At 44.1% G+C, this 72089-nt stretch overlaps 2 protein-coding genes and 1 long non-coding RNA gene across 8 annotated transcripts; 1 reads left to right on the forward strand and 2 right to left on the reverse strand.

The window, feature by feature from the left end:
- The first annotated feature begins 13921 nt into the window (after window positions 1-13921).
- LOC120901296 (apoptosis-stimulating of p53 protein 1-like) lies at window positions 13922-25730 on the forward strand. Of its 4 annotated transcripts, none has more exons than XM_040309093.1 (9): window positions 13937-14020; window positions 14197-14509; window positions 14583-15095; window positions 15176-15423; window positions 21177-22881; window positions 22981-23063; window positions 23213-23430; window positions 24797-24999; window positions 25077-25730. In XM_040309093.1, the coding sequence occupies exons 2-9, from the start codon at window positions 14480-14482 to the stop codon at window positions 25116-25118; spliced, it is 3042 nt and encodes a 1013-aa protein (XP_040165027.1). In that variant the 5' UTR covers window positions 13937-14020; window positions 14197-14479; the 3' UTR covers window positions 25119-25730. The 4 variants fall into 4 exon arrangements, with proteins under 4 accessions (XP_040165029.1, XP_040165027.1, XP_040165026.1 ...); XM_040309092.1 differs by having other exon boundaries at window positions 13943-14020; window positions 14083-14509; XM_040309094.1 differs by having other exon boundaries at window positions 13958-14020; window positions 14348-14509.
- A 19081-nt stretch (window positions 25731-44811) lies between these two features.
- On the reverse strand, window positions 44812-46143 carry LOC120903874. 2 transcript variants are annotated; one of them, XR_005739668.1, is made up of 3 exons: window positions 45745-46143; window positions 45474-45683; window positions 44812-45395 (listed from the first exon to the last, which is right to left on the reverse strand). It is a non-coding gene; the product is annotated as an uncharacterized LOC120903874 (long non-coding RNA). The 2 variants fall into 2 exon arrangements; XR_005739667.1 differs by having other exon boundaries at window positions 45474-46143.
- Window positions 46144-47381: 1238 nt separating this feature from the next.
- Window positions 47382-52673, reverse strand: LOC120903873. 2 transcript variants are annotated; one of them, XM_040313533.1, is made up of 6 exons: window positions 52604-52673; window positions 50725-50927; window positions 50512-50652; window positions 50093-50444; window positions 49725-50032; window positions 47382-49659 (listed from the first exon to the last, which is right to left on the reverse strand). In XM_040313533.1, the coding sequence occupies exons 2-6, from the start codon at window positions 50834-50836 to the stop codon at window positions 48446-48448; spliced, it is 2127 nt and encodes a 708-aa protein (XP_040169467.1). In that variant the 5' UTR covers window positions 50837-50927; window positions 52604-52673; the 3' UTR covers window positions 47382-48445. The 2 variants fall into 2 exon arrangements, with proteins under 2 accessions (XP_040169467.1, XP_040169468.1); XM_040313534.1 differs by lacking the exon at window positions 52604-52673 and having other exon boundaries at window positions 50183-50444; window positions 50725-50896.
- Between the last annotated feature and the right edge of the window lie 19416 nt (window positions 52674-72089).

Below are 72089 nucleotides of genomic sequence, written 5' to 3' on the forward strand. Positions count from 1 at the left end.
AGCGTATCGCAACGCATTGCGTGACGTACGCTGGTATCTGTTCGCTGCGTTCTGCATGGATATGTCAACACATTTTACAAAGAAAAACATCAACAAACAGCAATAATGCCTCTTATTTATAGGTTCCGATGTGATTATAATGTTAAATTACAACTGTAAAATCATTTCCAGTTCTGCTCAAAACAGTGCAAAGCATGTTTTCGCTTTTTTATTGCATATTGCATACTGACTCACACACACCTGTTTTGCAGCAATTACGAAAATCCTTTCTCTACATTTATTTTGTTTTGTTAATAAAATTATTTAGTAGTCCAATTACACACAAAACTGTGCTCGAAACAATTTAACGTGGAAAAATATCGATTTTCACCCGATATGGTTAAACCATTTTGACAGACGCATCACGACGTGCGTCGAAATAGAAATTTTTCTACTTTGACGCTGCGTCGTGCGTCGTTAACGCATGCGTCTGTCAAATCCCATACATTTTGGCAAAATCGCAACGCATTGCGTCGGAACAAGTACCGCTCTCTAACCCGCTGCGCAAAGCGACGGAAGAAATCATGCCGTTCGGAGAATTTTATCATGCCATCTTTTTCCCTCCTACGGCAAATTTGTCGAGCAGCGTTTCGAGCTACCCGTCCCTGGCTCCGCCTCATACCCCTCGCCTGAGCGCGCTGCCGAAGGTTTGGATGTGTTGGTGCGTCAGACGGCCAATCGCTGTCAGCCGTCGTCCGTGCTTTTTCCCTCCATAGCGCTATCTCTTTCTCGCGTGTGGTCAATGCTCGCGAGCTGTTGTGGCGCCTAAAAATGCCGTTAACAAACATTGCGGCGATGAAGTTTTATTTTCACAAATCAAACCAAAAAATCGCAATGAGTTCAAACACTGCAATATAAAAGTGACTAAGGAATCGCTAGTTTACGCTGGTGGGTTTGCTGTGCAACGCGCTGAGCCCTAATTCGCATTGACACGATCAGCCCGGCGCTGATTTTCATCAACTTTCCGTTCCACCAGCATCTAGAACGCAGGCTGGAAAGTTCACTGGTAGTCCCTGGGGCCTGCCATCGAACTGAACGTGTTAAGCATTAAGCATAACTTTGCTACCCTAAGCTTTTGCTTTCGTATGTTGTAGATTACACAGATAGACTGAGCCGTCTGCGGGGGTGTGAGTGTGCGTGTGTGTGCAACACTTTCGCCAAATGTGTTTTCTTCCGGAATGTTATGATCCATCGGTCAAAGAAAGGAAGGTGTTCATGAAAGGCGGAAAGACGAGTTGTGGCTTCTGTCAATGGTAACTGATGACCGGGAGGAGGGGGTACTGAGACACAGCTGTTAGAAGATTGAACAGTATACTTAAATTGCCGGCGGATGGGGGGGAAATGGGGGTGTGGCCATGGGACCCCTACGATCATCGATCACAGGCCCTAAAATTGTAGTCTCCATGGGGGGAGGGGAGGTGCAAACGGTTCTCCAGCCACGGAGCCCCAACGACCATCTTTCCGGGGGGCCCTTATCGCTAATATTCTGTCCAATTGTAGACATACGGCATACTACAGACTAGAGATCTTCGGTGACCGCCTAGTCCGCCTACCGTTAGATCCACCGCTGGTTCATGACGGTGTTTTTTTTTACTGTGGAGGTGCATCCTTCCCCCTGCCTGCTGCGTATGCACCGGGCAGGAGACAGTGTGGCAGTATGCAAGTTGCACACTGGATAGGAGCGGGCCCGCGGCACCGCCATCATTCCGCACATCTGCATGCCCGTCGTGGGTTCTAATCGCGTATGCCGTCCGCCGTAGCAAGGGGTTAGTCACCGGCTCCGGCTACGTGGTACTCAAGTCCTGAAAAGGCCGGCATGATCGCGTAGGCTATTACGCCAATAATAATACTAATAATACTAAAAAGAACTTAGCATAGCAGTCCACACCCGGGTAAGAGTTTGTCTTGTCTTTGTTGCTGCCGGGTCTACCGCTGTGGCGCGACAAATGCACGGAATGCACTCGACCAAAACATGAACCTACCGATCCGAACCCATTCCAAGGCATTGCCGATCAATCAGCGTCATGATAACTACTCCAAACCAACAAGCCATCAGATTCTGGACGGACAGGTGCAGCACCATACGCGCACCGTAATAAACAAATCCAGAATCCTCTTTTGTATGAATTCAATTCAAGTTTTGTTTCCACTTGCGTCCGCTAGCTTAATTAGAAATAAATGTGCAATATATCACACGCACGTTTGCTTAGATCGCGTGTCTTTTTAATACCCCCAACAGCAGAGCCGATCGCAAAGATGCCAATGCCAATGGTTGTGTTGTCTCTCAGGTAGCGAGATCGAAAATGCATGGACTTTGTAGCCGCAGCGGAAGAAAATGTACGCATCAGAATCAACAAGTTTTGGGGTTTCCAAAACCCACGCACACACACAAACACGCGCGCACAAACTCACACAGAAACACGCAAACTGCGCAAATTCGAGCAGTTTCCAGCGCAGAAAATGTACCAAATTATGCGCTGGCCAGCGCATTTATTGCATTTTTTAGGTGCGGAACGAGCGCCATCTGCTGAAGGAATGGATGAACTATTTCAGACGGGGGAGCAAAAAAACGGCCGATTCAAAATTCAAAAAATATTGGCGCCCATTCCTTCCTCTTCTTCCTCTTACTCCCTTCCCCTCCCTGCCTTGCCTTACTTGCGCTTCAGCCCGTGCCTTTCGCCGCCAGCTGATTGGGTGTATGCGTTGGTATATATGTACATTGCGGTTGTGTATTGTATTTGGTGGGTATAGCATTTATTTATTGTGTGTGACCTTGACGGTGCGGGAGAAGCTGGTTCATTTTGGGATTTAAAGTGTTATCGGTGTATTGATGGTTTATTTTATTTCGTGCCGCTGCTGATGAGACCATTCGATGCCCCTGCCAATTGAGGATGAAGAAGCCTATTTAAAACAAGCGTAGGAGAACGTCTAACACTAATCTAATATTTTTTAATTTAAACATGTTTGATGCTTCAACGACCTTCTAAGCATCATGTAGCACGGTGTATAGTGGCAATAAATTTTTTTTTCAATGTGCCGGAATTTGTCTCGAGTTTTCTGGCCACGACACACACACAGCGCGGGGAAAGTGATCGTCCACTCTATCATGCCGGGATCCCCATCCCCTCCCGGTGCTTTGAATGAGGAACCAGCCTTTCTTCCGATAAGGTAGCCGTAATCGATCATGCGGGAGGGGGGGGGGGTTGATGGGGGGTGTGTGCTCGCCTGCGCGCTTTCGTGGGTGCGTGCTCGCGTGCGCGCGTACGTGCATTCGTGCATTCGTGCATGCGTGTATGCGTTCGTGCGTGCGCGTGTGTGTGTGTGTGTGCGTGCGGGAACTCCAAAACTGTTTGATTCTAATGCGTACATTGTCACCGGCTGCGTCTACACACTCCATGCATTCTTAGAAAACGCACTGCACGCCGCCCGATCGATTACCGCTACCTAGGAGACAATACAACCATTTAATTGGCACCACCATCTTTGCGACCGGTTCTGCTGTTGGGGGTATTAAAAAGACAAACGATCGAAGCAAACGTGCGTCTGATATGTAGCACATTTCTTTCCAATTCAGCTAGCGGATGCAAGTGGAAACAACATTTTGAATTAAATCCATACAAAAGAGGATTCTGGATTTGTTTATTACGGTGCGCGTATGGTGCTGCACCTGTCCGTCCAGAATCCGGCGGCTTGTTGGCTCAGAGTCGGTATCATGACGCCGAGCGACCGGCACCGCCTTAGAATGGGTTCGGCTCGGTAGGTTAATGTTTTGGTCGATTGCATTCCATGCATTTGTCGCGTCACAACGGTAACACGGCAGCAACAAAGATAAGCCAATCTCTTCTCCGGGTGTGGGCTGTTATGCTATGTTATTCCTCTTCTTCTTATTATTATTATTGGCGTAATGGCCTACGCGATCATGCCGGCCTTTTCAGGACTTGAGTACCGCGTAGCCGGATAGTCACCCCTTGCTACGGCGGACGGTTCATACGCGGTTAGAACCCACGACGGGCATGCTGTTAAGATGTGCGGAATGATGACGGTGCCGCGGTCCCGCTCCTATCCAGCGGGCAACTTGCATACTGCCACACTGTATCCTGCCCGATGCATACACTGCAGGCAGGGGGAAGGATGCAGCTCCACAATAAAAAAACACCGTCATGAACACCTTCCTTTCTTTGACCGATGGATCATAACATTCCGGAAGAATACACATTTGGCGACAGTGTTGCACACACACGCACACTCACACCCTTGCGCAGACGGCTCAGCCTATCTATGTAATCTACGACATACGAAAGGAAAAGCATAGTGTCACATAAAGTTATGCTTTATGCAATTAGGTTTAAGCTTTCCTATGCACGGCCATGGCCACCTGTGTTGCGTGCGCTACTTCGAAATAGGGTTCTGCGCGTTGCACAGCCAACCCTCGAGCGTTAGCTAGCGATTCGTTAGTTATTTTTACATTGCAGCGATTGAACTCATTGCGCTTTTTGGTTTGATTTGTGAAAAATCAAATGCAGCGCCGCAATGTTTGTTAACGGTTTTTTTAAGCGCCACAACAGCTCGCGAGCATTGACCACACGCGTGAAAGAGATAGCGCTATGGAGGGAAAAAGCACGGACGGCGGCTGACAGCGATTCAAGGTGTATGGATATTAGGAGGTGAAGTGCTTCAGAGCAAATTGACATTTCACGACTTGACATAACAATACTGGGGGCTCCGATATAAAAATCGGGGAGGGCTGGAGGGGGTATAGAAAATTGTATGCGATTTGACATAACAATACTCAATGATGGCGCCCGGAAAACGCGCTAACAATTCACCTCCTTAATAAACACACCTTGCAGCGATTGGCCGTCTGACGCACCAACACATCCAAACCTGTGACAGCGCGCTCAGGCGAGGGGTAGGAAGCGGAGCCAGGGACGGGTAGCTCGAAACGCTGCTTGACAAATTTGCCGTAGGAGGGAAAAAGAAGGCCTGAGAAAATACGCGAAAGGGAATGATTTCTTCCGTCGCTTTGCACAGGGGGCAGCCAAAATCTGCGCTGGCCAGCGCATAATTTGGTACATTTTCTGCGCTGGAAACTGCTCGAATTTGCGCAGTTTGCGTGTTTCTGTGTGAGTTTGTGCGCGCGTGTTTGTGTGTGTGCGTGGGCATGCAGATGTGCGCAATGATGGCGGTGCCGCGGGCCCGCTCCTATCCAGTGTGCAACTTGCATACTGCCACACTGTCTCCTGCCCGGTGCATACGCAGCAGGCAGGGGGAAGGATGCACCTCCACAGTAAAAAAAAACACTGTCATGAACCAGCGGTGGATCTAACGGTAGGCGGACTAGGCGGTCACCGAAGATCTCTAGTCTGTAGTATGCCGTATGTCTACAATTGGACAGAATATTAGCGATAAGGGCCCCCCGGAAAGATGGTCGTTGGGGCTCCGTGGCTGGAGAACCGTTTGCACCTCCCCTCCCCCCATGGAGACTACAATTTTAGGGCCTGTGATCGATGATCGTAGGGGTCCCATGGCCACACCCCCATTTCCCCCCCATCCGCCGGCAATTTAAGTATACTGTTCAATCTTCTCACAGCTGTGTCTCAGTACCCCCTCCTCCCGGTCATCAGTTACCATTGACAGAAGCCACAACTCGTCTTTCCGCCTTTCATGAACACCTTCCTTTCTTTGACCGATGGATCATAACATTCCGGAAGAAAACACATTTGGCGAAAGTGTTGCACACACACGCACACTCACACCCCCGCAGACGGCTCAGTCTATCTGTGTAATCTACAACATACGAAAGCAAAAGCTTAGGGTAGCAAAGTTATGCTTAATGCTTAACACGTTCAGTTCGATGGCAGGCCCCAGGGACTACCAGTGAACTTTCCAGCCTGCGTTCTAGATGCTGGTGGAACGGAAAGTTGATGAAAATCAGCGCCGGGCTGATCGTGTCAATGCGAATTAGGGCTCAGCGCGTTGCACAGCAAACCCACCAGCGTAAACTAGCGATTCCTTAGTCACTTTTATATTGCAGTGTTTGAACTCATTGCGATTTTTTGGTTTGATTTGTGAAAATAAAACTTCATCGCCGCAATGTTTGTTAACGGCATTTTTAGGCGCCACAACAGCTCGCGAGCACGCGAGAAAGAGATAGCGCTATGGAGGGAAAAAGCGATTGGCCGTCTGACGCACCAACACATCCAAACCTTCGGCAGCGCGCTCAGGCGAGGGGTATGAGGCGGAGCCAGGGACGGGTAGCTCGAAACGCTGCTCGACAAATTTGCCGTAGGAGCGAAAAAGATGGCATGATAAAATTCTCCGAACGGCATGATTTCTTCCGTCGCTTTGCGCAGCGGGTTTTCTGCGCTGGAACTGCTCGAATTTGCGCAGCAGGTCAGAACGCCATAACGCCTTCCGTCGCTTTGCGCAGCGGGTTCCCTTAAACTGCACCAGTTTAAGGGAATTTAGAAAAATTCCTGTAAAGTCAACTGTGATGCGGCTTTTTCGTTGCTTTCTTCTAAATTAGATCGCAAATGATGTTTCCTATCGTTATAATTGAGCATGTAGCCATTTTATACTGAAATAATATCGTTTTTTATAAAATAACCTCATACAAAATTTGCTTTTGTTTTTTTATCAAATACCAAAGCTATAAATGAAAAATGAGCTCGACGGCATCGTCCAACGATAGTAGAAAGTCTAATTTACGAACACACCAAATCTTAGCGCTCTCAACACACTTGATCACACATAAATCCACAATTTCAGGCGTATCGAATACTAATCGAGCAGATATGGAAAAACAATTTCGAGCAATTTGAAGCAAAAATTTATATCAATGGTTGTGTGGTCAGATATGTGGGTATCAACACAAACGACCATTACTCAATTAACTTCAATGCGAAACCATACAACAGTACAGAGGAAATGAGAAAGCTCTCCTCCAAGCGAGGAAGCTCAACTGGTTGGCTATCCCACCAACAGAGAGCGCCACCAACTTTTTCGCTATTTTTAGAATGCATGAGTCGTTTGCCGTCTGCTAAACGAAGTCTTTCTATATTCCGTTTAGGTAGAGAACTTGAGTCGTTTAGAAGCCGTTTATTGGTCGTTTAGTGGATTTGTGGCACTTGGGTTTACTTTAGGTGCGAGGGCTCTTTTTTAAATTGAGATTAATGAAGGTAGTAAATACAGGCGGTCCCCGAGATACACGGTAAGTGGGGACCGAAAACGGTCACAAAATACCGCGCATCTCGAATTTCCGCGTAAGCCGAATCTCGTGGTTTCCAGCTAAAATATCTCTAATGTTCGTGTAATTTTGCAAGTAGGGGGAGGTTATAGTTACTTTATAAGTTAGTAGATAGATATGATTCTTACTGAATATAACAGTTTTAAACCATTTGAAATAGTTTTTAACTTTCGATCAAAACGGAAATTATTTGGCAATTTAAAATTGATGTGTCAAATCAGTACAATTTGCTCAAAGAATTGTCAAATTTAGAAATCCGCGTATCTCCGAATCAGCGTATAAGAGGTACCGTGTATCTCGGGGACCGCCTGTACTTGTATGTATTTCAATATCCTGATTTACCAATAGCTGGGAAAATAAATAAATAATCATTTTTACAAGTAACCATTATTTATGTGTAAGATTGTTATAATTATATTACGTGAAGTTGTTACAACTCTGATTGCTGTTAAAAATGATAGCCTGATAATAATAATATAATTTATTTATCCTAATGAATTATCAATGAATGTTCTCTTTATTAGAAATTGCTGTTATTTTTTATGTTTGTTCAAAAATTGTTGCTTTTCTAACTATCATGTAAAAATAAGCAATTTTAAGACAAGATAATCTATTAATTTTCTCATCCACGGCGGTTAAAACAGGTGTTCATAAATGTTGCTTGCGTTTGTGATAAACAGGCGTTACGCGTAACGCTGGCGTAACGCAGAGGGCTGAGCGGGGTGGGGGATCGCGACATGATAGAGTGAACGGCCACTTTCCCCGCGCTGTGTGTGTGTGTGTGACGAGACCCAAAAACTCGAGACAGATTTCGGCACATAAAAAAAAAAATTATAGCCACTATACATTGTGCTACATCATGCTTAGAAGGTCGTTCAAGCATCCAACATGTTCAAATTAAAAAATATTAGATTAGTGTTAGACGTTCTCCTACGCTTGTTTTAAATAGGCTACTTCACCCTCAATTGACAGGGGCATCGAATGGTCTCATCAGCAGCGGCACGAAATAAAATAAACCATCACTACACCGATAACACTTTGAATCCCAATCCAGCTTCTCCCACAGCGTCTCAAGGTCACACACAAATTAATAAATGCTAACACCCACCAATAACAATACACAACCACAATGCACATATGAGTATCAACGCATACACCGCAACAGCCAATCAGCTGGCGGCGGAGGGCACGGGCTGAAGCGCAAGTAAGGCAGGGCAGGGTGAGGGAGGGAGAAGAAGCGGACGAGAAAATGGGCGCCAATATTTTTAAATTTTTTGACCGTTTTTTTTTGCTCCGTCGCCATAAATAGTTCGTCCATTTCGCCAACAGATGGCGCTAAACTTGCTCGACCCAGCGCAGGAATCGCTGAAGTCCAGCGCGGGGATCGGGCCAGATTTTGCTGGGCAGCGCAGATTTTGGTGCATTTTCTGCCCGCTGCGCAAATTCGAGCAGTTTCCAGCGCAGGAAATGTACCAAAATCTGCGCTGGCCAGCGCAGATTTTGGCTGGTCTCCCGCGCTGGACTTCAGCGATTCCTGCGCTGGGTCGAGCAAGTTTAGCGCCATCTGTTGGCGAAATGGACGAACTATTTATGGCGACGGAGCAAAAAAAAACGGTCAAAAAATTTAAAAATATTGGCGCCCATTTTCTCGTCCGCTTCTTCTCCCTCCCTCACCCTGCCCTGCCTTACTTGCGCTTCAGCCCGTGCCCTCCGCCGCCAGCTGATTGGCTGTTGCGGTGTATGCGTTGATACTCATATGTGCATTGTGGTTGTGTATTGTTATTGGTGGGTGTTAGCATTTATTAATTTGTGTGTGACCTTGAGACGCTGTGGGAGAAGCTGGATTGGGATTCAAAGTGTTATCGGTGTAGTGATGGTTTATTTTATTTCGTGCCGCTGCTGATGAGACCATTCGATGCCCCTGTCAATTGAGGGTGAAGTAGCCTATTTAAAACAAGCGTAGGAGAACGTCTAACACTAATCTAATATTTTTTAATTTGAACATGTTTGATGCTTCAACGACCTTCTAAGCATCATGTAGCACAATGTATAGTGGCTATAATTTTTTTTTAACGTGCCGAAATCTGTCTCGAGTTTTTGGTCTCGTCACACACACACACACACAGCGCGGGGAAAGTGATCGTTCACTCTATCATGTCGCGATCCCCCACCCCGCCCGGCGCTAAGGATGAGGATGCTACAACATAGCTGAACCAACCGTTCTACCGATAAGGTAGCCGTAATCGATCATGCGGGGGGTGTAGTGGGGGGGGGGGTAATGCGTGCTTGCGCGACTTCGGGGGTGCGTGCTCGCGAGCGCGCTTTCGTGGGTGCGTGCTGGCGTGCGCGCTTTCATGCTCGCGGGCGCGCGTACGTGCGTGTGTGTGTGTGTGCGTGCTGGCGTGCGCGCGTTCATGCATGTGCTGTGTGTGTGTGTGTGTGTGTGTATGTATGTGTGTGTGTGTATGTGTGTGTGTGTGTGTGTGTGTGTGTGTGTGTGTGTGTGTGTGTGTGTGTGTGTGTGTGTGTGTGTGTGTGTGTGTGTGTGTGTGTGTGTGTGTGTGAGTTTGCGCGCGCGTGTTTCTGTGTGAGTTTGTGCGCGCGTGTTTGTGTGTTTGTGTGTGTGTGTGTGCGTGCGTTTGGAAACACCAAAACTATTTCATTCTGATGCGTACATTTTCATCCGCTGCGGCTACAAAGTCCATGCATTTTCGATCTCGCTACCTGGGAGACAACACAACCATTTTATTAGAACCACCATCTTAGCGATCGTCTCTGCTGTTGGGAGTATCAAAAAGACACACGATCGAAGCAAACGTGCATGTGATATGTAGCACATTTCTTTCCACTTCAGCTAGCGGGCGCAAGTGGAAACAACATTTTGAATTGAATCCATACAAAAGAGGATTCTGGATTTGTTTATTACGGTGCGCGTATGGTGCTGCACCTGTCCGCCCAGAATCTGGTGGCTTGTTGGTTTGGAGTAGTTATCATGACGCGGATTGACCGGCAATGCCTTGGAATGGGTTCGGATCGGTAGGTTCATGTTTTGGTCGACTGCATTCCGTGCATTTGCCGCGCCACAGCGGTAGACCCGGCAGCACCAAAGTCAAAACAAAAACCATCCCCGAGTGTGGGCTGTTATGCTATGTTATTCCTCTTCTTCTTATTATTATTATTGGTGTAATGGCCTACGCGATCATGCCGGCCTTTTCAGGACTTGAGTACCACGTAGCCGGATAGTCACCCCTTGCTACGGCGGACGGTTCATACGCGGTTAGAACCCACGACGGGCATGCAGATGTGCGGAATGATGGCGTTGCCGCGCGACCGCTCCTATCCAGTGGGTAACTTGCATTCTGCCACACTGTCCCCTGCTCGATGCATACGCTGCAGGCAGAGGGAAGGATGCACCTCCACGATAAAAAAAACTGGGCCATGAACCAGCGGCGGACCTAACGATAGGCGGACTAGGCGGTCGCCGAAGATCTCTAGCCTGTAGTATGCCGTATGTCTAAAAGTGGAAAGATTATTCGACAAGGGCCCCCGGAAAGATGGTCTTTAGGGCTCCGTGGCTGGAGAACCATTTGCACCTCTCCTCCCCCCATGGCGACTACAATTTTAGGGCCTGTGACCGATGATCGTAGGAGTCCCATGGCAACCCCCCCTCCCCCCCCATCCGCTGGCAATTTAAGTATACTGTTCAATCTTCCAACAGCTGTGTGTCAGTACCCCCTCCTCAGGGGCCTCAATTCGTCTTTCCGCCTTTCATCAACACCTTCCTTTCTTTGACCGATGGATCATAACATTCCGGAAGAAATTACATTTGGCGACAGTTTTGCATACACACATGCGCAGGATGCTTAGCATATCTATGTAATCCACAACAGACGAAAGCAAAAGCTTAGTGTTAGAAACGTGTTAGAGCGAATTATGGTTCTGCGCGTTGCACAGCAAACCCTCCATCGTGCGCTAGCGATTCCGTAATCATTTTTACATTGCATCGATTAAACTCATTGCGCTTTTTTTGGTTTGATTTGTGAAAATGCAACTTCATCGCCGCAATGTGGGTAAACGGTTTTTTAAGCTGCTGTGGCACTCATGAGCGTTGTCCACACGCGAGAAAGAGATGGCGCTATGGAGGGAAAAAAGCACGGACGACGGCTGACAGCGATTGAGGCGGAGCCAGGGGCGGGCACCTCGACGAGGTGCTCGACAAATTTGCCGTTGGAGAGAAAAGGAAGGCATGATAAAATTCTCAGAACGCCATAACGCCTTCCGTCGCTTTGCGCAGCGGGTTTTCTGCACTGGAAACTGCTCGAATTTGCGCAGCGGGAGCCTTATCCGGCGCTCTAGCACCAATCGAACACGACATCGAACCAAAGTGGGTAGGAAGGAGGTGTCGTCATGTAGAACAATTGGGCATCGAAGCTTTATACGGACGTCACACGAGGCGTAAACTTTGGCGTAAACTGGATTTCAGCCATACAACCCTGAAATCTTTTGACAGGAAGTTTACGCTCTCCCATACAAATCAAGCGTAAACTTTTTGAGTTTACGCCTCGTGTGACGTCCGTATTATACGGACGTCACACGAGGCGTAAACTCAAAAAGTTTACGCTTGATTTGTATGGGAGAGCGTAAACTTCCTGTCAAAAGATTTCAGGGTTGTATGGCTGAAATCCAGTTTACGCCAAAGTTTACGCTTCGTGTGACGTCCGTATTATAAAAAAGCACAAAACCAGGATCGACGGCAGTTGTCAAATGCGACGAATGTTGCTGGTATTTGGATATGATATATGAATTGTTTTCGTTTAATAAACATTTTTTTAGCATTAAAAATTCGTATTTTGCATCCACACTCCATAAATCGACATTTTACACGTTATAATGCAGCTGCTGCCTGTAAACAAATATCGACGACTGTTGTCAAACTGAATCTCAAAATGGCAACATGCCAAACGCTAAGAAGACGCATCCTCTGTATTCCACCTTGACATCGAACATGAAAAATGTATGGGATTTGACATGTTTGTCTTGTTTGTTTGTTTGTGTCTGACAGTGCACATCCATATGATTATATGGGTTTGTTCGAGTCGGTTGTCGTGTTCGATTGGTGCCAGAGCGCAGCCTTACCTGGCGCTCTATCAGGAATCGAACAAGACATCGAATATGAAAAATGTATGGGATTTGACATGTTCGATTTGTTTTTTATCAAATCGAACATGTCAAATCTAATATATTTTTCATGTTCGATGTCGTGTTCGATTGCTGCTAGAGCGCTGCCTTACTTTTACCCAATTATCCGCAGTACGCGATTCCTCTAAATTTGACAACTCCATGTATTTTTGGAAAATATTTTAATTCTTTGAAATATTTCATTCTCTTTTTGAATTTTCTTAATGTTCTTAAAGCATTTTGCATTAAATTTGTGCAAAACATACCTGTTTTAAAACAAAAAACTTTAATGCAAAACTCTGTGGCGATATTTTTCAACCCTCGAATCAGTAGTGTAAACTATTTTTCCATAGGAATCCGCTATACAGTTTGTTCTTGAGTTACGCGGTTCTCGACTTACGCGGATTCGGAGATACGCGGTTTTCTAAATTTAACAGATCAAATGTCAAATCAGTACAATTTGCTTCAAGTTCGGTATGAATTGCATTTTTGCTAACAAATTGAAACCGCTTAAAAGCCAGAAATATTAGAATATTTCGCAGAAATTATATCAAATAAATGATAAAGTGTATAAAAGTACTACAAAAAATCGAAAAATCTGATGAATAAATAGTATTTTATTCAAAAAATGTGAAATTCGACATACGCGGATATTCGAGTTACCGCGAGGCCACATGAGGTGAAATATACAGCGAAATGAACTATTTGACAGGCGAAATATCTGACGGATAAAGCATCACAGCAACCAACTGATGTGCAATGTAAACAAATAACGTCCACAAAATCGTATTTAAATCCATTAAATAACTTCAATATCAAGTACTTCGTCAATTTTGAGTCAACAGTTCATAATTTCTTCAAATTAGGGAATGTTCTGCTTAAGAAGATATTATTTTCAATAGAATTTCGAAAGCGGATGTTGTGTCTCCCCCAACCCTTTAGCTGGACCTGTCAGATATTTCACCTGTCAAATAGTTCATTTCGCTGTATATTTCACCTCATGTAGCCGCGCGGTTACGCGGATTCGCCGGGAACACAGAAACCGCGTAACTCGGGAACAGACTACGCGAAAACTCGAGATACGCTATTGTGCTCGGTCCCGTACGATAGCGTATATCGGATAATGGCTATTCGTTTTATCAAAACATATGTCATTTCGCATAGCCAACCCTAAGCTATAAACGTGATTTCCATACAATTTCAGATTGCGCTAAGATTGCGCATAAATTTTCAAGATTATATGTCCGAGATATATATTTTTTTTTGACAGATAAATATATCAAAACGATCCGTTTGCTAGATAAATATGTGCGCAATCTTAGATTGCGCATCGTTTATTGATACGGTTACGCTGATATTCTAGTTAAGCGGATTCCTCGGGAATGCACCAACTGCGTAACTCGGGATCGGACTGTAGTACATTTCCTCACGGAACTGTCAAATTTAGAAAATCGCATATATTCGGAACTACCTGTACATAGCAGATCGAATATCAACTTACGATATACACAAAATGGCGTGTTGTCGTCATCTGTAATGAGAAAATCCTATGGAAAAGTAATTAGAGAAAATACAGTTAACTTATTTGTGTGAAAATCTAATAATTTAAATACTTGTAGAGTTTATGTTCGAAATCAATATTATCGATGTTTCGGGCATTCCAGTAGTGAAAATGGTGGTGTTTGTGAATGTACACGTCTAGAGCATTTCTTAGATATTGAAATATTTGGTAGTTTATAACAGGTTGAAGCATATCTGGATTCCACCAACATGTTGTGAAAAACTATTGTGCTGTTACGCGTGGAAATACGTGACCATTTATAATAGTCTTTTGTAAAACAGTGAAGTTGTACATTACTAGAGAGCTTCATTCTTCTTTACTAGCATAAAATTGTCTTGTGAAGTGAGCATTTCGTGTGTTTTATTACAATCGAGCACGAACGAGTTTCAATTGGTTTTATTACATGTAATTCAACACTAATCTTATTCTGAATTTTGTTAAATGTATATCATGGAATGAAGCAACCGAGTTATAGTGAAGATAATGTATGCGTATATTCATGGTATGCTTAATCTACACTTTGTTTTAGTAGTAATGGTAGATTTTTCTTCGTCCTAGATTCAGCTGCATGACCGAGCTGATCGACCGACTGCTGCAGAACTACGTTCAATGGCAATGCGTCAACAACATCAGATTGATACTCAGCACCAGATGCTTGCGGCAAAGGAACAACGTTTACGTTTCCTTAAATCACAGGAAACACGTAATGCTGTTTCGGTTGCTGAAGCTGAGCGTCTTCGTCGATTGCGCGAGCGTGTTGAAGCCCAGGAATCAAAATTGCGACGCCTCAGGGCTTTGAGGGGACAAGTAGATTTACAAAAAACCTATAACGTTACGCTGGGTAATGACCTTGACTCGATACGAGCGCTATTCAGTGAGAAGGAAAAGGAGCTTACTCTTGCAGTAGCTAAAGTTGAAGCGTTAACACGCCAGCTTGAAGAGCTACGACGTGATCGACGAGGTGTCGGTAATGGTACAAACGGCATTTCATACAGTCTTAATTCAAATCCCCACAACAATAATGCTACACCAGCGGCGAAAGAGTTGGAAAAATTGCGCTTGGAACTTGCTGTAAGATGAAATTAAAAGATAAACAATTACACCATGGATGGATTAATGTATTGAATAATCTTTTGTGGTATTTTTTACAGTATCGTAATCAATTATCCATGCAACAGAATGCCCGCTTAAATATGCAGAGAGAAACATTACAACAGCGCCAGATAGAACTACATTCGGTGGACAAACGTATTGTGGAATTGCAAAGCCGGATTAATAAAAAACGAATACTCAACGTACAAAACTACAATTTGAATGCAGGAAATGTTAGTCCAGGATCAGGACAAAATAATCACGGAAAAATAACCCCATCCAGTGTTAACCAACCGTTGCATTCGAGGTAATTTTATTAGAGCACATTTGCTATCTTTCTAGTTGTCTTAATTTAAAATAATTAATATCTGCTTAGATGTGATTATATCCAATAGTCGCCCGGAGTAGTCGAAATCCAGTCTTATTAAGACTGACTTATTCTAGCTGCCATCATTTATTGTTAAATGTTCGATAGTTTGATTGAAAAATTTCATAGTTATTGTGCACTCATCGTCATCCATCTACGAGCACAAGCAGAAATTGTAATTGCCGCGAAGAAATTGTTTTGTGAAAAACTTCTTTGCTTCTTTTGAATAATATGATATAGAAATTAATCAGTTACATTCTTATTTAAATGGCAAAACTCCAACTATAGGTTGTTCACGAGATACACAATTAACACTTTACTCGCTCTCATTTCTTCGCCAGACGCCGTAGCTATTGTTCTAAAAACTGCGCGTGTCGCCGGTTCGTTTTGATGGTGCTACGTTTTAATATTTTCTGTTGTGTTCTGTATGTTCTCATGTTATATTCTATTCTGAGTAATTTGGGCAGGTTTCAGATCTAACATTCTACTTTTACTATAGCGATACAAAATGCCGTTAAATAATTAAAAATTCATGATACAATAACCTGTGTGAAGCGAAAAACTGCATCACGCCACAGTGGGTGTGCTCGGCAGTCAAAGTGCTAATGATCGAGAAGAAACTGTGTTTCTCGAATTCCTGCGTAGGTCTAATTCCAACGTTTTAGCCAAAACATATCTTATTTTAGTGTAATTTTTCTTAACACTTTGAGCATCGGACCATTTTTGTTGATGTTTCCCTGGGAGCCAAGTACTTTTTGTTTACATATTTTTATGGCTATCATATATGATAGCCATGGCCCCCAGGGAAGTGTAATTGAATATAAAAATAAAATAATGATCTTTTATTTTGTTTGGTTTGTTTGACCATTAAATCAACAAATCAACCGTTTAATGTTATGTACAGATTTGTTTTCTACAGCATGCTTTACAGGGTTGCTCTAGCCAGCTCAACAGTGTATGCTTCATTTCCAATTTGTAAAATCCCAACTCAACATTGTCAAATGTTAGTCGAACGTACCAAAGCAATCAATGACGATCATTTGAGTTTCCATTGTTATTGTTAAAATGTATTTAACAGGATTGATTTGTTTGCTTATTATGTTGAGTTTGCTAGAAAAACCCCATATTGATATAAAGCGATCATGTAAACTAGTAGTATCCAACCTGTGGTCCGTGGACAACTTGCGGTCCTTGGCGTTAACAGAAGTGGTCCGAAATACAAGGTTTCTCTAGCCAGCTCAACATCGGAAATGAATAATTCAATCCCGTAAAATACAATTAAGCAATAAAAATGAAAACTTGAATGATCTGTCATTGGTTGCTTGGTACAGCGGAATTTGGGGCAAGTGTGCCACCAAGCATTTTATACAAAAAAAACTTAAGTTAAATGATCAATTGTGTATACAGTTGGTTGTATTCCAATGACTAGGTATACTTTGCCGAATTTCATAAACAGTCTTTCCCCGAGTTACGCGAATAACCCATTCCAGAGACATTCGCGTAACTCGGATTTTCGTGTATGTCGAATATCACGTTTTACAGACAAAATATACTTGATTAGTAATGTTTCTTTGATTGAGTTTAGTTATTTGATGCATTTTTTACTTATTTAATGCAATTCGTGAAATAACTTTGGTTATTTTTGTATTTTTAGTGATTTAAAACTTTTGGAAAAATTTCAAGTTATTTTTCATTTGACAATTGATGGAAAAAATTGTATTGATTTGACATATTAACTGTCAAAACTAAAAATTCGCGTATCTCGCCCATTCGCGTAATTGCCCATTGTTTTGAACTGTTTTATGTTGCGTTTCAAAATTTAGCAGAAAATTTTAGTTTTTTAATAAAACCAAATAAGCCCTAAAAATCATGGGAACAATCAACCGAGAAAATAGTTATACCACCGTAAAGCTGAGAAAACGTGAATTTTTTGTGGGGTTAGTTGAATAAAATTTTCATTTTGTCACTGAAAAATCCAATTTAAAAAAAAGATACTAATTTCGAGCCACCTCTGGTGCAAATGTGCCACCATATTTCATAGGGGTGTGATGGTCTCATGGTCTCATAGCATGTTTTTTATAACTAAATTTTAGTATCGCTTTTTGACAGGACGGGTGAAAACTTTTGCTCAAACAAGCTTTCTGAAGGCTTGACGAATACACAAAACACTCTTAAAATCTTCATTCACAAACAGAAGCGATAACATTTAGCCTTCGTAATTCATACACCTTGAGAGAAAGCCACCTGTATGTTATACCCACTTTGATAGCTGCTCGAAAACTGCTTTTGTTGTAGCGTGCTGTGGTATGGTGCGCTATTGCATATGAGCGCATTCCACCCGGGAAAAACAGACCAGTAACAAACCATATTGTGGTACAGTTGGTGGTCAAAAAGGGTTCATTGGTGACTAGTAGACATACTAGTGACAAGTAGGAATACATACTAGTGATGAGAATAGTTCCGAAAATTGAGGAACGGAACGAACCTGCCAATCTGGAGAAAATGAACGGAACGCGAAACGAAGGTTCAAGGGAACGCAGGATGACCTGCCATGGTTACGCTTTTTTCAGTTGCTCACTTTATATATGGTTAACTTGAAAGTATTCTTTGAATATTGTGTATTATAATTTTGGTGCAGTAATCACACAGTTTCAATGAAAACAAAGCTAAATAATAGTTTACTGAATGTGTAAAACTATTTTTCTACTAAAATATAAACGCTTAACTTAAGTAGCCCGCTATACAGTTCCTTTTTCATTAAAAGGTTAAAGCATTTTGTTGTTTTTGTTTTTACTAAAATTAATCATTATTCCCTTTTTATACTTCTAACTAAAGAAGTAAATCAGAAATCGGTTGCAACACAAATGAAATTTTGATGCAAAATCAAAAAGCTTACAAGTTTAATCGGGTTTTTAAATTTCGTATGGATAAATTACACTACACTGATTGAATTAATATTTCTTAATAGAAGCAGATAGCATCGAATAACTTTGGTTTATATGAAATACATAGACTGTTAAGATGTTTCTGTAGGTTTGACATTATACTGTACGGTCGACTACCGGTGTGAAAGTGTCCTGTAGTGCACTTTAATTGTCTATAAGAATAGCGCTGTTTCACGGGGCGATAAACGGCGTTAAATAAATTATTGCAGAAGGCTAAACGAGTCATGCACCCTAAATATTTAGTTGCACAAAGAAGATCTCAGGTAAAAATTCAAACGAGTTCATTGGAGATGCATGCGCAACGAAGCAGCTCAGCACCCAACATATAGCAATTCATTGACTACCACAATCCAGACCAAATAACGCACCTATACTGATAACATCCATATGGCAGAAGAGAAACATTTCATTCATTGCGCTTACCGCTAGTGCAGGATTGTCTCTTTAAAATTTGGCGATTAACTTCCCACCAATCACAAATCTCTATCCTTCTCTGGCTTCAAGGCTCAGGTGTTGTACCGTTATCTCTTTGACTGGCAGAGTATGGCTTGCGCTGTTATCGCTCACATAGACAGAATGTGTGTGTGTTCATACTAGAAAGAAGCAAAAGAGAAGAGAACGCCGTTCCTTACCGGAACGAAAAGAACGCTGAGAGGAACAGGTTCAGATTTTACCTGCTTTCTTTGTACGTACCAAATCGGCCCCTCGTATGAAAGAGAGCAGATGATCGTGGGTTCCAGACAGGATCGAAAAGAACGCTGAGAGAAACAGATTTAAATTGAACCGGCAAACCGGCTCATGAATACAAAGAGAGTAGAATGTCATGCGTTCTAGGCCGGATCGCAATAAGCACTGAGAGCAACCGGCCCAGCACAGATCGCCGAGAACGCTGAGAGCAGCCGGTTCAGATAGGATCGATAAGATCGTTGATAACAGTCGGTTCAGGTCGGATCGCAGCGCTTGGGTTAAAAATAAGGATCGCGGTCCGGATGCTTGCATGCTGGAACGGATCGCACCTGGCAGGTTCGGAACGCAACGCGCATCACTAATACATACACTAGTGCCACATACACTAGTTTTTATTCCAACATAAAAAATCAAATTATCTAAGAAATACGTTTATTTTAACCAGGTCTTGTCCCATTCGGGTGGCAATCTTGCCCAATCTTGTTCAATCTTGCAATCTTGTTCAAAAACAACGTATTTTTCGATCCTTTTTAAAACACTTCAAAAATAGTTTTGTTTGCACTTTTTTCAAGCGAAACTCATTAGTAAGTGAGGAAATAGATGTAAAATGGTTATGAGATTTAAATCGGCTTTTGATAAACACGTTTTAGTGAGTTATAACATTAAATGCTTAAGGTGGCACACTTCCCCTAAATTCCGCTACGCACGACATTCATTTGACAATGTTGAATAGGGATTTTATGGATTGGAAATGATGCTTACATTGTTGAGCCGGCTAGAGAAACACTGTAATCCGCACACTTTTTCGTATAGCTCTGATGTAAACAACATTTAGGTCATATTTTTAGAGTCGTATTTTTATTAGCATTTTTTTATTACCGGCTTGTATTATTCTGTTGCGATAAATAAACATATATTTCGTGTTTTAAGAGGATGCATAACCAATTTATGTATTTGATTGCAAACAAATAAAAAGCCAACACAGTTTGAGTTCCAAAAGTTCCAAACATTGGGCGCCCGTAAATTGAGACTATCAAACCTATCATATTGCGTTCGGCATTCAAGAAATTTCACTCGAACGTTAAGTTTGTTAATTTTGTTATCATTTGACATGTAACTTTTCCGCCGGCAGTTCCGAGTTGATGAAAAAAAGTTAAAGTTCAAAAAGCTTAAATTGGTATCATCGAGTAGGCAGATTCGAGTGATTTTCTCCCGACAGCTCATGCTGTCGGAAACACGCAAATTGAACCATAAAACGAATTGTGACCGCTGTCTACATTTGAAATTATATTCAACACAAGTCTAGTAACAATTTTATCGCTTACATATATTCCATTTGTAACCAAAATATGGAAATTGTTGATTTAAAAGAAGTGCTCAATCAGTTTGTTTACATTTACTCCGTTTACCGGTTGCTTCGACTAAATGTCAAGAACGCTAGAACAAGAGCAAAAAAGTTGACAAAACCTTCATCGATTCGAACGGCGAATATGATACCAGATTTTCTTCCGTTAGATTCTGGGGCTTCCGATGTATTCGGAAATTATTTAAGATCGTGTTGATCTTTCTCCAAAGATTCATAATAATACACCCTATCTGTTACACAAAATATTAGGATTCTAACTCAGTAATCCCTGGCTAGCATATATGATAGCTGAGCTGAGAATGATTTTCTGAAGAAAATATCGTTGCAGTGGAGCCAATATATTCCCGTTTAATTATATTCCCGCGAAATCATCATCTTTAGGAGATGGGTCCAATTTTACTTGGCCTGCATGCATCTTCATTGTTGAGCATGAATGATAAACCTCAGTAGTCGATTAGCAATTCTTCTGACTATATACAACCACAACATGTGCAGCAATTACAGCTACTAAATTTCCAGTAGGAACATGAAATGCAAAATAATTTCCCTTTTGATCGGATTTTAAAACTCATTCAAAAAAGGTTCAAAATTGTCATTTTCAGTCAGAATTATTAATAGCATTAATATTATACATCTGGGACACCCAGAGGAATATGGTATTATATTTGTAACTTTAAAATAATATTGTTTTACAGATCCTCGTCAACACACATCATCTCCTCGCATTCAAGAACTTTGAGTCGAGGAAATATCGTTGCAGTGGAACCGTTTAATCATATTCCCGCGAAATCATCATCCTTAGGAGATGGGTCCAATTTTACTTCGCCTGCATCTTCATTGTTGAGCATGAATGATAAACCTCAGCCGTCGATTAGCAATTCTTCTGACTATATACAACCACAACATGTGCAGCAATTACAGCTACAAAATTACCAGTGGGAACATGAAACTAGTGTGAAAACTATTGGTGGTGAGGAAGCTATGTTGTTAGCACCGGAAAGTGATGAAAAAAAACTCGCTGTTCGCCAACAGCAGCAGCACCAACAACAGCAATATCGATCATGCTTCGCAGAAAATCTCGGAAACGTTTCTGGAACGGGAACAGAAAATGGTACAATTACTGGGAAGGAAGTGCACCAAAACATGATATCTGATGATTTTGAAACAAAGAATAATTCCAATTCACAATCAAACTGCGATAACTCTAATGATTATGAATCAGATTTGGTCGTAAGTTTAGATAAAGGACAGTCAAAACATAGTAATATTGAAATAACAAGCGCAACTGGAAATAGTCAAGATAAACTAAAACATAATAACTTAAGCCAACCAAAAGCTAGCCACATTTTTTTGCAAAACATTCCTTTAGGAAATTTGGTGGTATCACCCAGAAAACCAATCAACAGTGTAGCACCTACGCTTGCTATGAAGCCTAGCTCATCTACGGTTGCCAGTTCTTACAATTTATGTGGAACAACGGGTGTAAAAATCACGAGAGTCACACGTAAAGTTCCAACATGTATTGAAAGTAACGTCATGACATTGAGTGAAGCTGATCCAGCAACAATTTCAACAAGCCCAAACAATAACAATCGACCAGCCCTTCCTCCTAAACCCAACAAAATTTCCGGTGTCAGCAATGCAGGAACAAATCCTTTGGTGGTATCGGGGAATAATAATGAAATAGAGGAATATGGTAACGAAATTAATGTAGCTTTTATTGAAGGATTAACAAACAATGAAATCGCTGCACCGGCGTCAGCCTCTTTTGATATTCCGGATTTAAGTTTGCAGGGGGCTATCAATAAACAGTCCACGGTAAATGATAAACTCCCAATTAAGGCAAAGCCCTTAACTATCCGGAAACATCCATTTTTAGAACAACCAAAGTTAAAGAACTTTACAAACTCTGTCAATCTCAACTGCAATGCTAATACAGCATTAAATAAGTTTCCAATTTCATCCGCAACGCAACAGATAATAAATAAACGAAAGGAGACAGCTACTGCTAATACTAGCGAGGTAAATGAGACTACACAATATAGTAACTGCGAAAGCGAATCTTTGCATAGTACAAAATATGTGTCAGATAATAATGAGTTTCATGCTGGTCGAGAACATCCAATAGAACGATTGAAAAAGCTAAAAAGTGGGAATTGTAACAGTACTGATGGAAATTCAGATAATGAAGTAACTAGAAGGAAGCGTAATTTCATCCTAATGGAACCAGATGTTCAAGGGAATGCTGCTGACATAGGGACCGATAACGGGAATGGTATTACATTAGGCGAAGGAAGTAAACATAAACTTTCACGGCGTGTAAGTTTCGATCCGTTGGCATTACTGTTGGATGCCAGTTTGGAAGGAGAACTGGAACTCGTCGAGAAAACTGCGATGCAGGTGAGTCAAACTAATGTAATAAGCTTAAACATTGTTATTTTATTTATAATTAAATAAATAATGCTCAATTTTCTAAACAACAATCTCTTATTGTTACAGGTAACAAATCCAAGTGCAGCAAATGATGAAGGTATTACAGCTTTGCACAATGCAATATGCGCGGGACATTTTGAAATAGTAAAGTAAGTAGTGATGCTAGTAGAATATGTTCTGCAGTCTTGTGATTGACTCACGTCAATTCATCAAAGTATCTCGCGGTCTTCAGTTCTAATGTAAACCCCTGTATTGTTCTTGCATGTAAAACCTTATTAATTGTTTCATTCTGTTGCAGATTTTTGGTAAATTTTGGATGCGACGTGAATGCACAGGATTCCGATGGGTGGACCCCTTTGCATTGTGCTGCCAGTTGCAATAATTTGCCCATGGTAAAGTTTCTGGTCGAGTCTGGCGCCTGTTTGTTTGCAGCAACTCTATCCGATCACGAAACTCCTGCCGAAAAATGCGAAGAGGATGAAGAAGGATTTGACGGTTGCTCAGAATATCTTTACAGTAGGTTGATTTTTGTCTAAAGACTGCTTATTTTAATTTATACAAATATAAAATATATTACAGTGTTTCTCAAGCCAGCTCAAAATTGTAACACTATTTTTCGAACACGTTAAACGATTGTCAACATCGTACATACAATTGGAATTGGAAAACCTAGTGTCACTAAATCGAAAAGAGTTTACGGATGTTGAGCTGGCTTGAGAAACCCTGTAAGAAAATATATCTAAATATATTTAAATTGATAAATATAAAAAAAAAAAAAAAATATATATATATATATATATATATATATATATATATATATATATATATATATTGCATATATATATATAACACTAGGTTTTGGACCCGCAAAATCCCAACTCGAATCTGGAAAATGTATTATGGATGACACGACAGCCAACATACATTTTCCATATTCGAGTTGGAATTTTACGCGTTCAAAACCTAGTGTTACCAAATCGAAAAGAGTTTAAGGATTCGAATTGTATGTACGATGTTGACAATCGTTTTACCTGTTCGAAAAATAGTGTTACGATGTTGAGCTGGCTTGAGAAACCCTGTTTTGATCTACTTGCTCGTCAAGGCGAGAATTTTGTTACTAATAATTGATCAATGCATTATTGTTGCCACGCGGAAGTCTTCCGTATGGTTGTGATGCATATACACCTTGTATACTTACACTTTTCTTGACCTGGAACCAATTATATTACTTTTCATACAAATTGTATGAAAAAGAGCCTACCGCATAACGAGTTAGGAACGGATTTAACTCGTTCTGAGGAGTTCCATTGTATATAGAACGCCGTGGAATGGAAAATGTATGTTGACTGTCTTGTCACCCATTATACACTTTCCAGAATCCAGTTGGGATTTTACATGTTCAAAACCTAGCGTTACCAAATTGAAAAGAGTTTACGGATTCGAATTGCATATATGATGTTAACAATCGCTGTGTTTGAAAATAATGTTACGATGTTGAGCTGGCTTGAGAAACCCTGTAAAAATATTCACTGATGGGTGGAGATTCATATGAATGAATCTCAAAAAAAAAAAAATCATGATATACAACACTAGTCGGTACAACTATAAAATGCACCACCGTTTGGGATCTTACATGCAAGTTTTTCCGAGGTTAAATCCTCAACAAGTAAAGAAGATCATCAACAATGTCTGAATTAAGTGGTCTGGTATTAAGTGAACATCAATCACAAGATGATAATATGGTGAGAATATGAGATGTCTGACATCTCTTGTTGCGTGCAAGAGCGTTACTTAATATCAGTTAAGCATAAAATTATACATGTACATGACACGTAAATTATCAACATTAGTAATTATAATGCATGTTGTTCGTTCTTCAAAGGTATACAGGAAAAGCTGGGTATATTGAACAATGGAGAGGTGTATGCTGTATTCTCTTACGAATCTCAGCAGCCTGATGAATTAAGCTTCTTTGTCAACGACACGCTGACTATCATCCGGAAAGGAGATGAAGCTGAACGAGAATGGTGGTGGGCTCGCAGCTCCTTGGGTAGCGAAGGTTACGTTCCGAGAAATTTACTTGGGGTAAGATAGCTCCGATTGCTGTTCGCGAACATAATGTTGTCCTAATAATTAATGTATCATTTACCTATTCGTTTTAGCTCCACCCGAGACTTACTCCATCATACAATGACGAAAACTAGGATTAAATTTTGTATGGTTCTACATAATATAATTTTACTGCTCAACTTGGTTAATGTATCATTCTCCGGTCACAAAGAGTCAAATATACAGCTAAACGAATTATTGACAGGTGCAGCAAATGGGTTGAAGGAGAAACAACATCTGCTTTCGATAATCTTTTTTTTTTATTCAGAAAGAACGGCTTCGGCCGTATTGCTAATCGATAATCATTCAAACAGTGTATCTTTTCAAGCGGAACATTCACCAAATGGAAGAATTAAAGATTATTGATTGAAACTTAATTAAATGCTCCATGTTAAAATTCTGCGATAGATTTTTTTGCAATTTCGTGAACGCCATTTGTTTTCTTTTCACATCAGCTGAATGCCGCGAAGCGTAACCTATCAGCTTTTCACCTGTTTAATATATCATTTCGCTGTGAATTTCACTTCGTGGCCGCACGGTCATGGTTATTATTGGAAAAAAGATAGGAAATATGTTTTCAAAATAGGCAGTCAATATAGCCAGTTTTCCAATTAGGTTTCGTTCCCCAGTGGAAGTGGGGACGATCGAAGTGATTGCAAAAACTAAGATACTATAAAATAATGGTTTCTGTGGATGTTTTTAGAAAATAGTATCTATTGTTCCCATTACTCAACAGTACTTTCAGGCCGATGCCAGACACATCAAAATACCATCGTAACGAAAAATTTTACAGATGAATTTTAGCCTCGTAACTTTTCTTAATGTTTTTTTTTTCGGTCGACCAATTTCGTTATACCTTTAGTGGCGCCTACTTTGTTTGTGGCCCCTACTTTTTTTTTAAGAGAATTCAAAAAAAGGAGCGGATACGTTTTACGATGCGGAAAGATGGATTTATTCACTTTTTCTGACAACGGTTGAAAGTCATGTAACGGTAGACTTGAGATCGACGCAAAAATTAAGTGTATGGCTCATACAAAAGCTGTATTAGTGGTGGTTGTTTGTACCATAATCAAGACGCGGAAGCGTGCTACTGTTATGTTCTTTCCAGCTATCAGAATAAAACACGTTGAGTTTGTTTGGAGCTTGGACGCTGAATCAAGCGTAGCGTAAGCTGCGCATTCCTTTAATTTGAATCTGACAGCATGTCAAGACTGTCCGCTATCGCTTAGGGCTTGGTACTTGTTTCGACGCAGCGTATCGCAACGCATTGCGTGACGCACGCTGGTATCTGTTCGCTGCGTTCTGCATGGATATGTCAACACATTTTAGCGGAATTTGGGGCAAGTGTGCCACCTGAAGCATTTAAAGTTATAACTCACTAAAACGTGTTATTCAAAAGCCGATTTCAATCTCATAACCATTTTACATCTATTTCCTCACTTATAAATGAATTTCGCTTGAAAAAAGTGCAAACAACATAGTTTTTGAAGCGTTTTAAAAAGGGTCCAAAAAGACGTTATTTTTTGGGCTATGGGGCAAGAGTGCCACTCGTATGGGGCAAGACGGCCACCTGGTTAAAATAACCGTATTTCTTACATAGTTGGAAATAATTACGTTTGTACCACTAGTGTATGTATTCCTACATGTCTTTGAGTCACCAATGAACCCCTTTTCATCACAAACTGTATCGCAATATGGGTTGTTGCTGGTCTGTTTTTCCGGAGTAGAATCCGCTCGTAAAAGCGGACCATACCACTGAACGCTACAACAATGTTTACATTTTTGACAGCTCGCGCCTATGAAAGATGGTGGCACACTTGCCCCAAATAGAGAATGTAGAGAATAAATGTAGAGAAAGGATTTTCGTAATTGCTGCAAAACAGGTGTGTGTGGGTTAGTATGCAATATGCAATAAAAAAGCGAAAACATGCTTTGCACTGTTTTGAGCAGAACTGGAAATGATTTTACAGTTGTAATTTAACATTATAATCACATCAGAACCTATAAATAAGAGGTATTATTGCTGTTTGTTGATGTTTTTCTTTGTAAAATGTGTTGACATATCGATGCAGAACGCAGCGAACAGATACCAGCGTGCGTCACGCAATGCGTTGCGATACGCTGCGTCGAAACAAGTACCAAGCCCTTAAACCGTGCACAATGATTTCGGATTATGGCAATATTGGTCATAATGTCATATCACTACCACTGTTTTTCTCGTTTTAGTTCGCTTTTTTGGGTCGGTAGATCTAGGTTGGGCGGGTTGGTGGTACAGTTGTTAACTCGTACGACTTAACAACATGCCCGTCATGGGTTCAAGCCCCGACTGGAACGTGCCCCATACGTAGGACTAACTGTCCTGCTATGGAAATAAATAAGTCATTGAAAGCCAAGCCCAAAAGTAGTACAAGCAGGCCTTGGCCGACAACGGTTGTTGTGCCAAAGCAGAAGAAGTTCTAGGTGTGTGTTCCAGATGGAACTCTATACGCTATACACCGTCTGGGGCAGACAAATTCAAACAAAACTGATATTTTTTATTGCAAACTAGTGCAAATCAACAAATTAACATGAATTCTTGTGAATTTTTCTCAGTTTTTTTTGTTTTCCAAGTTTTTGTTTGACAAGCGTTATTTTTCAGTTGTCATTTTGTTTTTGTATCGCCTTGCCTTCATGAAATGAATTGAAGTAATCGTTGTATGTAGGCAACTTCACCTGACCTCTTCGATAGAGTTTGGGAAACTGGAAATTGTACACTTAAGATGGACACATTTTTCAAATTTGGCCTGCTCACGATTGAGCACGTCGGTGTGACATGTCCCGGTCAACAATCATTCTTCAGGGTGCTCGGTCCTTGGCTGCAGCCTCCCATCCATGTAGACACCCGATCTCCGACAGCTATCGCTTCACCTGATCCTGCCATCGAGCACACTGTGCTCCCCTGCGCCTTATGCCGAACTGGGGATCGCTATCGAACACCTTCTTCGTGGGCTACCAGCCTTCGCCACCGTAAGGATGTTCGGTTCGCCGTACAGTACAGCAAGCTCGTGGTTCATCCTTCTCCTCCACGCTCCATGCTCGAACACACCGCCAAAGATGGTCCGGAGGATGCGTCGCTCAAACACTTCGCGACTCAAGCGAATCAATCAATGTGATTTGTCTCACATTTCGTGCGGGCTCGAAATCTTCTGGATATCAATAGTTGGTGAACCCCATAGTATGCACAATTTCCCTGCACAATGCGTCTCCGGATTTCGCAGCTGATGTCCTTGTTCGAGGTAACGACCCTCCCAAGACAGCAAACCTCCTGTACTACCTTGAGATTGTCGCCGTCAACTAATACACTGTTTCCCAGATGGTTTGATTCGCCGACAAGCAGGTACTTTGTCTTCGTCGCATTGATTCTCAATCCAATTTTTGCTGCTTCGCTTTGAGTCGGGTGTACGCCTCACACACCATCGCTGTGGTCCTGCCGAATATCAAGCATTAATTTATTATCTAGCATTTTTTAAACTTTTTTGATGCGACGACCAGCCTTCCTGCCTTCAAAGCCTTCCTGTACCACTAATAGGCTTGGCTATCAGTAACTTACACCTGTTCTCACTTTCCTCTGATTCTTTATCCGGTTGCTATGGATCGCAATCCATGAGATTGGATTGCAATCAACTACGTCTGAATCATTTGCAGCTACGTTTGGATCGTTTTCAGCAACGTTTGGATCGCTCTCAGCTACCTTTGGATTTTACGGTAGCTCGCGCAAATTTCGTTTTAGCGCACCGTTTATTTGGTGACCGCGGGACACATTTGCACCCCAAGGAAAGAACTAAACAAATAATGCATTCAATTGTAAAATCTTATCGTATTTTATGAAGCTGCTTACATCAACCATTCATACGTTTTTGATTATTAGACCAAGTTTTCCAAACAAACCAGCACAATGCCAAGTCATGTTGGCATTCAAAATGTATCGAAAATCATCTGCGTAACTCAATTCAATTTTCCATTGCCGTTTCGTGTGGGTGAGCCGGGTGTGTCCTATTCGAAACCGTGATATGATTCTCTGGCCAAGGCCACCACCAAGGTGTGATGGATGGTTTTTCCATGGTGGTGTTGTGGTCTTGATGGTTCTCAGGTAAGAGCGACCGCTGCTAACTCAATAACCATTTCAGCTATTGGTGATGATGGTTTTGCTAAGGCGAATGAAATCACGGTGTGGAAGAGTGTTATGACAGCAGGCCGGGTTATTACGTCCTGCACAGAAAACTTTTTTTACTGAACTTCAGTAAAATTTTACTGAAATTTTTTTAACTGAAGTTTCAGTAATCCTTTCAGTAAAAAGAATGTTTACTGAATCATTCAGTAATGTCCGGTGCTCACCAAAATGACAGCTCGTTTACTGAAATCCCAGTAAAGCCATTCTCATATTACTGATTTTTCAGTAGTTGGTAGCGATTAAAAAATGAAGAAATACTTCTTTTAAATTGAGTTTTTATTGATGCGCAGATATTGCCAGTCGCTCAGTTCATATTAATACATGTTTTGTGTTGTTTTATACAGTTTTTATACTGTATCTCACCGCCGCAAATGTAGATGGTTCAGTAAGCGCTTACAGACACCACGCAATTTCAGCAAGCACAGTGGATTGTAGCAAACATTTTACACACCAACACGGCTTCCAATTCTTTTAAATTAATCCCGTAAGCCGAAATATCACCTGAAATTTCACCAGGGCGCCTGTGAGCGCCTACAAAATCAACTTTTTGTACATCACGAGCAAGTAGGTACCGCATTGTTTTGTTTTGATGTTCTAACTGACAGGTCGATTTGACAAAATGAATTGCTGCATTTTCAGTAATTTGTTTTACTGATATCCAGTGAAACGACTAATTTGACACTTATTTTACTGATTTTCAGTAAAATGTGTATTACTGAAATGCGTTCAGTAAATTGTTTTGCTGAAAGTCAGTAAAAACATGACATTCATACTGAAAATCAGTAAAATATTCTATTACTGAACCGTTTCAGTAAAAAACTTTACTGAAGCAGGATGAGAAAATTTGCTGTGTGCGTTGGCAAGTCGGTCTGCTATTTCGTTTCCCTGGATATCTGTGTGACCAGATGGGGTTCTGTTGCCAGTGTTCGTAGCAATACCACACTGATAGGGGTATGTTCCGACGCCTCTTGAAGGTTAATATAGAATCTCCATACCCTACTTCGACCCAATACGTCCACGACGTTCAGAACATATCTCTCCAATAATCTGGGCTTGGGTCCACGGGGAAACCCAACTCCTTGGGAGGGTAGGTTATATGACTAAATTGAGCGTGATGGGAGGGTATGGGGGGGGGAGTGGGCCAGTGTCTGTTCTCCATGTTAGGGGCGGCTGGCTGTCCCTTCTGTCCTGGCATCCTAAGGGACATTAATCAAGGATGCGTAGGCCCTCCGACGATACAGGAGGTTGGGGGAGAAGCCTTGAAAGTCACCCCTAGAAAGCCCCAAATGCAACGAATGGAAACCAAGATATTTCGAACCGGAATAAACGATACCGACCCACGCAACCGAACAAGGCTAATGATTGGAAACTCGGGACATGGAACTGCAGGTCCCTCATAGCACCTGGAAGTACCCGCATTCTTGCGGACGAGGTGAGGGCCCGTGGCTTCGGAATAGTAGCACTTCAGGAGGTGCGGTGGCAAGGAGGTACGGAGCGCCCTTATCGCAGTGATTGCATGATCTACCAGAGCGGTGGTAAAAAGCATGAACTCGGTACGGCGTTCCTGGTCGTAGGTGAGATGCGGAAACGAGTGATCCGGTGGTGACCGAGCAATGACCGGATGTGCAGGTTGAGGATTCGCGGCAGGTTCTTCAATCTGAGCATTATAAATGTGCATAATCCGCATCTTAAGAGCACCGATGACGATAAAGACAAATTTTATACGCAGTTGGAGAGGGAGTACGACCGTTGCCCACAACATGATGTCAAAATTGTCATAGGGGATTTTAATGCTCAGGTCGGACAGGAGGAGGCATTTAAACCGACGATAGGAAGTTTCAGTGCCCACCAGCTGACGAATGGCAACGGGTTTCGGCTCGTCAACTTCGCTTCCTCCAAACACATGACCATCCGCAGCACCTTCTTCCAGCACGCACCTCGCTTCATCTACACCTGAAGACCACCGCAGCAGACATTATCCCAGATATACCACGTTCTCATCGATGGAAGGCACTTCTCGGATGTAATCGACGTAAGGACCTACAGAGGAGCAAACGTTGACTCAGACCATTTCCTGGTTATGGTTAAGTTACGCCAAAAACTTTGCGTGGCTAATAAACTGCGCTATCAGCCTACTCCAAGGCTCAACACAGACCGGTTGAGGCAAGCTGATATGGCGAGGGACTTCGCAATCGCGCTTGGGGAAGCGTTGCCGGAGGACACCACTACCGAGGCAATAGGCCCGATTATTAAACACAAATTGTAAAGACAAGTTGTCAAAATCGGAAGATTTGTATTATGACATCCGTTTGTGTTGTGTGTTGGAAAAATAAAATTTGACGAAAGACAAACTCACAAGTGTAGAGAATAATAGTAATAATAATAATAATAATAATAATAATAATAAGAATAAGATTAATAAGAACAATAATAATAATAAGAATTTAGAACTTAAATTTAAAATAAAAGAATTATTAGCACTAAAGCGTAGCATAGAAATGGTCGCGAGAGGGAAAGATAAAGAGAGAAATAGCGATAGAACGAGAAGCCTATCGACAATTGAGAGACTCTGTTGTGTTTGAACTTTTGTACTTAAATATTTTATTACACTCATACAACATACAAAACAAATAAGATACACAATACACAATACACTTTAAAATAACAAGTGCGGTGGCCTCGCACCAGCCGCACCGAGCGCCCCTCCCGAGAGCTCCTGCTCGTTCGGCTCGCAAACACACTGTAACTGTGCGCTCGGCACACACTAAGCCTTGCGCTGCTTAGTGTGTGCGACAGTGTGCGTGTACACTGTCGTCCTCCTGGACGTTGACCGGTGGCAGCGCAACTGCCACGGCAAGTCCAGGGGTCGGCACGGCTGCCCACAACAGACTCGCAGCTTGCCGAAAAGCGAACGTGAGAGATTGCACGCCCGACAGACAAAGAGAACGAAATTTTCAGGCGAGGGGTAGGTAGAAACACGCGGTGGGGGCCCGGCCCAAGATCGGATCCAAAGTCCGTTGTTTTGGGCTCGAAATTAAAAATGGCGGATGGAGCGCTACCACGGAGAGAATGCGCTCTCTTGCTTGCCTTTAAAATACACGAGGCGCTCTCGCTGTAAAGAACGCTCGCTCGCGCTGTTTCATCGTATTTTCCTCATACCCCTTCCTCCCCGTTTCTTTCGGCTTGCGCTGCGCTGAACTGGTACCCCCTCCCACTTGATTCGAGCGAATTGCGCTGCGCTGGATTGACACCCCCTCCCGCTCGTTTCTTTCGTAGCGCGCTGTGCGCTTCCCTTCATTCGGACTTGGTGCACCCGAATCAAAACAAAAACTTGAACACATCAAACTTGGTTTATATTTTATCACTTTTATTGCAAATAAAGGGGCATTTTCACACATAGCTTCACACAATCTTGCCACAAAATCACACACATTATTTATATAAAAAAATCGTCGTATTTAAAATAGTCGCCTAACTGCATGGATACCGTTGTTGATGTTCAATACAGCAAACAAATATTAAAATGAAGCAACGCAAATCACACATTTAGGATAGATGATAAAAAATAAGCGCAGCTTCATTTCAATGTGCACAACACTTCAACACTTAGCGAAACTTCGATCGCCCGGGACTTAGGCTAACACGCGCGCAGCCTTTCACGGCGAACGCTTGAGCTGAACTGACGATTTCGTGTGGTGGCAAGAAGGGGAGCGCACAGAGGAACACTCGCTGCACTAGTGCGAGCGAGACACCGATACCCGCATGCCGCTGCGAGAAAACCAAACTGAGCGCGCAGGCTGAAAGTGAACGCACACATTCACACATGTGTAATTGTGTGAGTGCAAAAACTGTGTAGAAACCAAAACACGCTCGCGCCTCCGAGCAATTCCGCGAATTTCCAACCGTCTCCCCATGCTTCTACATGCCCCTCGCCTGAAAGTCGCACACTTTTTCATTCTCATTGCTAGTAGGGCAGAGAAGCGCGATTTCAAGAGAGGAGCGACTCGGTGAGATCGCATGTGAGAGCGGCAGGATGGAAACGAAACGCGAAAAAGCGATCAGTTTATGGACGGACGTAGTGAAGGAAAGTCACAATAAAAAATATTCCAGAAAATTGCAAATAAAGTATTAAAAATGTTTAGAAGCAACGATGACAAAGGCTGCGGTTACGACAACAAGCACACTGCCAAGATATGTATTATGAAACACAAACGGAAATCCAAAATTGTCAAACTGCTTTCCGTCAACTTTTTGTCACGGAAAGACGCCAATCTCAGATTGTTTGACCGACACAACACAACAACAGAGTTGTTACTGTTGCTTTCACGACAAAATATAAGTATTTTATTTCAGAAATTATCAAGTTTTATCATTTTAAACAAAAATATGTGTACTGCCATATCCATACAAATGGCAATATGGTAGAGATACTGGTAACGTGCTGCTGTTTTGGGTTAAGAAGCTGCTGTTATTTCCTTCCTCTGTTGTTGTTCGATGGTAGTCGAAAGATGGGGCTCACGCACCCTGTTTACGTTCAACAGCAAAGGATTCCAGCAACTTCTTCAGTGAGTGACTGCTTCAACAACCAACAGCATAGGCACATGTAATTATCACATCTAATACTGCATAAACTTTTAGAAATAACAAAGACTCGGGGGGCTCGATCTCTGCCAGAATGTGAAGGAAAATTTCCTTCGACACACGAAAATTTTTCTTAAATCTGAAATTAGCTACCACGAAATGAAACATGTATAACACGGTTTACACAAATGATCCGCATGCTTGACTCACGCTTGGTTAGAAAACTGTAACGGGTCGAAAAAACTTCGAGCAGTCGGCGCTTTTTTACCAGATCTACCGTTGTTTCTTCTTCACTGCTACTATCGTCACTTACGAAGTGGGAGAAAATCATTTCGTTGTTTTAAACAAGGATTGTTAGCTTGATAAACGATCGTGTCTTAAATAAACTTGTTTACGTTTTTTTATTTTGATTTTGAACATTTTGACACATCGACAAAGGTTTTGACACAGCTTTAACGAAAGAAAAAAATTTAACAAAACTTGTGTATTACAAGAACGGTTTCAAAATGCATATATATTTTCCGTTTGTCTTGACGCACTTGTCTTTTCCGTTTGTGTTTAATAATCAGGCCTAATGTCTCTCAATGACCACTGGCGTATGGTGGAGCAAGCCATCAACAACACGGCAGAGCGAATGGCCGATTGGCCGCGAGATCCGTAACCAGAGGAAAGAATGGTTTGATGATGAGTGCAGACGAGCACTCTCCGAGAAGAACCCCGCGCGTACCCGCATGCTTCCACAGAACGTGGAAGACTACAGACGACTGAGGAGGCAGCAGGACAAGAAGCGCAGCCATTAGCCGCGAGGGAGGGAGATATCCTGTCGGACAAGCGAGAGGTGATCGACAGGTGGAAGTGCTACTTTGACGGAAGCAGAGGAAGCAGAGGAGATCAGTCCTATGATAGCCAGCATGACGATGACGAAGTGCCCCCGCCATCTTTGGACGAAGTCATTGGTGCCATCAAACTGCTGAAGTGTAACAAGTCAGCTGGCAGCGATGGTCTAGTGGCCGAACTGTTCAAGATGGGTCCAGAGTGGCTTACAGTACGGATTCCCTGGGAAGCTAATACGGCTGTTGAGGGCCACTATGGACGGGGTGCAAGGTGAGAGTGACGAACATGCTTTCGGAATCTTTCGAATCTCTCAGGGGTCTGAGGCAAGGGGACGGACTCTCCTGTTTGCTGTTCAACATCGCTCTGGAAGGTGTCATGCGAAGCGCGAGCTTTGACAACCGGAGCACGATTTTCACCAAATCTCTCAATTCCTTGGCTTCGCAGATGACATCGACATCATCGAACGTACAACTGCGGGTGTGTGCGAAGCAACGTAACAACAACGTAAGCAGCGAAATCCGATGTGTTGTGTTCGGATGTTCGTTCGCTTATATTAATAACGCACTGAATCAAGCACGACTAAAATATTACAAAAAAAAAACTAGCGCACTTTATTAACTAACACATTAAAATTGGTCGAACAGTAAAAACCCCGGCGCAGCCGCGTAACGGTAACCGCACTCGTTGATCACCCGAGATCCGAATGACTCGGGTTAACGGCCGTCGTGTCCTAGCCGCGATAACGCGGCCCTTTCGCTGCGTCACACGGTCGCCCTCGACGGACAGCGCGGGTGACGTCCAGGGCTGTCGCACCCTGCGAGCAACCAAAGCCACAATGTTGTGCGACGCTGTCCGTGTTTAGTTTGTACACGACGCTGCCGCGCTTTTGAACTACCACTGTGGGAACCCATTTCCAACCATTGCGATGATAAAGCTTCGCGTAAACCAGGTCCTCCCTGGCAAAAATTCTGCTGGTATTCATAGACGATTCATAATGCATTTTGTAGGGTGGACGAAGAAGCTCGAAACATGTTCAAATGGATCTGCCAAACATTATATCCGCTGGAGACTGATGTTGAGGGTTCTGGAAGTTAGAAGTCGTCCGGTATGTTTGTAGAAATATATCTAGAAAATCTTGCAGAGCGGTTGTATTATTTCTTATCTTGGCCAGAGCTCGCTTGAACGTATCGACAAATCTTTCCGCTTGTCCGTTCAGACTGCGGATGGTACGGAGCAGAAGTAAGATTATGAACACCACTACGCAGGTAAAATTCCTTTAATTCACTGCTACAAAATTGTGCTCCGTTGTCACTTACAAGTGTGACCGGCATGTCAAAACGTGCAAATAAACTCCTGAGTATTCCGATGGTAGCAGACCACCCAGCTTAGTCTACATGGATACGTTCTCAAGGTGTTTTAGTATTTGGCCAAGGTACAGGATTTGTGTTATATACATAACTGCGAGCGATCCCCTTCAATCCCTGTATACCCGTATGTCCTCTATGAAGCTGAAGGAGGCAGCGTTCTCTTAGTCTTTCGGGTATGACCACTCTCTCTCCGAATAAAATGCAGTCTTCGATTGTTGAGAGAATATTTTTCCTATGATAGTATTGTGATATTTCGCCGCTGAAAGCAGCATTTCTTGGCCATTCATTTTGCACGTATTCGCAAAGCTTCCATAACAGAAGATCAGATTTTGTCTCATAAGCGACTTCATCGAAGCTTATAGGAAAAGCTCCAAGGTTCCTAGCAGCCATGGATTTCACCTCAGCTTGTAGTGTTGTTGTAGTGGACATATTTGCGACGTCGATTTGCAGTGCTGCAACATCCGTCACGATGGCCAATTTGATCACAGTCGCGACATTTATGATTGGTGAACGTACACTCACGCATCCAATGTAGCTCTCCGCACAGGATTTTTCAGTTTGTCGTATTCTGCCTTCTCGTTGTTCTCCCATCCCTGCTGTGTTTCCCTTTATTGGCGCTCGACTGGAAGTGTGAATGAGACGTGCCCTCATACTGATTCCGCGGGTGGTACGGATAACGTCGTTGATGATTGCTTTTTACCGCTAGAACACGTTCACTGCAATCAGCAATCATCGCACTGTCCTTCTTAAGGTTAGCCACTCGCTGGCATTCGGCAGACAGTTGCTCGAGAGTGATGTCACATTTTTCTTTGATGCGAGACAAAAGGCGAGTATGGCTTTCGGCGTCTTCGTCTTCCCTGAGGCCACACACGAACACCAGACTTTTGAGTTGATCTTCCGTCATTTTCGATAGCTCGAAATCTACGCAAGCACGGTTTACGCAGCAAGCGAAGGTCAGCATACCCTCCGAGCGTGCTTTTGTAATGTTGAAACATTTGTACCGTTTGCTGAGAATCGACTCCATTTTGCCAAAAAGCTTTTTTAGTTTGTTCACGATGGCGGCGAAGGTGAAATCGCGTGGCAAGCTGGGCAAAAGAAAATTTGTTAGTCTCTCGTGTTCCGTGAGATCCAACTCACGAATCAGAAGGCGAACTCTGGCAGCATCGTCGAGCCTGGAAGCATCTTTGGTCAGCAACTCTTCATAGCGGGCGAACCAGGCCTCGAATGTTATTCCCGAATCGGGTTCGAAACGGAATTCCACGATTTGGTTCGCAATGGTTTAATATGTTTAATATGTTTAATATGTTTATTGATTAATCCATCGGGATCTTGAAGATCCTACATGAATGTACTTAAATTAGTGCTGTTCAGGCTTAGGCACGGAAGCCCTGCCAGTTGACTCGTGTTTAACGAAACACGAAGATCATTCGTTGAGTTCGGAGCGTTCGGGCACGATCGATTAGTTTATAAGTATAAATGAATTGCGCGAAATAAACTCTCTTCTAATTGTGTAATTCAAGGAATAACACCCGGTAATTATAAAACGCTAGAAAAAGTTACACCGAAACGCGAAAGAACATTATCCGAAATCGTAAGATTGAACATTGGTGCCGTGACCAGGATAACGACGGATTCTGGTTTAAATAGTTTTACGGATTCTCGCGATATTTGTGATTATTGTGCGTGTAACTTTGCTTTAGTCGCAACACCGTCGACAGAGCTCACTGTGTTCGTGAAATTTAGCGTCATCCTAAAACCGAACTATGGCAACCCAACAACGCATCCTATCGTCCAGAAGGACAGCGTTGCTAGCGATGTTACCGGATTACGAAAAGTTTCTCATAAACTTTTACCCAGAACGGGATGCAATGCAGATCGACCCTCTCATTGCAAAAATCGAACAGCTTTCCATCGACTTGGAAACTGTGCAATGCCAATTAGAAGACGCAGCAGTCACACACGACGAAATTGTGCATAATGCCGTTGTACGCATTGATTACGATGACCGTTTGATACGCATAGAAGCCGTGTTAAAATCATACAAAATGCGTTTGCCGCGAAATGAAAGCGCAGGCATAATTTCTTTGGCAGGGACAAACTCCCTGTGCAAAGCGACGGAAGAAATCATTCCCTTTCGCGCATTTTCTCAGGCCTTCTTTTTCCCTCCTACGGCAAATTTGTCAAGCAGCGTTTCGAGCTACCCGTCCCTGGCTCCGCTTCCTACCCCTCGCCTGAGCGCGCTGTCACACGTTTGGATGTGTTGGTGCGTCAGACGGCCAATCGCTGTCAGCCGCCGTCCGTGCTTTTTCCCTCCATAGCGCTATCTCTTTCACGCGTGTGGTCAATGCTCGCGAGCTGTTGTGGCGCTTAAAAAAACCGTTAACAAACATTGCGGCGCTGCATTTGATTTTTCACAAATCAAACCAAAAAGCGCAATGAGTTCAATCGCTGCAATGTAAAAATAACTAACGAATCGCTAGCTAACGCTCGAGGGTTGGCTGTGCAACGCGCAGAACCCTATTTCGAAGTAGCGCACGCAACACAGGTGGCCATGGCCGTGCATAGGAAAGCTTAAACCTAATTGCATAAAGCATAACTTTATGTGACACTATGCTTTTCCTTTCTTATGTTGTAGATTACATAGATAGGCTGAGCCGTCTGCGCAAGGGTGTGAGTGTGCGTGTGTGTGCAACACTGTCGCCAAATGTGTATTCTTCCGGAATGTTATGATCCATCGGTCAAAGAAAGGAAGGTGTTCATGACGGTGTTTTTTTATTGTGGTGCTGCATCCTTCCCCCTGCCTGCAGCGTATGCATCGGGCAGGATACAGTGTGGCAGTATGCAAGTTGCCCGCTGGATAGGAGCGGGCCCGCGGCACCGCCATCATTCCGCACATCTTAACAGCATGCCCGTCGTGGGTTCTAACCGCGTATGAACCGTCCGCCGTAGCAAGGGGTGACTATCCGGCTACGTGGTACTCAAGTCCTGAAAAGGCCGGCATGATCGCGTAGGCCATTACACCAATAATAATAAGAAGAAGAAGAAGAATAACATAGCATAACAGCCCACACCCGGAGAAGAGATTGGCTTATCTTTGTTGCTGCCGTGTTACCGTTGTGACGCGACAAATGCATGGAATGCAATCGACCAAAACATTAACCTACCGAGCCGAACCCATTCTAAGGCGGTGCCGGTCGCTCGGCGTCATGATACCGACTCTGAGCCAACAAGCCGCCGGATTCTGGACGGACAGGTGCAGCACCATACGCGCACCGTAATAAACAAATCCAGAATCCTCTTTTGTATGGATTCAATTCAAAATGTTGTTTCCACTTGCATCCGCTAGCTGAATTGGAAAGAAATGTGCTACATATCAGACGCACGTTTGCTTCGATCGTTTGTCTTTTTAATACCCCCAACAGCAGAACCGGTCGCAAAGATGGTGGTGCCAATTAAATGGTTGTATTGTCTCCTAGGTAGCGGTAATCGATCGGGCGGCGTGCAGTGCGTTTTCTAAGAATGCATGGAGTGTGTAGACGCAGCCGGTGACAATGTACGCATTAGAATCAAACACTTTTGGAGTTCCCGCACGCACACACACACACACACGCGCACGCACGAACGCATACACGCATGCACGAATGCACGAATGCACGTACGCGCGCACGCGAGCACGCACCCACGAAAGCGCGCAGGCGAGCACACACCCCCATCAACCCCCCCCTCCCGCATGATCGATTACGGCTACCTTATCGGAAGAAAGGCTGGTTCCTCATTCAAAGCACCGGGAGGGGAGGGGGATCCCGGCATGATAGAGTGGACGATCACTTTCCCCGCGCTGTGTGTGTGTCGTGGCCAGAAAACTCGAGACAAATTCCGGCACATTGAAAAAAAAATTTTATTGCCACTATACACCGTGCTACATGATGCTTAGAAGGTCGTTGAAGCATCAAACATGTTTAAATTAAAAAATATTAGATTAGTGTTAGACGTTCTCCTACGCTTGTTTTAAATAGGCTTCTTCACCCTCAATTGGCAGGGGCATCGAATGGTCTCATCAGCAGCGGCACGAAATAAAATAAACCATCAATACACCGATAACACTTTAAATCCCAAAATGAACCAGCTTCTCCCGCACCGTCAAGGTCACACACAATAAATAAATGCTATACCCACCAAATACAATACACAACCGCAATGTACATATATACCAACGCATACACCCAATCAGCTGGCGGCGAAAGGCACGGGCTGAAGCGCAAGTAAGGCAAGGCAGGGAGGGGAAGGGAGTAAGAGGAAGAAGAGGAAGGAATGGGCGCCAATATTTTTTGAATTTTGAATCGGCCGTTTTTTTTGCTCCGCCGTCTGAAATAGTTCATCCATTCCTTCAGCAGATGGCGCTCGTTCCGCACCTAAAAACTGCAATAAATGCGCTGGCTATCGTAGTTTTGGCTGAAGTCTAGCGTATTTTTTTGCGTATTTTTGACGCAAAACTACCCACTGTGCAAAGCGACGGAAGGCGTTATGGCGTTCTGAGAATTTTATCATGCCTTCCTTTTCTCTCCAACGGCAAATTTGTCGAGCAGCTCGTCGAGCTGCCCGTCCCTGGCTCCGCCTCATACCCCTCGCCTGAGCGCACTGTCGAAGGTTTGAATGTGTTGGTGCGTCAGACGGCCAATCGCTGTCAGCCATCGTCCGTGCTCTTTCCCTCCCTAGCGCTATCTCATTCTCGCGTGTGGTCAATGCTCGCGAGCTGTTGTGGCGCCTAAAAATGCCGTTAACAAACATTGCGGCGATGAAGTTGCATTTTCACAAATCCAACCAAAAAAAGCGCAATGTGTTCAAACGCTGCAATATAAAAATGACTAAGGAATCGCTAGTTTACGCAGGAGGGTTTGTTGTGCATCGCGCAGAACTCTAATTCGCATTGACACGTTCAGCCCGGCGCTGATTTTCGCACTTTCCGTTCCACCAGCATCAAGAACGCATCCTGATTGTGAAACCAGCATCCTGGATGGGGGGGCGGGGGGTGGCCATGGGACCCCTACGATCATTAGTCACAGGCCCTAAAATTGTTGACGCCATGGGGGGAGGGGAGGTGCAAATGGTTCTCCAGCCACGGAGCCCTAACGACCATCTTTCCGGGGGCCCTTGTCGTCAATACTCTGTCCACTTGTAGAGATCATCGGCGACCGCCTAGTCCGCCTACCGTTAGGTCCGCCGCTGGTTCATGACGGTGTTTTTTTATCGTGGAGGTCCATCCTTCCCCCTGCCTGCAGCGTATACATCGAGCAGGAGACAGTGTGGCAGTACCCCCGTCGTGGGTTCTAACCGCGTATGAACCGTCCGCCGTAGCAAGAGGTGACTATCCGGCTACGTGGTACTCAAGTCCTGAAAAGGCCGGCATGACCGCGTTGGCCATTACGCCAATAATAAAAATAATAATAAGAAGAAGAACTTAGCATAGCAGTCAACACTCGGGGAAGTTTTGACTTTGGTGCTGCCGGGTCTACCGCTGTGGCGCGACAAATGCACGGAATGCACTCGACCAAAACATGAACCTACCGATCCGAACCCATTCCAAGGCATTGCCGGTCAATCGGCGTCATGATAATTACTCCAAAGCCACCAGATTCTGGACGGACAGGTGCAGCACCATACGCTCACCGTAATAAACAAATCCAGAATCCTCTTTTGTATGGATTCAATTCAAAATGTTGTTTCCACTTGCGTCCGCTAGCTGAATTGGAAATAAATGTGCAACATATCACACGCACGTTTGCTTCGATCGTGTGTCTTTTTGATACCCCCAACAGCAGAGCCGATCGCAAAGCTACCAATGCCAATGGTTGTGTTGTCTCTCAGGTAGCGAGATCGAAAATGCATGGACTTTGTAGCCGCAGCGGATGAAAATGTACGCATCAGAATAAAATAGTTTTGGGGTTTCCAAACGCACGCACACATACAAACACGCGCGCAAACTCACACACACACACACACACACACACACACACACACACACACACACACACACACACACACACACACACACACACACACACACACACACACACACACACACGCGCGCGCGCGCTCGCTCGCGATAAGGCACCTACGAACGCGCGCACGCGAGAACGCACCCCCATCAAACCCCCCCTCCTCTTCCGCTATCATCAGCTATCATATAGCGCATCATTCAAAGCGCCGGGCGGGGTGGGGGATCGCGGCATGATACAGTGAACGATCACTTTCCCCGCGATGTGTGTGTGCGTGTGTGTCGTGACCCGAAAACTCGAGACAGATTTCGGCACATAAAAAAAAAAATTATAGCCACTGTACATTGTGCTACATGATGCTTAGAAGGTCGTTGAAGCATCAAACATGTTCAAATTAAAAAATATTAGATTAGTGTTAGACGTTCTCCTACGCTTGTTTTAAATAGGCTTCTTCACCCTCGATTGCCACGGGCATCGAATGGTCTCATCACCAGCGGCACGAAATAAAATAAACCATCAATACACCGATAACACTTTGAATCCCAATCCAGCTTCTCCCACAGCGTGTCAAGGTCACACACAAATTAATAAATGCTTATACCCACCAATAACAATACACAACCGCAATGCACATATGAGTATCAACGCATACACCACAACAACCAATCAGCTGGCAGCGGAAGGCACGGCAGATGCGCAAGAAGGCAAGGCAAGGTGAGGGAGGGAGAAGAAGCGGACGAGAAAATGGGCGCTAATATTTTTAAATTTTTTTTCCCTTTTTTTTGCTCCGCCGCCATAAATACTTCGTCCATTTCGCCAACAGATGGCGCTAAACTTGCTCGACCCAGCGCAGGAATCGCTGAAGTCCAGCGCGGGAGAGCAGCCAAAATCTGCGCTGGCCAGCGCAGATTGTGGTGCATTTTCTGCGCTGGAAACTGCTCGAATTTGCGCAGCGGGAACCGTCCGCCGTAGCAAGAGGTGACTATCCGGCTACGTGGTACTCAAGTCCTGAAAAGGCCGGCATGACCGCGTTGGCCATTACGCCAATAATAAAAATAATAATAAGAAGAAGAACTTAGCATAGCAGTCCACACTCGGGGAAGTTTTGACTTTGGTGCTGCCGGGTCTACCGCTGTGGCGCGACAAATGCACGGAATGCACTCGACCAAAACATGAACCTACCGATCCGAACCCATTCCAAGGCATTGCCGGTCAATCGGCGTCATGATAATTACTCCAAAGCCACCAGATTCTGGACGGACAGGTGCAGCACCATACGCTCACCGTAATAAACAAATCCAGAATCTTCTTTTGTATGGATTCAATTCAAAATGTTGTTTCCACTTGCGTCCGCTAGCTGAATTGGAAATAAATGTGCAACATATCACACGCACGTTTGCTTCGATCGTGTGTCTTTTGATACCCCCAACAGCAGAGCCGATCGCAAAGCTACCAATGCCAATGGTTGTGTTGTCTCTCAGATAGCGAGATCGAAAATGCATGGACTTTGTAGCCGCAGCGGATGAAAATGTACGCATCAGAATAAAATAGTTTTGGGGTTTCCAAACGCACGCACACATACAAACACGCGCGCAAACTCACACACACACACACACACACACACACACACACACACACACACACACACACACACACACACACACACACACACACACACACACACACACGCGCGCGCGCGCTCGCTCGCGATAAGGCACCTACGAACGCGCGCACGCGAGAACGCACCCCCATCAAACCCCCCCTCCTCTTCCGCTATCATCAGCTATCATATAGCGCATCATTCAAAGCGCCGGGCGGGGTGGGGGATCGCGGCATGATACAGTGAACGATCACTTTCCCCGCGATGTGTGTGTGCGTGTGTGTGTCGTGACCCGAAAACTCGAGACAGATTTCGGCACATAAAAAAAAAAATTATAGCCACTGTACATTGTGCTACATGATGCTTAGAAGGTCGTTGAAGCATCAAACATGTTCAAATTAAAAAATATTAGATTAGTGTTAGACGTTCTCCTACGCTTGTTTTAAATAGGCTTCTTCACCCTCGATTGCCACGGGCATCGAATGGTCTCATCACCAGCGGCACGAAATAAAATAAACCATCAATACACCGATAACACTTTGAATCCCAATCCAGCTTCTCCCACAGCGTGTCAAGGTCACACACAAATTAATAAATGCTAACACCCACCAATAACAATACACAACCGCAATGCACATATGAGTATCAACGCATACACCGCAACACCCAATCAGCTGGCGGCGGAAGGCACGGCAGATGCGCAAGAAGGCAAGGCAAGGTGAGGGAGGGAGAAGAAGCGGACGAGAAAATGGGCGCCAATATTTTTAAATTTTTTTGACCGTTTTTTTTTGCTCCGTCGCCATAAATAGTTCGTCCATTTCGCCAACAGATGGCGCTAAACTTGCTCGACCCAGCGCAGGAATCGCTGAAGTCCAGCGCGGGAGAGCAGCCAAAATCTGCGCTGGCCAGCGCAGATTGTGGTGCATTTTCTGCGCTGGAAACTGCTCGAATTTGCGCAGCGGGAACGCAAATACACTCCCAATCGACAAGTGTGCTCGAATTTGGATGAATTTCGAGTAGAATTCATGGCTTCATAAGCCGCTTCACATGGGCTTCATAGCAGTTCTTCTAAAGCACTTTTTGAGAGTGTGTGCGTCATTTGTTCATTTTGAGCTTTTTGTTGCCCATGTAGCAAAATTTATTTAATTCCAAGCATCCTCTTACAGATGCAAACCATTATTAAAGTAATACCAAAAACTATTCAAAATTATTTTGTTTTATTCGATTCCCAATCTTTGTCAGTGGAGTAACAATTGCTATGCAGAGATTAGGCAGCGGTTTTCAAACAGTTGGGAATTTCCTTCAAGGGAGGAATTTTAACTTTTTGGGGGGGATTTTCGATTAAAAATTCGAATTAATATCTAATCATTAGTTGCCACGCTCTCCCTCTGCCCATGAATTTGTGAGTGGGGTAGGAAATGCTACGTGCACCCTACATGGGAGGAATGCTGCAAATAGCTATTCTCTCCGTTGCCGTATGCTGGACTTGATTGATATCAAGTATCTTTATTCACATGCGCAGCCTTGCTGTATTGCCAGTATTATCTCTTCTAAAATAAATGCTCCTTCGCTCCTTACATCAATTCTTTTTGTATGCGTATGTCTCATCTCGTCGTCTGCGTTCAAGACCTACTATATTTATCCGTTCACGTCGTTCGACATTTGGTCAGAATAATCCCTTTTCAAGAGCATGCGCTTCATTAAATAGAGTCCATGAGTTGTTTGATAATCACGTTAGAATTTTTGTTTTTGCTTTCATTCATGCCTTTCTGGTGAGAAGAAACCTGCAACAAAATTGATGTTTAAAATTTCAGCACAAAGAGAAATTTATAATAATTGTCTATTTTACATGTAGTACTTACAAACTCATTTCCGGAAAGCTGTGCGCCTATCAGCTAGTAGATATGTCACAAAACTGTGTATCATATTTGCGGTTCTAATGGGCTTTCTGCTACATGCAGATTCTTATTTTGATACCTCTTTCCGGCCTTTGCAGCTTTCCTAAACTTAAGCTTTCCTAAGCTATTTTCAACCGGGTAATCTTCACACCTCTAGCCGTATGACCTCTGGATCTGTATGATGACAAATTTCCTACAATTCAAAAAGAAAAGTTGTTTACACGATTCAACTTACCAGAAACACTTTGCACTTTCCTTTTTTGCTGTAAAGATGCGGAATTAGAATGTATAATCATGATTGGAAATATATGTTTCGGGTGTAAAGGAAACAATATAAATACATAACCTCATTTTGGTTTACATGTACTTTACAAAAACACGTATGTACTATGGCCAAAACGTGGACTGCCCCTTAAGTAGCTAATTAAAATAATATTGATTACTGTGCATTCTAACCCAAACTATTACTTTCATGATACATTATATACGGATCAATTATTTTTTAACTAATGCATCACATACACGCCACTTGATTGCATAAACAAACTACTGTCAACGCACTTGTTTACTTCTAGCAGACAAGGTGATGAAATAATTGTGGGTGAAATTGTGGCCGCCATGTTGGTTTGAAATATGACAGTTGGTTTCCTATTGTAGAAACAACTTCTTACAATTTTTAAATGTAACTCTATGTAAACATAAAAAAACACGACGTAATTTGTATAACAAAATGATTCATTAAAGTTTTAGCAAGTGATAAGCAATTTTTTTTTAATTCGTGTATGAAGGAGTGTATTGAATCTCTCTGGCTGTCAATGGAGTTCGTTTGGTATGACCTGTATGCCAAAAATCGCGTTATGTTTTAACAATTTTTCTCTCACGCCGAAAACAAGCAAGTACAGCGAAAGTCAATTTTAAGAAAGTGATTTAACGATACAACGTGTATATTTGGTTAAAGATGTTTGAAACATAACACACTTGGCACTAAACTAATAAAACATACAAGGTAAATTAATGAAACAGGCGGTACTTTAAATGCTACTTAAAATCTATGAATAACATCAATTTGCCCCTTACAGCTTATAAAATGGAAAACATCGATTCTTCAACAATGACATGGTTGAATATCATGAAACAAAGATTACCTTACTTGACTGTTACCACTCAGACAGTACCTTTAAAAACAACGGTGGATTTGGAGGTTGCGTCTCCTCGGCGTATTCTTTCGTTAGCTGGTTCGAGGCCCATAGACAATGCGGCTGCAGTTACTACCATTTCAGCACAATCATCCTCCAAACCAAATTCCAGCGCTACCCTCACACGACGCAATGTACGTTGTACAGAAGTTACTGATATCCAAAATCAGAATATAAAGGATCTGACATCCTCACCTCGAAAAATTGTATCAACTAATGTTATTGGTAGCAGATGCATTGAAGGTTCAGGTAGTAGTGCGCGTGAGGCTTCGTTGTCCCATCCAACTCTCTCGTTAGATGTTAGCAACAACAAACGCGTTATTCGTCCGGCTAGTAGTGCGCGTGAGGCTTCGTTGTCCCAGCCAACTCTCTCGTTAGATGTTAGCAACAACAAACGCGTTATTCGTCCCGCTAGTAGTGCGCGTGAGGCTTCGTTGTCCCAGCCAACTCTCTCGTTAGATGTTAGCAACAAAAAACGCGTTATTCGTCCGGCTAGTAGTGCGCGTGAGGCTTCGTTGTCCCATCCAACTCTCTCGTTAGATGTTAGCAACAAAAAACGCGTTATTCGTCCCACTACTAGTGCGGGTGAGGCTTCGTTGTCCCAGCCAACTCTCCCGTTAGATGTTAGCAACAAAAACGCGTTATTCGTCCGGCTAGTAGTGCGCGTGAGGCTTCGTTGTCCCATCCAACTCTCTCGTTAGATGTTAGCAACAACAAAAGCGTTATTCGTCCCACTACTAGTGCGGGTGAGGCTTCGTTGTCCCAGCCAACTCTCTCGTTAGATGTTAGCAACAACAAACGCGTTATTCGTCCTACAGAACACAAAGAAAATGTCATTGAAAATCATTCCCCACGTCCAGTGCCATTGCCAAATGATACCGATGATAGATGCCTAGTACGTTCGACAATTACTGATGTCAATGATAATGAGGTTTCTTTTACACAGTCTATTCAGTCGTCAAAAATGTCCGACCAAAGGCATCAGAAATATTTGCAAGCAGCCAACACTTATGAAAATACGGCTTTTCTCGTTAAAGATCCGCAATCATCTTCTCGAGATGGCTTTGAGCAGCATGTCACGAAAGAATTATCAATCATTAAAAAATGCGTTTCCACTCTGAGAATACAATTTGATAGTTTTGTTGAAAATAGGGCACAATCTAGATTGACACATTGCACTGAAGCGTTTCCTCACATTACTTCAAAAGTAGAGCTGGATGAATTTGAAATACTTCTGGGCTCTTCTGATTCGTTCAACAATATGGCAAATGGTCTTATTCGTAAGTTTCAAGGTTATACAGAACCTAGTTCTATAATGAACGATTGTTTAAGATTATTATTTAGCAGAGTTTTTTTGGTGCAGTGTTGTTGGCGGGGCGGTGGACAATGTACGAAAATTGCATTTAATAGTTATCCTAGAATATTCAAGTTATTCAAACAAGTAGCTATAAAAAATATTTTCCTTGTAACGGATGCCGAAGTTGAAGAATTTATGAAGAAAAAATTAAAAAACGCTCATAGTAATTATAAGAACTATAAAAATGTTAGAAAGGGATACTGTAAAAAACCATGCACGCGTTGTAATTAATCGTAGGTGAATGAGCGGGTGGTGAAATACTAGGGAAATATTATAAAAATAAGTGTGTTTCTATTTTCTCATTGCCAACACACGTCAAAATAAACACAGAACTATATGAATTATCAATATTCAATCTTTTTTCCATCATCTTTATTATATTTTTAACTGTCAATAACAAAAGTATGCAAAAGAGGGACAAACTGCTTTAATCCAGGGTTTGCCGGGGAAGTCACAGCTATCAGCTTACATCTTATATGGTGCAAAGAGAATTCTTCTACTGCTGTAGGTATACAATCGTCAGCCTCGTAGATGTAGATATCTGCAGATGATAATTCGATCTCCTCATCGTTTTCAATAAGACGTATATGGAAAACATCAGTTACATACTCATATCGCATTCCAACAACGACCAACGAGGGATTAGTATTAAGTTTCATAAATTTGACGACTTCGTTACGTTTGGTTAAAAACCATTCATCTCTTGTTGACGCTCTCAACAAAAAGTTGGCAGTTAATTGAATCCCATTCCCATTGTATACTATCCGAGGATATTGACAATCGGAATGATTGGGCGAATGCACATTAGCACGTTCCTCAGACCGAGCAGCAATTTGTACACCGCATTTAAATCCGGAACGTACAGAGCGTTTTAAAATGCCAAGATAGTTTTCAAAATCATAGCTTGAAAAATTATCCAATGGTCCTAAATTTTCAACATCTTTAGCAATATGTTGAAGGTTATGAACATTGCTTGTAACATGTTCACTACCATATATTGCGCCAAAGTTACGGACAAAAACATTTAAGAACACCTCTGCAGTTTTCCAATGCTTGCGATGGAATTTTGTAGAAAATATAGTAATCCCGCAAAAATAGAGTAAATAATGATTGTATACCCTTTCAGGTACAAGTTCTTTCATAACTATAACGCTGCAATAATGCAAAAATGTTCTAAACTGCGTGCCCTTCCATTTGTGCATATAATACGGATCGTGAATTTTCCTATTGATTTCTGAGGGAAGCTGCAACGCAGTAAAAAAATTCGTTGCAAACTCCTTCTGAGCATCAGACAATCTAGAAAGGAATACAAACTTTCCGATCCATATTCCACAGATAATTTTTCGAGTTACACCAAGATCAATCAAATGCAAACGGTCACTCGTAGGAACGTGTTCAATCATATCAAAATGCAACAGATCTTCTAGAGGCGATCGCAAAGGCTGATGGTGTGGAATGCATTCCCTATCTCGGAATCCATCATCGGTTCGTAATGGAGCCCCGACACAATCGAACACCACCTTATGGCCAGTGGGATGGTACACACCAACGCAAGTGCATCTTAAGCATCCATGTACAGCATTAAAATAGCATGTTGCTGCAAGAATAAAAATGTTGCTAAAAATGCAGTTTCATATAACATTTTCAAACAATAATACTTACACTTTATGAATGCTCTTGCAGGAGAATCTGCTATAAAAGCTCGGATTTGAAAATTGATTTTTTTATCTCCTATGCGAACTCCATTAAGATAAAGTTTGTTTGCTTCCTCCACAAGTTGACGTAAGTATTCTTCAACACTTCTCGGTTTTTCGGTACCACAAAATGCAGCAACCATCATTATTGGTGCATTTTTTACCTCTTCCACTTTCATTAAAATGGGCCAAACTTGCATTCGTCCACTTTTATGCAGGGGAAGGCCGTCAACAGAGAACTGGATCGTAAATTGCTCTGCGCATGGAGTAGAAGATCTGAATAAAGATCAACTTTAGGATATTTTCAAATGACCTATTTTCGATTGTAAAACTTACTTGAAATAATTTTGCAACGATTTCTCGATGCCTTTATACCAAAACTCCCCACCTTGTATAGTTTGCATCTCTTTTCCAATATTAGCGTACGTTTTAAGAAGGGTTCGACAGTCTTTGGGAAGGTCCATATTGGTGTTACTTCTCAAAATTTCCAACATCTCATTAACCGTATCTCGAGGCAGATTTCGGGTGATGGCAAAATGTCTCAAGCAATCTTTGACATCCTCATGATTTTCACAATTGTGATATTTTTTAGACTTATTGGTGTCTACAGTTTCCATATTTACATCGTTTTCATCGGTTTCACTATCTGAAGATAGCGCAATAAAATAATCCTCGTTGGAAAATGTATCTAAAGTCAGACAATAAATGCAATTGATTATTATAACATTGATTTTAGTATTATTTGCTAATATTACCCTCGTCTAAATTTTCGAGACACCTTCTTTTGCCATATCTATCCGGGAAGATGATGGCCGGATCTTCTCTGCCCGGATGTTCTGAATCCGGGAGATGGGACTCAAATAATGAACTTACACGACCAGTTTGCGAGATATTATCTAAAAAAATAATTATAGTATGATACATGCGTAGTATTAGTGACTTTGTTAACATTGTTAAAAAGTACATACCAATTGTTGATGAAAACACTCTGCTGGGTCCTGCTTCAGCGTCATATTCAGCAGAAAGTTGTTCTAACAATTTATCCCGTTGACGATATAATTTTCCACTTCTTTTTGCCATGGCGTAGACAATTATAGAAGGATTAACAGTAACTTAACCAAAATGCTATGTTTATGCACTTGTTAACTTGGTTCACAAAAATTAACACTTCCTAAACAAGTAAACACACAACACCCTATAAGTTGATGGATTCATTCAAAGCCGCGCAATCTTGACAGATCCCAATGCAATACAGACGGTTACGCACACACTCTCAAATTTGATTAGTTCGAGCAAATTTCGTGCAGATTTTACCGCAGGACTGCCAAAAATTCATCCGAAAATGAACACATTGTCGATTGGGACTCAAGCTCTGCCTAAATTGCTTGCACTACAATCACCACACGCGTGATTGCTCGTCGTAACACAAGTGTATGCACTGTAGTTCAGCACACCACACACTGATACACACACCCCACTACACCAGCACATTTGCCACTGCACCGAAGCCAGCTGCGCCAAATGCTCCTGCGTGTAATACACAAAACACCGACACATTTTCCACTGCACCGACGCCAGCTGCGCAAAATGTTCCCGCGTGTTACACACATAAAATCGGTGCATTTTCCACTGCAACCAAGCCAGCTGCGCAAAATGCTCCGGTGACACACACACACAACACTGACGATCACACGGCAAGCACTCAAACAAACAGCGAGGCAGCACTGAGACAAACTTCTGAGAAGGTTCTTTCTCAAACTGCGGTTATTCATGCTAGCGATGCACATAGTATCATGCATCCTGCAAGCGTACAGTTAGATGGTGTAACTCAGCTTATGCCAATCATCGATCGATTCGCTTATACATCAAATACAAAACATAATTCGATCGACATCACTCTGACTGGTGCGGATCAATTTTCCATCCCGGTGCAAAACACGGTGCTTGCGAAGTTTGCGTCCAAAGCCACCCACTACGAGCTGGATGTTGATGTTTTGATGATCCCCAAACTGTTCGAAATCTTTTACATGCCATCGGTAGCATGCATGGCATCACGAAATGAATCCACCGAGCGATTCTGTAAAGAAGAAGAAGCACAAGTTAATGATAGATATTCACTCAAAGTACGAAAGCACGAAAAGTTTCACGAAGTGACAAAACACCAAGCTGTTCACTTACCTATTGAGCTATATTTAGATAAAACGTATGACGTATCCAATTCACTTAATGTGCTCGCCGCTGTATATGCTGAACAGATCGAGACACGCTCGGCGCGAAAGTTTTTACTATACGAGGAGCACCTTTCGCACCAGCGATCGTGGAAGCATTTATCCTGCAGATTTCGTTTCTCACGGTATGTCAGCAGAATTCCTGAAAAGTAAGCTGCGGAGCTTCTGTCCGGATTGGTTTTGTCCACCCGCTTCCATCTGGCCCAACTCTAACCCTGAACCAACCGAAGAAACGAATCTTGAGATTCGTATGGTGAGTGCTACCGTAATGATAACGCCTACTAATTTTCCTTTGTTTACGTGTTACAGCTACAAGCGATTGTCGCGTATCGTTGCATACTGCATTCGCTACGCACGTAACACTAAGGAAAGGTCACGCACTCAACGAACAGCAGCACACCACCACGCACCTTTAATCATCAATACTGAGCGCATGAAAACTGCAAACACTGTGCTACACCATACAGCGCAGCTGGATGCATTTTCAATGGATCTCGGACAGCCCGAAAAAGGCAACGTGGTGACGAAACAAACACCCTGGCGAACAATATCTTCACTCCTAGACCCTCTAGGAATCATTCGAGTAGGAGAAATGTTACGGCATACTCAGCTGCCCTACCATGCAAAGCATCCTGTCCTGCCTCCTAAAATGCAGTCGTTTACGCACATGATCGATAAGTGCCGTTACACGGAGCATCAGCGAGAAGGAAGATCATTGCTCACGACGGTACGGGATGAGCATTCGCCGTTAGATGGAAGGCAAATTCTGTGTGGTTTTGTTGTGAAAAATTCCCCTCGATGCATACGCAAGCAACCAACACTTCGGCATTAACAACTTTATCACTACCACGATTGACTGCGCGACGCGGTTTACCAGCACACAACGCGAGTGCTGCAAGCGAGCTTCATGAGCTAGTTAATCTGTTCCGCGGCGAACAACTATACTTATTCGTTACAGATTGCAACCAAATTTGCACTTGGCACTTTCCTCTACCCACACCACCACCCTCTTGCGGATTGTGGAAGGCAGCAGCGAAGACTGTCAAGCGATAACCACCTACACTGCAGCTTTCACCTGCACTACCGGTCTAAACTTAATCGAAGCAGCGACGCGTTCGCGTCCTCTTCTATCGATGCCTGATGACCCTATCGATTAGTCGTCACTTACCCCAGCGCATTTCCTAGTTGGCACATAGGTTCAGCATTTGTCGACGGCTTGCCTACAAGAAGTACAACGCATTTATTCTATGGCAATGATGAACAACAACAGTTTAGCTTACCTGGCAGACAAATTATCCCGAAGATCGGTTTGCTCCTTTGCAACACCACACGGCATACGCAAACCGAAGACGATAAGCTGGCACGGGTAGTAAAGCTGAAAATAACGAAAGGTATCGTAACATGCCCCCTCATAAGAATTTGTATCTTACCTGCATCTGAACGCGAAGGCACATACGTTTAACTTCCGTTATCTTTATTTGTTATTGTTTTGATTATTGACTTGCGTCAAGGGGGGAGGATGTTCAGGCTTTGGCACGGAAGCCCTGCCAGTTGATTCGTGTTTAACGAAACACGAAGATCATTCGTTGAGTTCGGAGCGTTCGGGCACGATCGATTAGTTTATAAGTATAAGTGAATTGCGTGAAATAAACTCTCTTCTAATTGTGCAATTCAAGGAACAACACCCGGTAATTATAAAACGCTAGAAAAAGTTACACCGAAACGCGAAAGAACATTATCCGAAATCGTAAGATTGAACAAGTGCTTATAGACTATGTAAGGTACATAAATCGATAGGGGAGAACAGGTGCACAAGAATAGAAAAGGTATTTTGAAAATAAAATTATTACGTAAGTTGTGTCCTGAGTCTATCTCTAAAAACATTATGTGGTATGTTGAAATCAAATAAATCAAAGTTACTTATGAAAGTTCGACACATAGCTGACATAGGATCAGCCTGGCCAAAACGAGTTCTATAACGAGGGACGGATATGAATTGACGTGTACGTAGATTCCTAGATGGCGCGTTAAATTCTATCGTAGCTAATAGAGTAGGAGCATCAATATGGTGGTTAAGTCTTCTTCTTCTTCTTTGGCTCAACAACCGTTGTCGGTCAAGGCCTGCCTGTACCACTTGTGGGCTTGGCTTTCAGTGACTAATTGATTTCCCCCCATAGCAGGATAGTCAATCCTACGTATGGCGGCACGGTCTATTTGGGGATTGAACCCATGACGGGCATGTTGTTAAGTCGTACGAGTTGACGACTGTATTACGAGACCGGCTATGGTGGTTAAGTAGTCCTGATATAAAAAGGCATTTAGCTATCTCACGGCGCTTTTTCAACGACTGAATCCCTAAAAGCAGACACCGGGAATGGTATGACGGTAACGCATCGCCCTGTCGCCATGGTAAGAGTCTTACAGCATATCTAGTCGCTTTTCTTTGGATGGCCTCGATTCGATTACTCCATTGTTCGGTACAGGGGTCGCTAACAATACTGCCATATGCTAACACTGATCGGACGTAGGCACAGTAGATGGTTTTTATGGTCATGGGATTACGGAAACCTTGCATTGATCGAATAATCCAACCCAGTAGTTGGTTCCCTCTGGACACTATATTCTCTAGGTGATCGTTAAAAGTTAAACGTGTGTCGAGAATGATCCCAAGGTCGCGGAATGTATCGGTGATTTCAACGGATATGTTATCGATCTGGTAGTTGAATCGTGTGCAAGACCGAGAACGGTAAAAAGACAAAACACGAAATTTTTCGATACATAGCACCATTGCATTATCACGGCACCATATGCTAAACAGGTTGATGGCGTGTTGAAGATTGATGCAGTCATTGGTATCGTTGATAGGAGCGAACAGCTTAATGTCATCGGCAAACAGAAGAAAACGGTGTTCCGCTAGCAATTGCCCTACATCGTTTATATAAAGAATGAAGAGCAGCGGCCCAAATTGCTGCCTTGAAGCACCCCTGAGGTGCCAAGCACCTCTCTAGATATATGATCGTTTACCTTGATCTTGTATGAGCGTTCTGTGAGGTAGGCATGCAACCACTTAACTATTTGTTCCGAAAACCCTAACTTCTGCAATTTGGCCATTAAAATGTCGTGTGAGATGAGGTCGAAAGCAGCTTTGAGAACGGTGTAAATAGCATCCACTTGACCTCCGGAGTCGAGATTACGTTTGCAGAAACTAACGAATTCAGTGAGGTTCGTTAATGTCGAACGTTTGGGTACGAACCCGTGTTGGTTATCCATAATGTAATTCGATGTAGCGGAGAGCATAGGGCCGTAAAGCAGAAGGTCAAAAGCTTTTGGTACCGCACAAAGTGATGTGATACCGCGATAGTTTGAAGCACATGAGCGATCCCCTTTTTTAAATATTGGTACCATCCATGAGGTCTTCCATAAGCGTGGGAAAATACCGGAACTCAGTGACGTGTTGTATATGTTTGTTAATACAGGTGCTAGGGACTGATAGCATTTACTGATGCTGATGTAACTCGGAATGCCATCGGGACCAGGAGCTGTAGAGGGTTTAAGGCTTTTGAGGCACTTTTCTACTGTGCGTATATCAAACGTAGGAATGGTATAATCAATCATGTTTAGAGGTGTGTAAGATGTGGCCCTTGAGATCACCGTTTGATCTACAATTGGGGTGGAGAAGGCATCGGAAAATCGTTCAGCGAAAATGTTGCAAATATCTTCGGGTGACGTGCCCACGGAATCATTATATTTGATTGTGCTTGGAATTACGTTTGAGCGTCGTCTGCTGTCGATGAAGCGCCAAAATTTTCAAGGATGTCGGAGAAGGTACCTTTCGATTGAAGATATATATTGCTTATATCTTGATCGGTTATACTGACGGTATGCATGTATCGCGCTGTTACGATTTTCCCTAGTGATATTACTTCTCATAAAACGGTGTCGACTAATGGCTTTGTTTTTGGCTCGTTTGAGGATGATAAGCCTGTTATTACTCCATGCTGGAGAGCGTTTCTGGTGCATAATTGGTGTACAGGATTGTAGAGCATCTTTCATGAAAATCGTGAAGGCATGAACAGCGTCGTCAACAGATGGAAAGTTGGAGCAGTTAAAAGTAGAACCGAATAGAATTATTCTTTCCTCCAGTTCGACGATATTAGCCTTTGAATAATTTAATCGTTGCTGATGTGTGTTGCTTGGATGGGAGCTAGACGCATGAGGATCATAGTGACGTATTGACCATTCGAGTGCAGGATGATAATTGTCGAGCTTGAGCAGGGCCGGTTCGGATTTAGACACGGCAGAACAGATCTCAGCGGCGTTGGAGTTAGCAAAAATTAGATCGAGTTGTCGGTCCATGGAATTTCTGATGTTGCTTAATTTATAAAGGCCGTTTGCTGCCATACCATAGATGAAAATATGATTATTTCGAGACTTAGATGACGGTTTATAGTGCATGAAAGTGGAGCGCAATGGTACATCCTCGACATCGGCTGGATTGAGTTTGGACCACGTAATGTCCCATTTGTTAAAATCTCCAGCGACAAGCAGGATATCGTTATCTCTCATGCGTGATGAAATTTCGCGTATACTTTCTAGATGTTTGTTAACAATTATGTCGTTATATGCGTTGTACGGTGGAATATACATGGCACCGATATAAACAAAAATATTGCCCAATCGAATTTTGACCCATAACTGTTCCATAGTTCGAACCGTCGGTGTAATTTCGCAAGATGTAAGAGAGCGAGAGCAGGCTATTAGAACACCACCACCGATGGAGAAAGTGCTGTTGGTAGTGGTTCTATCGCATCGGTAAATAGAATAGCGATCGTCGTTGAATAACTCATTGTTTATGTTATTGTTCAACCAGGTTTCAGTTAATATTTCGTTTTTGTATTCAGTTTCGGAAAGTACTAGACTTAGATCATTCAGTTTTTTACGCAAGCCTGGAACATTTCGGTAGTACATCGGTAGGTATGTTATTGTTGTGTTGTTGATATTCAATTGCTATTCATCTGACGGAGTACGGCATCGGTCGGATACTTAGTGAACTGAATGTTCATTAACGTACTTTTTATCGACCGAACGAGTCGCTCCCATGCTCCTCCGAAATGCGGAGCCGCTGGAGGATTAAACGTCCACTTGGTGCTGGTAAGGCTAGTCCCATCGACGATCTTATCAACATCTATTTCTTTTAGGGCTTCCTGAAGTTCGCGGCTTGCGCCTACAAAATTGGTTCCTTTATCGGATATGATTTCATTGGGTACGCCCCGGCGAGCAATAAAATTTCGCAGTGCTAATATACAAGAACTTTTTGATAATGTATGGGCCACTTCAATATGCACTGCGCGTATCGTTAAACAGGTAAATAATACCCCCCATCTTTTTTCGCTTTTACGTCCATTTACCACGGTGAATGGGCCAAAATAGTCTATGCCGGTATGCGTAAACGGCCGGGCAAAGGGTGTGAGGCGACATTCGGGGAGATTTCCCATCATCGGTTCTCTGGGTCTAGCATCTTTTATACGGCAAAACTGACACCCGTTTCTTACTCGGTGACACGTTGCTCTCAACGCGGGTATATCGTAGATTTGACGTACTTCATTCATTATAGTGAGGTGGTTCATATGGCGGTATTTTCTATGATATCGATCGACGATCAAATCGGTAATGTAGTTGCCTTTAGGAAGGATGATAGGGCGTTTCGTCTCCTCGCTGATAAAGGCACAAGCGTCGATTCTACCTCTCACACTCAAAATTCCTTGTTGATCCATGTAAGGGCTTCTTTTGTACAATTCACTCGAGGGGGATAAGCGAGGCTTAATATCGGGGTGGTCTCTGCAGTGTAGAAGTATTTTATATTCGTCGTGGAAAGCTTGTTGCTGTACTTCGCGTATTATGCTTAGCTCGGACGTTTGCAGCTCTCCCATTGTTAGTGCTCCCACTTCGCGTCTTGTTTTATCTGCCTTCGATATTCTGCAATTGTTGATGAAGCGCCAAACGTATCCAACCGAGCGTTGTAACCTTAACCATCTTGAAAAACGATCTAACTTAAAAACAGGTTCTCGTACTATATGAGCGGATATTGTTTTTCGTAGCTCTTCATTAGTCGCTAGTCCGTCTACAGTTTCTTTTGGCCATTCTGATTCTGGTCGACTTAGGAATTGAGGTCCACTGAACCACTCGCTGGTCGTGAGATGTCGGCTTAACTTCGATCATTTGGTACCCTCGTCGGCGACGTTTGCTTTTGGTAGAAATCCAGTGCCATTCATTTACCTCTGTGTTTTCTAATATTTCACCAATCCTGTGTGCTACGATGCCACAGCGGTAAAACCATCTTTTCCAGCGTCTACAAATACATGAAGCTGAAGTTTAGAGGTCTCTAGTGATAATGACTTTCGGTAGCATCGAGGAATGGTTATTGTTTCTAGATGCGGGAGACATGATAGCCATTCATTCCATTTTTCTTAAGCTCATACGGGATTGGCTCATCCCATCCAGTACCGCTTCTCCAGACCTCCTGAAGCAGAACCTTCAGGTACAATAATAGTCCTGCAATGAGGCCTAAGGGATTAAAAATCCTCATTAACACCTGAAGGACTTGACGTTTCGTCGGGACTATAATCCCTTGCAGAAGCTCGGAGTTTAGCATAGGCGATCGGAAGCAGAATGAATCGGTTTGTATGTCCCACCACATACCTAATTTTTTCTGTGTCGCAAATACTTCGTTCATGTTGAGCTCCTTTTGAGTAGATGTGCTTTCTGTGGCATAATTGAATACCTCTGGAGAGCTAGACAGCCAGTTATGGAGGAGGAAGCCACCTTCGTCATGTATTTTGGTTACTTCATATGCTAAGGTTTTCGCTTCCGTTACAGTCTCTGTACTAATGAGCATATCGTCTACGTAGTGGTCTCTCTTTATACATTCGACTGCACGAGGATGTGATGTGGCATATTTGTCTGCGTTGAGGTTTTTCACAAACTGCGCACTGCTGGGAGAGCAGGCCGCTCCAAACGTCATTCTTTGCATGACATATTCATCAGGTTCAGTTTGCTCTCTATTCCAACGCCATAGGAATCTCTGACTGTGCTGGTCGTCTTCCTTTACCAAGACCTGGTGGAACATCTCTCTTATATCATCGGCCACTGCTACTCGATATTCTCGGAATCTTTGAAGTACTGATGTAAGGGAGGACAGTAGATCTGGACCTGTTAGCAGCATCGAATTCAGAGAGACCCCATGAAATTTGGCGGCGGCGTTCCAAATCAACCTCACCTTTCCCGGCTTGTTAGGGTTGACCACAGGAAAGATAGGAAGATACCACGTTTTGGGACCGATCGCTTGTTTCTCTTCTAGTGACAGTTTTCGTGTATAACCTTTTTCTAAATATTCTGTGATTTTTTCATTTAAGGTCGTTCGTAGTTGGACTTCACGCGTCTTGCGTCGTTCTAGACAGTCCAGTCTTTTTAAAGCCATGCCTCTATTATTAGGCACCTTCACCATATCGAAGCGCCATAACAACCCCGTTTCGTATCGTCCATCTACCTGCTTTGTATGCGTGCGTAGTAGGAGTAAGGCTCGTTCATCTTCTTTGGACATAAATGCCGAAGCGTTGCTGGAGTAAACATCTTCTAACGCAAAGCTTCCCTTGATTGCAGCTTCTACCCTAGCTTCCAGGTCCCGACAATTGCACGGATGAAGTCTATGCATCGATACAACTTGTTGTTTCGCAGAATGGTTTGCTTTGCCGAAACAACCGGACACTACCCAGCCTAATCGAGTTTTTGTTGCCGTTGGCTCGTTTACCTCGCCTGCAACGGTTTTCATGGGTCGAGACAAACTGTAATTATCGATGCCGATGAGTAGTCTTGGGACGGCAGATACATATGATGGTAGGGGCAGAGATTGCAGGTGTTTATAGCGCGCTGATATGTCGCATCCATCAGCAGACTGTGGTGGAAGACCCAGTGTGCGAACCGTCCGCACAGCGTGCATATCGAAGCGACGGTCTCCCTTACGCGCACCGGAAATTATGATCGATGTCTCTACGGAATCGCTCTCTTCGCGGTTTTGACCCCCAGTCCAGCTTAGGCAAAGGGGCTTCGATTCTCCTTCTAGTCCGAGCTCCTTTAGTAAGCGGTGTTCCATCAAGGTGACGGACGACCCCTCATCGAGTAGAGCTACCGTACAACAGGAATATAGCGCAACAACACTTCGTCAGCACTTTCTGTAGAATGGGAAAGATTAGACTCATACCTGGTACCGTTTTGCTCTTTCGGTGAGGGTGGTGAGTGTAGCAGAGGATGATGTCTCTTCGTGCAGCCGTTCTTGTTGCAGGGCCTCGTGATTCGGCAGGTACACTGGTGGACATAAAAATAGGAACTTTTTTCTGTGACCGAAAGACATAGTTCTTGTCAGAAATATTTGGTAGCCCTGAAAAGGACTGTTTAAGTGGTTGTTGGGAGGAGGTGTTGCGGTGTTCCACAGAGCGAAAACACATTCTAACGGTCAATGTGGTGACCGTTATTCGCTATCACTTCCTGACAGCGTTTGGCCATATCGCCGATGAGCTTACGGCATTCGCTACTGGGTATGTTTTCCCACATAACCTCGCAGCGTGTCCATAAATCATCGGCTGAACGTGCAGGCTGGTTCTTAAGCTGACACTTGAGAGTTGACCACAGATTTTCAATCGGGTTTAGGTCAGGACTCAACGCAGGCCACGGTAGAACTTGCACATCCTGGTTTGCCAAATAACATTTAACTGTTCGCGATGTGTGCTTAGAGTCGTTATCATGCTGAAAGATGTAATGCTCTTCGTCTCCGAATTTTTGTCGGGCGTATGGCAACATCTTACGACTAAGTATTTTTCCATACCCTTCCGAGTTCAGTGTCCCGTTGATACGGAACAAAGGACCCGGGCCGTGCCAGGAGAAGCAACCCCACACCATTACGTGGCCGCCTCCGTGAATTCGGGTTTTTATCGTATTTTTCGGATGATACGCCTGATTAGGAAGGCGCCAGACGTATTTAATGCCGTCCGAACCATCCAGATTGATTCTGGACTCATCCGAAAAAATGATTTTGCTCCACCAAAAGATGGATGCAGCTAAATGTTCTTCGGCAAACCGAATGCGCGCTTCTACGTGGTGCGGCAGCAGCTTACGAACCTTCCGCGGTCTCCGGGCACAGAACCCAGCGGCGTGTAAACGGCGAGACACCGTTTTCGCCGAAACTTGCAAACCAAGCTCCTGCTTGATTTGAGCGCAAGTTTTGAAAGGATCCGCCTTGATTATCTCAATAATCAAGTTTTCGCTCCTCTGGTGTGCAGTGTTTTCCGCGACCCATGATGATTTTGTGGAATTTTTAAATAGCAACCTTTCACCTTGACCACTGATGGAAGAATGAAGCGCAACACGATTTGGCTCTCCTTTTATACTGCCGCAAAACGCTGCCGGCACTCAAAACTCAGGATAAGTAGCGCACCAAAAATGAGAGTATAAAAGGCAAAATTCGGCTATTGCAAATTCAGTACCCCTCGAACTGTTGGCGATGACAAACCTAGTGAACGCAAAAAAAAACACACAATTTTTTTTTCCTATTTTTATGTCCACCAGTGTAGTCCGGTGGCGCCTCAAGCATATGCTGCACAGATGTTCACCCTTTACAAGCTTCCATCGGTCGTTGGGAGTCAGCTGCAGGAAGGCCTCGCAATACTCTAGTTGATTGCATCGATGATCACATGGACATTTCTCTGGTTCGTGTTGAGCAGTCCGCTCAGCCGGGATGTGCACGTTGATGTTCCTCGCCCTCCGTCTATCGTCTGTTTTCGCCGCTGATGGAGAAGCTATAAGCGCAGCTTCTTTAGCACTTTTCATCCAGGTTCCGAAATCGGATAAGCTGGCTAGAGGTTTTCCCAAACGCTGCATTCCCCATAAGAATGCGATAATGGGGGGCAGCCGTCCGACAAGTTCCTCTAGCAATGGACCATCGTAAGGGTGTCCAACTTTTCCATCCGCGGCACCGGTGCATTTATTATTTGGTCCAGCAGAGTATTGAAGATCAGTTCCGGTCGTCCGTAACTGCTGCGTAAGGTGTCTAGAACTTCCTCCAGGTTTTCGGCCTTACGAAGGCGTAGTTGCACAGCCTTCAGCGCCTGACCCTTCAGCGCCTGCTGGAGTCAAATTATGTTCTCGCCGTCTGTGAATCCACAAAGGCGGGTGGTTTCCTCATACGCTGAGATGAACAAGTCCCATTCCTCCGGATTGCCAGAAAAGGGTGGCAACTTGGATGCACCCGTATGCCTCGCCGAGGCTTGGCTTTGGGACAGCTCTTGGCTGGTCTCAGCGGAACGTCCAAAGACGGTTAAACTTGGTGGTGGAACGCCATAAGAGGGGCGCGGGTCCATGGCGGAAACCACCATTTTCTGCTCCAGTCTTTCCAACTTATCGACTAGTCGATCCATAACGTTGGTGGATGCCCTCATCCTAGCGACGGTGCAAAGGGCGCATTTTCAGGATGCGGTCGATGCCGCCTCGTCCTCGGAGAGACAGGAGATGTGGCACCATCTACCACAAGGAATGCACAGTATCTTGTTTCCTGCGTCTGTCTTCTCGCAAGCGTAGCAACGCGTTCTGACCTTCGGGGTCTGAGGAGACTCACTGCTTTTCTCCATACGTGCCTTCATTTGGTCGAAAAGCAGGCTGATTTCCTGCATCATATCCCATATGCATCATATCTGATCATATCTGATGCATCATATGGGCGTGGAGCTCCCCGGGTTATCACCGCTGGGGAATGACGTGGTTGGCAAGCCTGTCTCCTTCTGGCTGGATCTTGCGGCGCATTTCGGACAGAACCACTCGCGACTTCTAACCGAATCGTCCGCACCAACACACTTGGGATGATAGGTTTCACGACACTCGTCACAAAGCATGCAATCTTCTTCCCCTGGCGCGGCGCAGATTACGCATATAATATCGTTGGGCGCCATTTTACAAACTTCACATGCACGGTTCTTAATGTTCTGACTTGCCTCAAGAACTTTCAAGCACGCTAACGAAGCACTGAAATGGCACTTGCACTCGAGTATTTTTTTTAAATGTTGCCTCGAGCAACCTTTGACTGCGATGGCTATTAGATTTAATGCACATTATGACTCTTTTGACTGGAATTCCCTAAGTTAACCTGTTTTTCTTGCTGTGATACTCTGTGTAATTTATTTTGTGCTGATGTTACATTGTACCGTGATGCTTTATGTTATTATAAGTTTAGTTTATAAGATCAGTGATAAGGCCAATGATGGCCAATCACTTAACATTTACAAATAAACAAATAAACAAATAAACTTGAAAAGTCCGCGAATAGTAAACGCAAAAAAGTTCTTTTAACACTTTATTTACACGAAGGGTTAAAAAAACTCTCTCCTCCGGGACTTTAATACGCGAGAAAAGGGTTAAAGGGGCCGTCGTTCCTTTAAATACCCTTTCGCTGGTTCTCGCTCGGCGCTACGGTCGATGCCCTTTCCCTTCGGTGTTCTTCGGTTAATCTTCGAGTTAACTGTCGCAAATATGGCTGAGTCACGGTGAAAAATTTCGCCCTACGATCGTGGCATCGATGCCATCCTCTCTACAAAGACAGCGCCCTCTATGTTTATCTGCTCAAACTAGCATCACGATGAACGGACCATTGATGCTTGTCAACAAATAAGAATGTGTATGTGATCCCGGATACACCTCATTTGCTGAAGTTGTTGAGGAATTGGCTTCTAGATCATGGTTTTAAATACAACGGCCAACTTATTGAAACCACTAATCTGTTGCGTATGGTAGCCATAAGAATGGAGTCAGAAATTACTCCTTTATTTAAACTCACAACATGCCATATAGACATGACTCCCCAAGAACGACAAAATGTTCGAAGGGCAACAGAGTTATTCGGCCTCAGCACAATTTTACGATCCGGCTGTCAGTTTGGTGTCATTTGACACTCATTTCGCCGCCAAGGTGTTCATTTTACTGGTCTTTTTGAAAACTGGTATACCATGACACTCACGAGCAAAATGAACTATGCTACAAAAATTCGATCGTTCCGCTTTGTATGGCGAAAAATCCGCAATTCATTTAGCTGCGGAAATTTTCGAATATTATTACTATTATTATTATTATTATTATTATTTATTTGATCTTCAACGGGCCGTATGGCCTAATTAAGATGTAACAGTAAATCACCAAATTCTTCACTGTTTTTGGGGGAATCATGCGGGAGATGTACAACGTAATAGTTAGGGAGAATGAGGCCAAGACAGGAGGAAATGGGGAACAGGGACAACAGCTGGTGGGTCAGGAAGGGAAAAAGGGCAAGAAGAAGGGAAAGGGTGGGAAGGGGGAAAATGCTAAGGTAGTTGTGGCAGAGGAACCTTGCGAAGGGAAAAGTTGTTCGACGGACCAGGGATCTGGACCATCAGAGGGGCAAGAGGGTGCGCAAGAATGGCGGACGGTAAAGGGGAAGACCGCCGTGCGCCGGGAGAGACGGAAGAGGAAGAAGCAGCGTGAAGCGGAGCAAGCAGCCAGCCTCGCCGCAAACACGCCACCTTCTGTTCCCCAACCCAAGCAAAAGCCGGCACCTGCTTCTAATCCCAGGGCCGGCCGAATGCCAAACGCCATTGAACTTGAATCAATTGGGGGATTCAAGCACGCAGACATGATGCCTATCCTGAGGGAAAAGGTGAAAAAAGAGGATGTGCAGAGAATTCGCACAAACTTTAAGGGTCATCTACTCCTGGAATTAGCACCAATGTCGCACCAGGAAACGATGACCCTTTGGAGAGAGGTGTCTGCGGCCCTTGATGGCAAAGCAAAATGCCGACCGCGGACACCCTCAGTGCGAGTGAACTGCACTAACATTCCGCCTGGCACTTCGTCCGAAGAAATTTCTTCGGAAATGAGTGCCGCGCTGGGCGTTGAAATTTTCAGCGACCAGATCACGACCGTAAAAACGCATTACGGTACGTTGGTTGCATTTTTCGACTGCCCAGCAATAGCGGTGACCGACCAGGCCCTGGCGAGGCAATACACGGTGGGTTTTAGCAAATGCTGCAGGCTTCGGCTTTTGGAGCGTCGGCGGCAGTGCTACCGGTGCTACGAATACGGGCATATTGCTGCCCGTTGCCGTGGCAAGGACCGCAGTAGCAAATGCCACCGCTGCGCGGAAGATAAGCACGAGGGACCGTGCACTAGGGAGCGGAAGTGCTTGGGATGCGAGGGCCCGGATGCAATCGGGCATTCGCTGGGCCAGCGCAGTTGCCGCTACTTTGGAAAGGTAACCCCACAGCCCAGTCATGATTAGAGTGTTCCAACAGAACCTCAATCATGACCAAACGGCACAAGACTTGCTGTTGCAAAGTGCTCGTGCCGAGGGTTGTGATATTCTGATTATCTCGGACCCCTATTGGGTGCCGAATAATAACAGCAATTGGGTTATCGATACCACTGGTCGGGTAGCAGTGGTATCAGTTGGGGATTATCCCTTTCAGCGCATCATTGACAACCAACGCGAGGACTTCGTTGTGGTCGAGATGCGGGGAATCGTTTTCTGTTCCGTCTACCTACCACCCGTGGGTTCCGATTTGACTGTCGAGGAGTACAAACGCAAATGGACTGAAATCGTGTCTGTACTTCCACGGTATCGGGACACCGTGATCGGGGGTGATGTAAACGCCTGGTCAGGTGCATGGGGGATGGAGCGGAGGCCAAACGATGGGGAAAGGGTATCTAGGGGGGGAGTTGTGATGGATGCGGCGGCTGCTCTGGGATTGGTTCTCCTGAACCAGGGCAACCAGAGCACTTGGATTGGGGCAAATGGTCGCAACTCCATTGTGGACGTATCCTTTTGCAGCCCCTCCTTGGTAGGGGACAACAATTGGCGCGTGTGTGACGAAACCCCAAGTGACCACAACACTATCAAGTTTGTGGTCGGCAGGGTTCCGAGACAGCGCGCCAACAACGAGGTACACTCAGCAGTGAATGGGGGAAGGTGGTCCACAAGATTCTTCGACAAGGATTTGTTCGTTGAAATCTTGAGGGACCAGGACATTTTTGGGCATGTTGCTACGCCAGAGGAGCTGACCCAGGCCATTACGGTGGCCTGTGATGGCACAATGCCTAGGCAACCCCCAAGGCGACAGGGCCGGCGGCCAGTTTATTGGTGGACGTCCGAGATTGATCGGTTGCGCAGCCATTTTCATGGAATGACCGGGCCCGGACCGAGGAGCAGCGCGAGGAAAGGCGTCAAATGAAGTCGGACGCACGCGCTGCCCTGAAACGGGCCATCAAACTCAGCAAGGACCAACACAAGCAGGATCTGCCGGAACAATTGGAACCGCACGGCTTTGGCCCTGCGTACCAAATCCGCAAGCAGCAGTGGGAAGGAGCTCGGGTTCCGATGGAACGGGATGCCAACAAGCTCCAGTTCATCGTGAATGAGCTCTTTCCTGATCGTCCCCCGATGGAGTGGCCCGAGACGGAAGTAGGTGGGGATCCACAGGATCCGGTCTCGGAGGAGGAGTTGGCGGAAGAGTTGAAGGAGATTGCCCGCTCACTCAACCCCAAGAAAGCTCCGGGGGACGACAACATTCCGAATATGGCTGCAGCTGTGGCAATTCTGGCTTTTCCGGAAGTTTTTGCTAAAAGCTATAAGCAGCTACTGGAGGCAGGCACTTTCCCCGACGCATGGAAGCGGCAACAGCTGGTGCTGCTTACCAAGTCGGGGAAACCACCTGGGGAGCCCTCGTCGTACCGGCCAATTTGTTTGCTGAGTGTGCTGGGGAAAATTTTAGAGCGGTTGATTCAGCGGAGGCTGACAACCCATCTGGAGTCGACCGGGGGACTTTCGGACGCCCAATACGGTTTCCGTAAAGGGCGTTCAACCGTTGATGCCATCACTCGGGTGATGAACAACGGGAAGTCGCTCTAGACAAGAAGCGAAAGGGAGATCGTCTCTGTGCGGTGGTAACGGTGGACGTCCGGAATGCCTTTAACTCGGCAAACTGGACAGCGATCGGCCAAGCTCTGCAGCGTAAAAACACTCCGCCTTATTTGCAGGCGTTGCTGCGGAACTATTTCATTGGCCGAACGCTCCACTATGACACGGATGAAGGAATAGTGTCGAGGACTGTATCTGCTGGCGTTCCTCAGGGTTCGGTTCTAGGACCAACACTATGGAACGTCATGTACGACGACCTACTCCGCTTGCCGCTCGAAGGACTACGAGCGGACATCATCGGGTTTGCTGACGACGTGGCCTTCACATTTTTGGGAAGGACCACGGAACAGGTCAGCGCATTAGCAACGGCTAACCTGGAGAGGATCGAGCGGTGGCTGCAAGGAGTCGGTTTGGAACTTGCCCACCAAAAGACCGGGTTCATGATCTTTTGTACCCATCATGTCCCGCAGCTCGCAGAGCTTCAAGCGGGCGGTCACTCGATCCAATCCACGGAAACGCTGAAGTACCTGGGAGTGGACCTCTGCCGCAAACAGCACCACAGCCGGCATCTGGAGAGGGTGGTCAATAAGGCTTCACGGATTACGAATGCCTTGACCTGCCTGATGCCGAATAAGCGTGGTCCTAAGAGCCGCAGTAGGAGACAGCTCGTAAACGTCGGCAACAGTATCATCCGATACGGAGTTGCCACCTCGGGGCGATGGGTGCTCGACAAGGAGACCCATCGCAAATCGGTCCAAAGGGCGCATCGACCGGGGGCTCTCCGAGTCGCCAGCGCCTTCCAGACCGTTTCTTATGATGCCGCTTGCGTTGTCGCCAACACCACCCCGTTAGTCCTCCTCATGCAGGAGGATATCCGCTGCCACGACGAAAAGGTAGCGAGTGGTGGTGTTCAATCAGACATACGGAAGCGACAACGGGAGGAGACGATGAGGCGCTGGCAGGACCAGTGGACAACGGGTGCAGGGCAACCAGGAGCACCAGGACTGAAGACGAGGAGGCTGATTCCAGACATTAATCTCTGGGTCGGCCGCAAGCATGGGGAAGTCGACTTTTTCCTCACCCAGCTCCTCACGGGGCACGGGTTCTTGCGCTCCTATTTCGTCGAGAAAGGCATCCTGGAAGGCTCGCCCAACTGCCCCGAATGTGGGGACGCCATGGAAGACGTTGAACACGTGCTGTTCCACTGTCCACGGTTCGATCGGATCCGGAACGAGATGCAGCAGCGGTGCCATTCCCGAGTAACAATGGATAACATCGTCTCGGAAATGTGCGCCCGCAGCGATACGTGGGAGGCCGTCCGCGCCGCCGCCAGGACAATCTTCTCCACTCTCCAAGCGAGATGGGATGTTGAGCGTCCACCAACGGCAAGGCGACGCAGGCGGGCCAGACGGCGGGCGAGGGACGCAAATGGTGGTCCCTCAGGCCCTGCGGCACGGCAACAACCCGTGCCGCAAGGGCCACCATAAGCTGGAAAGTTACTTATCTTTTATCTCTTTTCTTTTCGTTTCTTCCAGCTTTCTTTTTCTCTTCTCTCATCTATTTTCAGCTTTCTTCTATCTCTTTCTCCTTTTTCTTGTTTCCTCTATCCAAATTTCGTTTCAGGAGAACTGTCTTACGGGCTTGGAGTGGTGACCAACGATGCAGACCCCCCATTGCCCACCAGAAGTGTGGGCGATAGGACCAAAGGGACCGCGTCGCACCACGGAAAGCACCGTATTAAGCAGAATCAGCAGACCAGATCGCCGCAGAAGATGCGTCGTGACCCAGGGTGCAACCGCACACACGACTCCGCAAGAAGTAATACGCACCACAAGCGTACCGGCCGAGTTGGGTGAGTCGGAGAGGGGGATGGAATATGCTCACTCTTCGTTAACAAAAAAAAAAAAAAAAAGATGTAACAGTTCAATAAAAAAAAATATACATAGCAAAAACAAGATTTGCATCGCAATTCACTGCGGCCACGGCAAAAGCCGGAGACGTTCCTTGAAGCACTGAGATGAGATGTCGAAGTCGAAGCAATCCGAGACAGTGTTGAAGACAGCCGACATGCGGAACATAGGGTCAGACCGACCAGCACTGGAACGGGGTTGAGCGAGCCGTAGAGTTTCTCTAGACCTAAGTGTTCGGGATGGTGCATAGATATCGACTCGATGCAACAATGGCGATGAGTCGATAGAGCCATTTAGCAATCCAGCGATGAAAGAGCACTGTGCATTGCGTCTTCTAACCGAAAGAGGTTCAAGGCCTAGAAGACGGCACCGCGCAGCATACGGAGGAAGATTATTGCGATCCTGCCAGGGAAGTAGGCGTAGAGCATATCTCGTGAGCTTACGTTGAATCGCCTCAAGTCGAGCAATTGAAGAAGCGGTAGTTGGGCTCCAGACTACGCACGAATATTCCAGAACCGAACGAACGATACAGTTGTACACAGCTTTGATGCACATGGGGTTGCGGAATTCATTAGTTGTCCGGATAACCACGCCAAGTAATTGATTTCCTCTGGCTACAACGTCATCGATATGCTGTTTAAAGTTCAAACTTGAATCAAGCAGAACGCCCAGGTCTTTGGCATGATTCTGTCGATTAACTGCAGTGCCGTCCATAAAGTAGGTCCCAGTCACTGGGCTCCTGCATCGACTAAAAGACACACAGTAGCATTTCTCGATGCAGATAGTCAGTCCATTACGCTTGCACCACGAACAGAAAATTTCGATGCAGTCTTGCAGGAATCGGCATGTAGCCGATTTTTGTATATCACTAGTTCGAACACCTTGGCAATGGCACACAAAGATGTAATACCCCGGTAGTTGATGGCATCTGTCCTGTCGCCCTTTTTGTAAATAGGATCATCCAAGATTTCCTCCATGTTTTGGGAAAGTAGCCATTGGCTAGCGATGCATTGAACAATTTTGCAAGGATAGGTGCTACTGTCGTCTGACAGCGTTTCAGCACGGTAGAAGGAATTCCGTCGGGTCCAGGAGCGAAGGAAGGCTTTAGTTGCGCTAGGGCAGATAAAACAATCTCACTGTCGATGAAAGGAGTGCTCATGTTAATTGCGCCAGCCGGAGTGTTGACGAGAGCAGCATCAATGGTATCGGTATCATTCATGGCCGGTGTAAAGCAATCGGCGAAGCGATCCGCGAAGAGATTGCACATTTCATTAGTGTTGGCACTTGTTGCTCCTTTTTACGTAATGGATTTCGGTGTATGCTTGGATTTTGTTTTGCTGTTGTAGAAGCGCCAAAACGAGTCAGGCCACCTGCAGATAGTGATGGGTCAAGTAGCAATGTGCCACCACGCATACACAGCACAGTAAAATGTGCGAGCACAATTGCACATTTTATAAAAATGTGGTGCCACACTTCGCACGATTTCTGTGCTCCGCACAATTTTTGTGCTCCGCACAATTTTTGTGCTCCGCACAGTTATTGTGTGCGCACAATTACACTGCGCTCTGATACCAATCGAACAAGACACCACATTTGTTCGGAATTTGATCGGTTCGAGACGATGTTTGTCTTGTTTGTTCGAGATGTCTGACGGGAAATCCTCACGTTTGTTCGACTATGATTTGCGGGTTATACCAACAGGACACGAAGCGTAAACTCAAAAAGTTAACGCTTGATTTGTATGAGAGAGCATAAACTTCCCGTCAAAAGAGTATAGAGTTGTATGGCTTAAATCAAGTTTACGCCAAAGTTTACGCCTCGAGTGACGACAATCTGATGATGTCTATATGATGTCTGTATGATGTCTGGTTCGATTGATGCGAGAGCGCGGTGTAACTGTGCGCGCACAATAGCTGTGCGGGGCACAAAAAGTGTGCAAAGCACACTAACTGTGCGATAACACAGTAACTGTGCGGTAACATAGTAACTGTGCGATAACACAGTAACTGTGCGACCACACATTAACACGTTGTCTGCTACGTCAGCCACTATGTGGCTGACGGGTTTTTTTCCGATCTGGCCACGTCAGCCACATAGTGGCTGACACATTACACATTGTAAAAGACGTGTTACAAGAGATAAATTTGCACGTATTTGATCGGTTCTTTCACAATGCTTTTCTTTCACGGTTATTATTTCTTAAAAAAAATGATTAAAATATCAAAATGAGTTTCTATTATGTTTTCATAAATAAATGAGAATGAGAATGAACAATAATTATAAGATCTTGGAGTTCATTTATTTATCCTTTACTTTTGATGCACAATCTTAAAACACTCATCACAAAGTTGAGGTTGATCGGGACAGCTTGGACAATACGTAAACGATCTTTTCACAGTTTCACGTCCCTTTGATCGGCCCTTGCTTTGCCTGTCATTGTTGTAGCATCGTTTGCATACGCGTCACCAAAGCGTTGCAAAGCGTTGGAGTCGGAATGTCACCGACTTTTGCGAGAGGTAAAGAAAGGGAAGGGAGGGGAGGGGGGTTCCAAGAATGAAATTCCATGGAATTAGCTCAACAAACGACATTGTGGATCGACTGAGACAACAAAGAGAATTGGTGAATTTGATTTAAAAGAGAAAAAATGCAAAATCAAATGCAATCGTATCAAAGAGTGATTCCGTGGCCTGACGGGGCAGTTCAGTGGGCATGTATGGTGGCAAACAACGTGTTAAGTGTGGTACAGTATCGGACAGAATGATAGGACCCTAGTGTTTTCAACGCAGCATGCACCCGTTGGGACAGGTTTATGTGTGGTTTGTGTGTGTGTGTGTGTGTGTGTGTGTGTGTGTGTGTGTGTGTGTGTGTGTGTGTGTGTGTGTGTGTGTGTGTGTGTGTATTGGTGTGTGTGTTTTTTTCACAAGTAGGTCGTTTCGGATAGTTTTGTTAGCAGTTTTTTTGTGTTTTGGGTTAGGTTTTTGATATAATAAGCAGGACCACCACCCTCGCGATCAGTGTTGACAATTTTACGGTCTTCTTTCGCCATGGTCTTCTGAGGACGTCCGGTTGACTTGCGCGTTTGGGTTGTCCAAGCGCGTTTCGGTTGTCCAAGCACGTTTCCGTTGTCCGAAGCGCGTTTGCGACAAAAGTGCGCGATCGTTCCATTACGAACTCGATCGTTTTGCGCTTAATGTCAGCAGCCGCCATTCGCT

Source organism: Anopheles arabiensis, chromosome 3 (genome assembly GCF_016920715.1).
Source record: "Anopheles arabiensis isolate DONGOLA chromosome 3, AaraD3, whole genome shotgun sequence".
NCBI classification, from domain to species: Eukaryota; Metazoa; Arthropoda; class Insecta; order Diptera; family Culicidae; genus Anopheles; species Anopheles arabiensis.

Excerpts from the sequence above, each read along its gene's own strand:
- LOC120903873 (XM_040313533.1), bottom strand. The coding sequence starts at position 50,836 with ATGGCAAAAAGAAGTGGAAAATTATATCGTCAACGGGATAAATTGTTA. Across the intron at positions 50,445-50,511 it reads TCTCGAAAATTTAGACGAGG|ATACATTTTCCAACGAGGAT; the intron begins GTAATATTAGCA and ends GTCTGACTTTAG. Across the intron at positions 50,033-50,092 it reads TCGTTGCAAAATTATTTCAA|ATCTTCTACTCCATGCGCAG; the intron begins GTAAGTTTTACA and ends ATCTTTATTCAG.
- LOC120901296 (XM_040309093.1), top strand. The coding sequence starts at position 14,480 with ATGAAGCAACCGAGTTATAGTGAAGATAAT. Across the intron at positions 23,431-24,796 it reads TTGCTCAGAATATCTTTACA|GTATACAGGAAAAGCTGGGT; the intron begins GTAGGTTGATTT and ends CGTTCTTCAAAG. Across the intron at positions 25,000-25,076 it reads TTCCGAGAAATTTACTTGGG|CTCCACCCGAGACTTACTCC; the intron begins GTAAGATAGCTC and ends TATTCGTTTTAG.